Here is a 72089-nt window from a genome sequence, read left to right as displayed (position 1 = left end):
ACTTGCACAATATTACCGTGGGTCAGAAAGAAATCTCCCCATTCTTCACTGATATTCTTCACCCCTTAGTGTGAAGCTGATGACCTGGAGCCTCTAGGGTCACCTGGTCCTGGGATATTAGCATTGTAGGTTTTAGAAATTGGGTTACTGGTCGACTGGGTTGTGAACCCTTGACAAGCAGCAACCACAATCCTAGTCAGGGTAAGGTAGGGTAAGGCACATGCAAACCCCAAATTAACCTGTGCTCAACCCCCTGATAGCTTGGCAGAGAGTAGTCAGACTTAAATTAGAGACAATGTGTGAAGTATTTGAGCAACAATTTAAATTGTAAAATGATGACAACAGTGTCAACACCACACAAAAATATCCCACACTAAGTTGAAACAATAGAGCTTACTTTATTAAATAAAAGAGATCAAAATAACTGGAGCGATGAATTTGCAATGAATAGACGGTAATACAGCACCTAAAAGCATAAAGCGCCAACAGAGGTTATCTGGCCACGCTGGACTGGGTCAAAGTCAAAAGTTCATGCCGACTGCAATGGAGCGTGGGGCAAACACAGGTCCAGATTTGTCCAGCTGAAGATTTATCTTCTCAAGGTTTGTGCCAAGAGTCCCATTCAAGAAGATTGCGGGAAGCAAGGAGAGTGTCACTGACAAAGGTTGATGTGGTGTGAGGAGCAGGTCAAGCGGCTCACATGGAAGGCTGAAGCCTCATGGTGACGGTCCTCCATGGCAATCAAGGCTTGCTGTGAGAAGAGACAGCCTGGCTGCAGCTAGCACCTATGTTTGATGTGAGCGGAGTGGTTTTGGTGCAAAAAGGCCTGTTCAGTGTGACAAAGAGCCCAATGGCTTGAATTAAGTCCCCACTGAACCACACCAAGGGTCCAGGACCTAGGGAGCACCAATTGGAGGTCAGAAACTCACTGAAGTAGGAGCTGTTGAAGAGCATTTTATGTCCCTGAAGCTCAGATCAGGAGGTCAGCAGACCAGCCCTTGGAGTCACCCTGGGGTGCTGGGTTCAGGATGGATTGTAGTCTAGTTCTTCAAGAGGGTAGTAGATCATCACAACAGGGTAGTATCTCTTTGAGAGTGGGAGTCCAGTAGAGGGACAGTCCTTTTAGAAGCACAGCAGTCCTCCTTCCTGGCAGAGTATTCACAGGTGTACAGAAGAATTGGTATCTGAGGTCCTTCTTTTATACACCGGTGCTCTGGCCTGGAAGGCGGGGGAAGCTTCGAGGCAGTGTCTTTGAAGTGCATATAGTTCCCTACACCTCCTGCCCTGGCTCTAAGTTGGCTGAAGTCACAATGCAGATTCCTGAATAACTGCATGTAGGCCCTTTGTGTGGAGATGGGACACTACCTATTCGGGTGTAGCTGGGATGGGGCCAGCTCCTCCGCACCCTCCTACCAGTGATGGCCCATTCAGTCACACCTAAGCTCACAATTGTGTGGCTGTCTAGGAGTAATACACAAAGCCCAACTCCAACAACCTCAGTCATGTGATAAGAAATAGGCTGCACACACCAAATGGCTAAGGCAAGAAAATACTAACTCTGAAAAAGCGGCATTTCCAGTTTTGCAATTTGAAATCCAACTTCACCATAAGTTAGGATTTTAAATTGTGATTCCAGAGACTCCAAATTTGAAGTGGTCGTCTCCTCCCATTTGTAAATTGCATATAGAATATAAACAGTCAACTCCAATGCTAGCCTACCAGAGGGATAGGCCTTGCAGTAGAGAAAAACACATTCACTGATTTTTCACTACAAGGACATGTAAAACCTAAAAGTACATGTCCAAAGTTTTAAATACACTTTGCCCTTCACTAGGGGATGTCCAGGGCCTACATTAGGGATGTCTGATTTGTATTGAAAAGGAAGGCTTGGGCATGGCAAAGGTGTATTTTACCAAGTTAAAATGACAGTTTAAAGCTGCACACAAAGGCTATGAAATGGCAGGCCGGGGACATGTTTAAAGGGCTACTAAAGTGGGTGGCGTAATCAGTGCTGCAGGCCCACTGGTATCATTTAATTTACAGGCCCCGGGGACATGTAATGCACTTTACTAGGGATTTATGAGCAAATTCAATGTGGCAATTGGGTATAAGTCAATTCCACCATATTTTAAGGAGAGAGCACAAGCACTTTAGCAAAAGGTAGCAGTTGTAAAGTGCACAGAGTCTTAAACCCAACAAGAAGAAAGAGGAGGAGGAAAGGAAAAAGTTTGGGATGACCCTGCAGAAAGGGCCATTTCTAACAGTGTGGCATAAGCATTACCTCACGTTGAACTCAGAGATAGGGGTATATTGCCAACTACAGTAGTTGAAATCCCAGAATTCCAAGACTCTTCATATCGTTTGCAGGTTACTGATTCTCTGACTGTTTAATTTTCACTATGTTTTCCTTGTAACAATTTCCTATCTATTTCACAGTCATTTGGATTCCTAAATACAAATGTTGGTGAAGCTAATACAAAATAGCTCACTTTTGGTGGAAGGATTGTGATCCCTCATTTTATAGAGTTGTTATTGAGATTGGTCAGTGATTCAAAACATTACATGTTGCGAAAATTGGAAGTAATTTGTAAACTTACTCTTTGTGCAATTTTACGAATGTTTGCTATTTACAAAGGTATTTTACTAAGAGTATCTCCACACTGTGGAGTGTCTGTGCATATAAAGATAGACTCCTAATGACTTCGGAGTCTCCACACAAAAAAAGATAGGAGAGTTCTACTAGTAAAATACCTTTTCGTGAATAGCAAATAATCGTAAGCTTACACAAAAGTGTAATTTTCCCTTTGTGAATCAGGCCCACTGAGTACATTCAAATGTATACTTATTTAAAAAAATCAAATTTATTTAAAAAATGTTTACTTGAGTTTTATTTTATGTTGCTACCTCCATTATTTTCAAAGGGAGGGTGTTGCAATACCAGTGGTTGGCCATGTGTTGTTCTGGAATGAATACAAAAGGTTTAGCTTTACTAGAAAAGAATAAGCTATTGCATAAGTGCAGTTTGTGAGTTCCTAAAAGTGGTACACTTACTCAAAAGGGAAAACGTACCCAAAAGTGTAAGTTATCTTTGTGAATACGGCCCAATACATTTTTTTAATTGGTGCTTAGGTAAAACATAGATTTTCTTCTGTGAAACAATTATATCCAGTTGAGCTATATGTAAGAAATTGTGTTATTGGTTAACCAGATTGAAATGGCAGTTTGAAACTCAACTACAGGCTACAATGGCAGGCCTGAGACAAGTTTTAAAAGGCTACTTTAGTGCATGGTACAAAGAGTACTGCAGGCCCACTAATAACATTTAATTTACATGCCCTCGGTACGTGTGGTACCATATACTAGGAATTTATAAGTCAATTAAATGGGCCAACCAGGTGTAAATCAATATTACCATGTTGTTAGGGAGAGAGCACACACGTTTTACTACTGGCTAGCAGTGGTGAAATGCACAGAGTCCTAGTACCAACAAAAAATAAAGTCAGAACACAGGAGATATGAAGGCGAAACCTTTGGGGGTGACCCTGCAAAGAGGGCCAATTCTAACAAATCCCCTCTACTGCCAAAAGCCAGGGTAGAATAATAATTCCATTGATAGGCTTCCCTTTTTAGGAGACAGAACCTAGACAATAGGCCTCTTCTGCAATGGCACTTGCCAGTTCTATGGCCCTCCTAACCTAGTTGACTCTCTCCGTCACTATTTTCCAGAGCCACTGATCTCAACTATGAGGAACCCTTCCCCTCACCTGTGGACCTGATCTGTGAACCACCTAACCTAAATTTGATCACAGATGCTTGTAAGTAAGCAGATAGTAAAACCATGGCCAACAATGTGATGTGGCCTATTCCGCCTGTTGGATCAGACTTCTGTTCTGAAACCAAGATAAACTGTGCCAGTAAGAACAGCAACTTACCAAAACCATTGACAGCTGTACGTGTCAAAAGCCATGCACGGAACATCCACTGCCAGGTGGAGGCACCATGCGAGAGCGTTGAGTAGGCCTCGCTTCAAGCCCTAATCCAACTAAGGAAATTGTGGACATAAATCTTGCCCTTTCATTTGTAACTCAAGCATGATGAAAGAGGTACGACTGAAAAACACAAAGGGCATTTCAAATATTTATGGAGGAACTAGAATCTTCTGTAAAATCTATGTGCTGCAATGAATAATAGAATGAACCAAATGTCACCAGCATGACAAGAATAGTGAACAGTATAAATAATTAATTACTGTACAATTGTACTAGATTATATGGAGACATGCAATTGTACTCTTACCTAGCTCTGGTGTGATAATATGCCAGATCCCCTAGAGTGGTCTGCCTCACGATAGGGATGGGATCCAGCTGGGCCAGAATTCAGGCACAGAGTGACCAGGACAACCCTCTTCATATGCTCCTCTGCTTAAGCAAAGGCTCATGTGGTTTATATATAAAACTAAACCCATGCATTCAGTGCCTGGGCTCCAGAATGGGTGCATCTTGTTTATTCTACCCACCAAGGGCTGTCACCTAACACACAAAAATCCATAACATATTTTGCACAGAGTACCGGGGATGTTGTACAGAGTGTTCTACGAGACAATGATGTGCCTACAAAGAAATATACATGTAAGTGTAGGAAAGTGCTCCTTTTTGATGTGGCCATCCCCACTTTGTGCCTTGCATTTGATGCACTTTTGACGGTAGTGAACTGGGTTCCTTCTATCCAGGTTCCCAGTGCCAGATCTCTTTCCCTAAAATGGTTCATGTGTTCCCCCATTTGGTAATATCTTTAGCACCCCCGGTAAGACCCTAGTAAAGGATACCCCTGGTACCTAGGGCAGAGAGACTAAAGAGGGTCCCTAAGGGCTGCAGTATGTATTGGCCACCCTGAGGGATCCCTCAACATGCTCATGCACATTGTCATTGCAGGCTCTGTGACATAGTGTAGAGAAAAGTGAAGACGCAGCATGGCACACCTCCTGTGTGCCATGCCTGCAGACACTGCATTTAATATAGGTAAGTCACCCCTACAGCAGGCATTACAGCCCTAAGGCAGGATGCACTATACTACTTGTAAGTCCATATCTGCCTGAGCAAATATACTCCTGTTATGTCGATTCTTGTACATTTTAGAGCAGAGTGGTAACAGTGATTCCTTAGTTGTACATCCTTCTCAATCCGAGCTTAGTAATAAAAGTTTAACAGTGGTGCTCTAACACAATAACACACTTGATGTCACAAGGCCCGATTCACAGAATTAACTTAATACAAAATCCTAAACTTACTACTTTTGGTATTCACAGAATGCACTTACTACTTTTGGTATTCACAGAATGCACTCACTACTTTTGATATTCACAGAATGGAAATTCCGGCCCGGAGGCGGAGCTTCTGGACCGGGGGCGGAACTTCCAACCTGAAAGCGGAGCTTCCGGCCCGGAGGCGGAGCTTCCGGCCTGAAGGTGGGGATTCTGGCTGGTGGCAGAGATTTAGCCATGGCCGAATTCTCCAACTCTGGGCCGGTAGCTCCGCCTCTGGGTCGGAAGATCCACCCCGGGCTGGAAGCTCCGCCTCCGGGCCGGAATTTCCGGCCCGAGTGTGGACGTAAAGTTAGTAGTCGTAAATCCAGAAGTAGTAAGTTTAGGATTTTGTCTTAAGTTAATTCTGTGAATCGGGCCCCCAATTTGCAAATCTGAGCCCAGGGAACCCAAAGGCCAGTTAATCAATAAAGAAAATAGTAAATAGCGGAGTATTTGTCATGTAAAAATCTCTTCAACCATATCTGTTTAGGTCTATTTAGTATGCACATTAGTGGTCATGGATTATGCAGCACTCAGTTTGCTTATATGCTGTACATACAACGCCCTTGGAATCATTGACAACTTCAAAACTGAAATAGATGATATTTTCTTTCTAATTTAATTCCATATCACACGCAATAACACATCATATCCTCAATCTTAACATAGTTGTTTATCAGTCCCTCCATTAGAAGTGTAGTAGTTTAGTGAGAATTTGTAGAAATATTGCTGTTGTTTTTTGGTAGAGGATCTCAGACAACATATGGTTCATCACATTCTCAAGGCTGATTGAAGTGATACCTAAAAAAGCAATAAAGTATAAATCTTTATTATGAATACAGAATGGTAAAAAGTAATCTTCAAGTAGGGCTCGATTTAAAAAAGTCCATGTGTCACACATTTAGAATTTGTGCTCATGAGATCCATGCATCATTAAGAAAAGGTGATATACCCCTAATGATTGACACATATAATGATGTAAAATTCCTCCACTAATAACAGCAATCAATTGAAAATTGAAGTAAGAAGACAGAGATAGGATACCCAGTGTTAAAGATACCGGGTGTATGAAAAAATAACATATGCTATTTAAAAAACATTCATGGTCAAGAAAAAAATATTAAAGAAAAGTGGATCCATGAGTACACCACAAATAGAAAAGCATAAGAAACATAAGGTGCTAGTGTTGTTTAATTTACCTATGTTCAGGTCTAATTTTTCCAGCCAATCATAAATGATAATTACATGTAGGTAAAGAGAACAATGAAAATCAGAAAATAGGCTCAAAATGGTCTCACTCAAACACAATAAGATTTCATGATGCTAAAGTGAAATCGCTTTACACTCAACCCGGAGAAATAAGAAATCCACGCTCAATGAAGCTTGTCTCCAATATTAATTAACGCAGAATGAGGTAACTGTAATGTAATGTTCATGGCTGTGTGATCCAAAAGCATGTGAATAGCTAATTAGTATCAGCAGCAACTCTGAAAACCAAATTAAATTTCTAGATCAAAATTAATGCAGCAACACATTGAAAGAAACCACAATATCTGAGACATGCTCAGAAAAAGAAAATTAATTCGGAAAGAACCACTGAATCTAACCGTAGGAGAATTAGTGAGGGTGTGGCTGAATGATTCCTGCTCTCTAATAGGAAACTATGATAAGTCCTTGGTGCATCCTGGAAGAATATAATATATAACAAAAAGCTCTTGAAGTTTAGTTTCTAAGTTGATTAAATAAATATTCATCTGCGCTTAAGCTTAAGAAAAATTACCACTAAAGTATCAATTGCATATGACAATCTAAAAAATAACGTTCACAAGCTAAAATGTCTGTGGTCCAATAAAACTAAAGTCCCAGCCCATTGTCCTTATCCATATATCCACAAGGACAAACCGCAATATAAGGCCATTGAGGGACATCAGCTCTGTAGAGACCCACTTCCTGAGTGGTCGAGCTGTCCTGATTTTGCACCCTCAAACTGGTGAGACCGACAACTTTGAGGACCTTTGACATACTGAGTCGAGTTGAACTATCTACTCTGCACCCGAGCACCCCAGCCCGGGAACCGATGAACTGACTCCTTTCTCCCAGGACCCTTGTGACCCGAGCACCCCATTAGGAGCTCACGGACTTGTCGCCAAGTCCCCCTCTGCAGCTTGTTGTTAGATGCCCCCTTCTCTCCACCTGCGTAGCACACAAAGCTACCAACCGGACCAGCACCTCTGCGCCGGGTCACCCCAGGGTCGGTAACAAGTAACTGCTGGAGGTACTTTGGACCTTAGCCCCCTATGACTTAAGTCTAGAAGGAATCCTTCTGAAACTGACCTCAATTACCTGTATGCAACATATGTCTTTTTTCCCATCGGAAAGGATTGCAGCATAAAAACGCATTGAAGTGAACATTTTACTTACCTGTACTTACTTGATAACAAAGTACTTATTATCAAAATTTATATAAAATTACTACTTATGTTTCTTAATTGGTCTCAGAATTATTCTTGAGAGTGAGTCTCATTTATTGCCTCTGTGAGTACAAAAAATGCTTAGTACTACCCTCTGATAAGCCGAAACTGCTCACTCACACTATCTCATAAGAGAGTATTTAGTATTTTAAATTTGGCCTCTGTAAACCAATAATGGTTGCCTGGACTCTCTACACAGTGTACCTCGTTTTTGTCCACAATATAGAGAAGCAACTTCCTACGGTAAGCAATTATTTTCTGAGTATGCTGATGTGAGAGCTAAATGTGTTAAAAAAGGTTAATGTAAAAGGGATGTCAACTTTAAACGTGAATATGTAAAATAGAAGCGTTTGCGCCCAGGGCCTATGCAACTACACAACACCCACTCCTTGTCTGCAAGGTGACTAAGAGCTATATTATGAACCTGTCAGTTCCACTGTTAGTCCGCCTTGGCCGACAGAAGGACCCTCACTCCTGTTGTGTGCCTGACAGATTACGACTTTAATCCAGGGTGTGCGGTCAGTGCTGCAGTGGTCTCATGGCGACGGCTGTTTAAGGCTCATAGGAGAGCCTTAACCGCAGACTGCCGCCATGACAGCTCCTGAAGCACATTCCTGCATGGTGCGGCATGCACAAGAAAGATTAGGAATCTGATGCATTGCCAGGTTTACAAATCCTACTAATTGTGGTACTCTGTCAGGTTCCATAGATGTTGCGTGGAAACACCGACAGCAACATGCATGGAAAGCCCCTTCCACGCAGGGTAATGCATGAAAGGGGGCCATATTTGCAAGGCCGTGAAAAGCCATGCAGGTCGGCCTTATAAATAAGGCCATGAAAAGCCATGCAGGTTGGCCTTGTAAATATGGGCAGGCACACTGGGCCAACTGTGCATCAAAAAAAGTGATGCACCTGTGGCACATTGGGCTTGTAAATAAGCCCCATAATATTTAAATGTTTATAGTCATTGCATTTTTAATTAGCACTAATACTTACAGATTTAATCTACTTTGAAACAATGTTTGTTGAGGTCTTCATTTATTTTTGGAAGTTATGGGACTTTATTTTTACTTGTTTGAGAATGAATGTTTGTTAAAGTTGTTCATTTTCAAAATAGATGTGATTATTTCTACGGTGTAATTAATTCTGTTATAGACAGTAGAGGAGTGTGGGTTTTTTATCTCAAAGTTATGTTTATTAGCTTGTGAAAGCGTGTTTCTGGAGCTTGCAGTTTAAAAATGTGATTACTTTATTTTCCTCTCTGGATTCTGGATTAGCTCCACTGCAGAACTGTCATTTGAAAGCATTATAACAATTTTTGTTTCTACATTTTAAGCTTGGCTTTGGTTGTTATTTAGTTACAATTAATTTAGGTTATGGTACATACTTTTTAGGGTTGACTTTCTTTTTGGTAGTTGGATTGTTCTTTTTCGGTGTTACATAATTTAACTTTCATTTCATTGGCTTTTTGTTCTATGTTTGAATTGTTTGTCAGTTTATTTATTCATTAATGCTTATTAGTGTTTATAAGTTAATCATATGTATATTTATATTTAAGATTCTATGTATTTAAGTTCATTTAATTTAATGCTATATTTTAGTGTATAATTATGTGTTATTGCTCTTGCATTGCTTGTTATTTTTGGTTAAATATTCTATTATTTTTATATTTAATGTTCGTTTGATATATATTTTAAAACTTTTATAAAAATATCATTATGTGTAAGTATTACAATAATTAATGTTAATATTGATTGTGTTATTTAGTATTTTTATCCTTTTTAGTATAATGATATTTAAATAGTGGTATAACTTTTCATATATAATTAATATTATTTTAGTGTTACCTTCCATATTTTTTAGTGATTTATATGTTCAAGGTGATTGTGGTATTTTGTATTTCTTTTACCTTTTTATCAATAGTAGAGCATTTTAGATAATAAAAATAATTTATTATATTTTTGTGATTGATATTTTTTGTAGATGTTTTGGTAAATCAATATTGTTGGTGACATTATATCATACATCACTCTAGCTCTATATCTATAAATCTCAATATTCCTACTGCCTCGCTCTCTATCTCAACCCTCTACCTACTGCTCTACTCTCTACCTCTCATATACTCACCTTTATCTCTGTCATGCTCTGGGCCTCGTTCTGTAATCTCTATCTCATCTCTCTTTTATTATCTCACCCCTCTCTCTATACCTCACTGCTCTGTTTCTCTCTCACCTTTATGCATCTCTCTTCCATCTACTTCATCTCATTCTCGGCCTAATTTCATTTTACCTTAATTCTCTCTCAGGCTCTTTCTTTCTCATCCCTCTCCCTTCTTGCTCAACTGCATCTCTCTTTCACTGCCTACCATCTTTTTAATTAACTATTCTCTTGATACTGTACCTTTCTACTACTATCCTGTTTCTTTCTTTCTCTGTTCCCCATCCCTCACCACTCTTTCCCTATTTTTCTTCTTTCTCTCTAAGGGGCATATTATCAAGTACGGCGTTAAAAGTATCACCGCTTTAGCGGCAGAAAACTGCTGCTAAAGCGGCGATAATGGGCTTAATAATATGCCGCAGAGAATTCCAATAGAAGCCCATATTGACACCAGAACATGGGCTTCTATTGGAATCCCCAAGGGCATATTATCAAGCCCATTATCGCCGCTTTAGCGGCAGTTTTCTGCCGCTAAAGCGGCGATACTTTTAACGCCGTTTCCTGATAATATGCCCCCAAATTCTTTCAACTGTTTCTTCTCTATTTCAGTCCACCTTCACTAGCTCACATCTCTCTTTACACATTTTGTAACTTAACTTTATTTTTCTACTTGCTCCACCTCACAACTCTTCCCACAACATTTTTCTCTACACCTACCTCTTCTTCTTCTGCCTTTTATCCCTCTCCCTTTCTCTCTACCGCTCTACTTTCTTTAATTGCCAAGCCTTTCTCTATCTCCTCTTTTTTGTCCCCTCTATCTAACTTGCTGTTCTCTCTCCATATCTTTCATCTCTGTAGTTCTCTCACTACTTCATCTGTTTACCAGTCCATACCAATCTCCATCTGCTTCTACCTCTCTAACTCAAATCTCTCTACATCACTGATTGGTCTGCCCTACTTTCTTAAAATGTCATGATTCTCTACCTCTCTTTCTTTATGCATCCACTTTTTCCTTCTTAGTATACTTTTTCTTGCACCCTTTCCTTTACCTCTTTAGTTTATGGATCTTTCTACCTCATCTGTATTCCTACCTCTCTTCACCCTGTCTTTGACCCCTCTCACTATACCGTATTCTTTACCTCTCTATATATCTTCATTATCCAGCCCGCCACCATTTCTTTTACTCCGCAAAATCAGAAGTCATTGTCTGACCAAAGAGTTGTACACTTATAAAAGAAAAAGAGGAGCCAGGCTTTAATGTCCATTTTTGAAATAATAATGTAAGTAGTAAAGAGAACTATTGTAAAGGGAACCATATTTGTGATTAAGTATATAAGCAATTAACATTGCAACTTCTGTGTCCCATGTTATTGGTATGTTCGAGACCACTTAACGCCAGCCCAGTCACCCTAGCTTTGTCTTTCATATAATGCAACAGACTGACTGGTTTGACTTTGAATTCCACTTAAACAATCTTTGTTGCAAGGCAACTGTTGGGATCCAAGCACAAAAACAAATGTTTTAATGAATGCTTTTTCAAGCTTACTCTTGGGACTATTAGCTTGCATACCTTGAACTTCCTGTTGCTTTTGAGTGCCCTGTTTCTGCAAGGTTATCATATAATTTCATTTTTGTGGCATCAGGAGAGCTTGAAGTAGAAGAAAATAGATAATAAATTGAAAGCTGCTTAGAACTGGAGGCTCAAAATATATCTTGAACGTGGTCCTTAAAGATCCTTAAAGTGGAATCTGCATGAGGTATATGGAGAGCAACATTACCACACAGTAGTGACATTTGATGTAAACCACTACAAGCAACTAAATGGGCTGCTTCCATTTGCCAGCAGTAGAACACAGAAGGCAGCCTTGTGGTAGGAGGTGATGGACAATGTAAGTGCATTGGGAGATGTTTGAAAGAAATGACAAAATGAGAGGAGCTGGTGTTAGACAAGTTCTCCCGGATTTAGCTGGCATATAGATCCTCCTCCATCTCAACATGCTCAAGGAGTTTGTCATTTCTGCAATGCACCCTCAAATGTGTATTGTGCATATATGGGCTTCCAGGAGCAAGCAACTGCCCTGAGGAGGAGTTCGATTTTGCTGCTAATTCCTGTCTACAAATGTTTGTAGGTAGGACTTTGCATCAAAACCTGTGGGAAGTCATATGGATACTCCCTTGTTGCACTCATTGACCCTCCTCCTGACCCAAACTAATGCAAAGCAGTGCATCACATAACATTGCAATACTTTGGGAAACTATCCATAGCAAATCCTAACTTGTCTTAAATAGTAAATCGCAGCATATCGCTTTGCACATGATTTGCATTTCAAAAGTAAGGCAAACCTTGTTCAAAGTGTTAGAAAGCATGGGCAAGAGCAATTATCTCAATTCAACCCAACTATGCACACAGGTGTCTCCTTATGCTAATAGTCTCACTAACACACTCCAGTGGATTTCTATAGCTCTGTTTCGTATTGACTAATACCAGTAATCAAATATGACATTTGAAGAAAATATTCTGAACCAAAATATACTCACTTTCAAGGCTCTGTGTTGTTACACCATGTACCACCTCCCAAAAAACATCTAAATCTCTTAGCATTGCACTAAAACCTAGGATTGTACCACTGAGAAAACTGATGGTAGAGAATTGACAGGCTGGTGTGCGCATGGTGTCACAAATTCCTGCATCCACCCTGTTCAACATTTAATTCAAATAGCGATTAAGCTATACATTGTCATTGCAAATGATCCTTCCTTTCACTCATTAGCTCATGCATCTCTCTATTTGACCTCTTTCTCTCTACCACCTACTCTCTACCACCTACTCCCTTTATTTGACTTCTCTCTCTATACTATTCTCTTCACTTCTTTGTACTTTGCCACCGCCCTTCCATTTTTCCTACTCTGCAAAAGTAGAGGTCATTGTTATAGAGTGTTTCATTTGTAAAAGATAGGTACTGGGGCTCTCGTCATGAGGCTGCTTTGACCAGTACGTTTCTCCTGCTAGCATTTCCCGACACAGAACCAACAAACCCTACAAGTAAGGAGAGGATGTGGCATAATTGCCTGAGCTGTTGACTTCAGAGCTGGGGAAGCAGGTTCGAGTCTCGGCTCAACATACTGTAATTCTGGGAAATCACTTAATTTCCCTCTGCCGACCATCAATGAATGTGTCCTTAACTAGTGCTCAAGCACCGGTGTTGATGATCAAGTGCCGGTGCTGAGCACTGGAAACCACCAGCTCCAATTAAGCACTGCTGGTATACCAGCTGATATCAAAAGAGTCATCCAGAAAGCAAAAAGAAACAGTGGCTGGAGCTGGTGAGTTAATATTTTAGAGAAGTATTAATGACATGCATGAAGCAACCCAACATTCTCATGGTAACAGCTGTATTTGATTTTTTTGTCACTACAATTTTCTATTAAACTAGTATGTAGAAGTAATGTCAATAAAACAATTATTTGATGTATTCTAAATATTTTCATCTTCTTCTTCTCCTATTTGCTGGGGATATTGTGGCAGATAATGATGCTGAACCCTCAAGTGGAGGAAGGTGGGCATTCTGAGGACAAAATATAATCTTAGTACAACCAAATATGTCAGTGGCCAACACTGCTCAAGAGTAAGTGAAGGAGGAGTAGTATCTGGTTGAGGAGGAAGGGGAAGAGGTGTAGGATACTGTTGCCTCTCACACAGAAAAGAACAGCTTCCACTTCCTCATAGCCCAGGAAGAGTCATCCTCCAACATCAGTTCTGAAAATTGCCAGTCCATACCCTTTACATATGCATTCATTGATGTTTGTTCTGCCTATGCAAGCCTTACTTCAGGCTCCCAACCAACAGGCACCACTGTAGAATCACCTACACACTCCTCCCACGATGCACAGCTCTGGTTTTCTCTCATTTATCTGAACCCCTTTTATCAATCCCTCTAACTCCTGCCCAAATGGTAGTGCTCTTCATGATGGACAAACTGCAGGCCACGTCATATGGCCACACATGAGAGGTAGAGAGGGATTGGCATGGTCTTATCCTGCCCTATGGTAGGAACATTATTTCCACAGAAGATCACTGCTTAAATAATTTGCTCAGATGATTGACAAGCAGAAATGGCAAGAATACACCAAGAACATCTTCGTACTTTGAGGAAAGAGAGTGAAAAGCAACGTACCTTAACTATGAAGATGACTGAGGCAACAACCAAAAAAAATACAAATGTCAATCTTCAGTACCAATGCATGCACAACTACATAAGCACCTCAACCTATGAGGGACACACACCCCAACCACCTGCACTACAAGGGACACACTGCCCACAAGCCTGCCAGTTCCACCCCAACCACCTGCACTACAGTTGCCTCCAGCACACCAAACAACAACAAATCAATCACCTGCAACACAATCATACTCACAACCAAACTCACCACCAGTATTGCGTAAGAGGCGCTGTAGGATAAAAGCCCAAAATAGATTTTTATTTTTAAAGATTCACTGCTCTCTACATATCTCACCCACTAAAAATTACTTTTAATATTAAATAGTATGTAGCTTTTTAAATAAAACCTGTATTACTCATCTATGACCAATGTATTAGTTTGAACATTGCTACCTACACAAATTTAAAAAATGTTGATTATCTCAAAACATCATCTATGTAACTCAACATTCAATTTTCAATAAATAAAATTCATTTATATAAAGTTGGTTCAAAGAAATACCACAAAAATCCTCGTTAAAATCTGTATCATCATTTTATCTAAAATAAAAGAGAATAGATCTATTTCACAAATATCTTTAACAGGGATGTAATTGGTCCTTGAAATAATCAAAGGGAAAAAGAAGAAGAGAGTAAATCCAAACCTGGAGTTGAGTGGGTATATAATAAGATATGAATGTTCCCAATGCAGTCCATAAATAAATGTCTATGGTCAAACAAATATTCAAAATCAACAAATCAAGTTCAATGTCATAACAATAATACAGTCTATAATAAAATGGGATATTAGCTGGATGTATGTAAATCCTTCCCAACCAATTAGTGAAAAATAATTTTCGGAGGCTCAACACCCAAATTAAATAAGTTAACCTGGACATAGGCCATAGAAGAATTGAGTAGATAGGCTTAACTTAAAGAAAAGTATGTAAAGTATTTAGGAGTGCCAAAATAATTATAAAGACAAACGCTATAAATAAATAAAACAATACCCCAATCATTATTTAAAAAAAAGAGAAAATGTTAATTAGAAAAATGTTAAAAAATGATCAAATCTAATAAGTAGAACAGAAGATAAGAATTTTTTTAATCATAGCACAAAAGCACCAAGAAAAATTATAGCACCATTCAGAAGTCAGTGTTGACGGTTGACCAAGACCTAGACCACCCATTATGGAGCAGAGGCCATATACACCAAGCGCAACAACCCTGTCTAAGAGTTTACCTTTTGACTTAGTTTCTGAAATGCATGTTGTGGGCAGTATCTGATGAAGTTCATTTGAAGTTTGATACCCTTTGGCAGAAGTCCAGCTGAAGCTGTTGGTTTCAGTGGAAAAAGGTCAGAGAAGGAAAATTCACATTTTTCACAAACCAATGACCTCTCATAGTTCGGATTCTTGTGGCGCCTTTACCTGGTCAATATTGTTACCTTTAGAATTAGGCCAAGATTTACTCAGATTTTGTGTTGGGACTTTTTTGGTGCCGCTGTAATGCAAAATATGCTTTGGTATTTACAAAGCCACGCAAAGCCTCATTTGCACAGCTATGCGTGACTTTGTAAAAAGAAATTAGCGCAACGCAGTGCGTATTGCTGCCTTGTGTTACCTTGTGTCGGGGAGGCTTACAGGAGGCTTACATGAGTGAATCATGGGTTTTTCTGTGCATCCATTATTGTGAGGTATACCCATATTTGCTGAAGTCAATAAATCTGGGCTTGCACCAAAATGATGCAGCTACCTGAGGCTGGTATGACCTTTGTATGTGTGCTATATTTTACAGCACACATACAAATAGGAATATACTTCGGAGAATAGTTTTTGGGGAGTAAGGGATTGCTTTCTGCACAGAAACTATTCTGACCACAGTGTAGGCACCCTTGCATCCTGGTGCAAGGGTGTCCGCAAGGCTGCCAGGCAGTCAGAACTGAGCGAGTGATATGAGAGAGCAGAATTGCACCATATCTTACGATATCAAGCACCTTTATGCTTTCTCGCTTTGACGCAACATAACAGAGCAACTTCCTTTGCTGAATTGTATCAAAGTTTAGTAAACCTGATCCTTAGTCTTTTTTTTGTAGCTCAATGTCTTCCATTGAGGCAAGTCTGGATTTTTGACAACATCCTTTCAAAATAGGAAACCTTTATGGCAATGTTATAGTGAATCTCTGGAGGTCTTAGAAATCCAAAGTCACAACTGCTCAGACTTTCTGAAGCTGTTTCTCTTGGTCGATTCTAAAGCTTTCAGGACCTAAGAGACAACAATTAGGGGCTAAGACGTAATCCAGCAGGGGATATTGACAGAGTCTCCATCAGGTTCAGTTGCCACTGGTCAGCTGGACAGTCCAGAAGAAAGGCTTCTTGCAGCTTGTGGTGCTCCTGAGTACATGTGAGAGCAAGTCCAGGCCTCTAGGCCTCCACGCCTCCACACAATTTGCAATGCAATAGGTCTCGCATTTACGCGAGTTTAAGCTATTGGCATTGTAACTGGCAATGCCTTTGTTTTATGTTTTAAAAACCAAATCATAAAAAAAGGCATTGTCATTTACAATGCCAATAGCTCAAACATGCGTAAATGCGAGACCTATTGCATTGCAAATGCTTGTTTATTTCAAAGATGCAGCCAGTGTCTCCCGATCCTGAACAGTCCAGCAGAATGAACTGCCAAAGCTAATAGGCCCCAATGGCGAGACCCATTGGGATTGCCAATGCTTGTTTATGAGGAAGCAAACTCAGACCTTATCTGCCAACTCAAACCCTGAACTCCAGTCAGGTGGGCCTGTTGCTGTTGCCTAAAGTGAACAAGCATTGACAAAGCCAATAAGTGAAAGCTTTGTGGCTGTCGTTTAGTGCCTTTGATAATGCCAGATGCTTTTATAATGTTCTGTCATTGGCAAATTCAACAAAGGAGACCAGCTGTGCTAAAAGTATAAAACGCATTGTTTTCTAGTCTTACAAGTTGTCCACCAGATCTCCTGTTGCAAAGCGACAACACACCATGGCGGCTGTCTAGAACGTATCAAAAACATTGTTTTCTGGACTTTCTTCTGTATTCTCAAGAAGGGAGATACATTGGGTGATGCAATGTGATGACGCTTGTTATGATGTTGCATGATGCAACATGGCAGACATATTTGGAGCATAGAAATGATAGAAAACAGCATTTCTAACACTTTTCTGATGGTCACTGTGTTACTTTATAACGATGCATCAAGGAACGTGGTGGAGGTCTTAAAAGAATACTTTTAGCTTGGCCGGTCGCCACTATAGACCAGGGCATTGTAAAAGCATCCAGCATTGTAATGCAGCAGAGGAAGGAGTGACGGTGAAAACTGGATGCCACTTGGGGAGGGGTTTGAGGCAACAGAGGAACAGGGGAGTAGATATGAAATAGATAAAAAAGCGGAGTAGGATGTAAACGGGTGGGAAAACAACAGATGATCTGGGGGGTTGGAGACCAACAAGGAGAGCACAGAGTGGGGGAGGTGTGAAAGGGGAAGCAGCACACAAAGGAGAATGGAGAGAAGAAATAAAACATGCGCTGTCGTGGAGTGCTAAAAGCAAAGTGCCTTGCGCTGAAAGCAAAAAAAACAAGCCCGCGCCTCATGCTGAAAGTAAACTGCAATCGTGCTTGTGGCGCGCTGCTGCCAACTACCGCAAGCTGGATGCCACCACAAGCACGAGTGCTTGAAAAAGTGAAGAGCGACGGCTGAAGGCCCTCCTAACAACACATGCGCGCTGCGTAGGTGAGACCTAAAAACCAGTCTTCTTCTGTTCATCCACAGATCAAGAAACTGCTTTGATGACCTGGGTATGGTGGGCCTATTTTATAGAAAGCATTAGTCAGTGGTTGAATGTGAGTCTTTGACACTCTTTAACTAATGGACAAAAGGTTATCTGAGACAAACCTTCCCACATTTGCACCACATCATGTTTGTCTTGCTGCAAAATATTCCAACGTGTCCAATCCTTAGGGAAATCCAAGATGTCAGAGCCCTTCTGCTCTTGGAGGAGACTGTGGCCCAGCCAAAGGTGGGTCTAGGGAAATGAGAAGCTATACTATTCTGGTTCTGGGGCTAGCTCCCCTTCTCACTGGGATGATGCTAGGCTGGCCACAGTGCACTCTAGGAGAAATGGGCTTATCTTCCCCAGGTTTGACTTAAGTTTAACTATGAAAAGGCAGTATTCACCCTGGTCCCTTTACAGTTAATACATTTTCTGAAGCCTCCCCAAATGGCTTTACTGTGCTTAGATGAATTACATATGTAACACTAATATCTTCCAGCCAAAAGGCCCAAGCCATTGTCTATGTTTTGGGAGAAGTTTTCTCACCTCACTAAGAAGGTAGCACTTCCGTGGGCAGTTGCTGGCAGGCTACTGTTACTTAGCTTACTGAAGCTTGAGGCAGGTAAATTCTAGCTTTCTAAAAATTACTTTTCATATATAATAGCAAAAATAAACCTTAACTGATGAATTGAGGGCCAAATGTATCAAAAGTTTTGCATTGCCCTTGCACCACGCAAGGGGATGCAGGGTGACTCAAAACTTAGTGTGGCCTGATGAATCTGGCGCTGCCTTGCATTATTCTGCCCCGGTGAGCATTTGATTTGTACAGAGTGGATATTCACATATATTCACCATGGATTCCCAGATTTACCATTAGAGGCATAATGAGGAGAAATATGTTTATTTTTCTTGTTTTGTTGTTTCCTCTTTCTACATGTGCCACATTCTGCATCACATGTAGAAAGAGTAAAATGCATTATAGGATTGTTTTTGTGCAGGAAGGTGTCCCTTCCGGCACAAAAACAATCCTGCCTGCAAGGCAGGCAACCTTGCACTATGGGATGTGCGGAATTGTGCTTTTTGTGGTTTGGTGTGTCGTTTAGTTCCTGCAAATCTATGTAGGATCTGCATGTTTACACAACATAAACTAAGGGTATGGTATCCTGACTGATTCCAGACACCCCCAAAGTATATGTTAGTCTGTAGACCAGCTAGCTCACAGTGCCACTATGAGCCCTGCTTACCAAGGAGTGAATCGTTTCTGGCAACTATTGAACATGACAACCCTGACCCGTCAGAGACCGTAGAAACAGTACTGTACTTTTTGCTCAGTCACTGGTGCTCCCTTCCTCTCAGAGAGATAGACAGAATAAATTGTGGGGATGTTTTCAATAGGTATTTATTGAACCAGCGTCATTCTAGTGTAAAATACATGTGCTGCAGCAACCATTAGTCAGAAACAGATATAAACGATTATGAGCACCAGCGGAGTAAAGACAAGGTAGAATTCTACCATAGTGCTAAAACAATGGAAATATGCAGGCATGTGGAAACATGACAGTGATAATGCATACTCCTATGATGCAAACCCTAACTAGATGTACCTTAGTGTACCTAGCATGTATGTAGGTGTATAGCCAAGAATCCCCTTAGGATAGAGCCAACCCCATCACCTGATGTGGGAGAGCAAAGGACCCCATCTTGGTCTCAAGAAGGACACCCCCGAGGGATGTCAGATCACTGCGTGCTGGAGGGTCTGCATGCAGGAACCTCAGCGTCTTGCCTCAGTGTGTCAGCATGGAAGTATTTTTCTCCTCTGGTTTGCCCAGCGAAGATTTAGTGCTTATATACCCAATACAATACATGTGGCTATTTTTCTCCTCTAGTTTGCCCAGCGAAGATTTAGTGCTTATATACCCAATACAATACATGAGGCTATTTTTTGAGAAAACTACAACACAGTCATGTGGCACCTAACTAGGTAAAAGGTCAGTGCTAAACCTGGTATGTAGAACAATGGTAGGACAGATGTAGGTAAAAGGTCATGTAACTACCTAGGCCTATATTGGAGTACATTGGGGTGCATAACATCCACTCCTTATCCGACTGGATGACATAATAATAAATGCTAAAATATGCCTGTTAAAAAAAGCATAAAAACATTGCCAAAATATGAGTATAAAAAATCTAAAAACAAGGTATATGTTTAAAAGTAAATTATGTTGTTGTAATAAAGCCCCATGAGTCCTCTAGAAAGTCAATATACTGTAAGACCAACTGCCCATGCCGAAAGCCATAGTGCTCAGTGAGTGCAGAAGAGGAAAAATAAAACAAAAATGAAGTTTTCGAATTCCAGTTTTAGTTGTTTTTGAAAAAAGGGCCAAATTGTTCCCAGCACACAGAGAGCCAAATGTTTATGTGTCCTGTGCAAGATATGTAACGTCACTGTTGCCTGCTTTTGAAGACAACGGTCCCTATAAAACCTCTTGGATCAGGTCAATGGAGCAAAGGTGATCTTCTACGTTTCCAACAGCCTTTGCTGAGGAAGCACTTGATGCCTGTAAGCCTTGTACAGAGCCGGTCTCCATTCCAACAGGAGCTGCAGCATCCTGTGATAGCTTTAAGAATGCCGTCATCAGGATTGGAATATGCTGAAGACACAGCACTGTGTTGTAATTTCTCCTTTAACTGATGATGCACGTAAAGAATGTAAGTGCATCATCAGAACTCTCTGGTTAGATGTACCAAGAAGTTCCTGTTGAGAGGTCACAGTTGTTGTTACCTCCACTGGTGGGTGCTAATAAACTGATGTAAAAGCTTACCTCTGGATCCCTCTTTACTTACAATACACTGCATTGGCTTTTAGCGGGTCAAACAGTACATCCACCTCCGGAGGCGCAACCAAAGGAAGTGTTAGACAGATGCCCAACAGGCATTAAGTCCGTAGAATAAGCAGTGGAGAACTGGTAAGAAACAGTCTACCCAGACTGATCTGAAATATAGAAACCAATGTTTGCTTAGCTCCTGAAGCCAAGTTGTGCCCAGATGGAGTACCATGCATTCACGGCAATGTTGCTCAAAGCGCACTATTTCTAACTCCTTGGAACTGGAGATGTCCATTGCATAACAGAAAAATTAAAATTAGGATACCCGCTACCAGTAGCAGGATCAGCAGAAGCCCTGCAAAAATGCTTCCAAATACGGAGTGTATTAAAGATGGAATAACTCCGAAAAACATCAGAAAGATTCTTAATAGACCTGAACCTATGGTCAGTCAGTCAGTCATCTTTATTCGATGAATAAAACATCATAAAAGCACATAAATACACGGTTAAAATACAATTAAATCATGTCGAGATCCTGACTGTTACAACACATTTAAAAGAGTAAAGCAACTCGTCAATATATTTCATTAACAATAATAAAATCGAATATATAATATCATAATACAAAACTTATAATAAAAGGCAAATATGTTTGATAAGTGGTAAGATCATACTACCCACTTTCCAATTTGTCTAATGCCAATAGTGTCAAATCTAGCCCGAAGGGCTATATTGTTAAAAGCCCTCTATCCTGTTGGGTAAGTTGGGACTTAAGTCTCCTTATTCGTATCAACCAGGCTCTTCCAATGAATTTGGCTACGCCACATACCATCAAGGTGGAAGACGTATCAGTACAAAGGACCCTCAGCGCCATTACATGGCACCTGAGGCCCAATTGTTTACACAAAGGTTTTAACCAAATCCTCCTCGGCACCCTATATGCTGGACAAGCAAACATAAGGTGTGCTACAGATTCTAAAGGTGCTGCACAGCACGGACAAGCCTTAGAAGAGCCACATAGGTTGTTCCACCCAGAGGTAAATGCATTTACTGGGAGGATCCCAAACCTAACTTTTAAATACAGTGATCTATCCAAGGGCTTCTCAATAAAATCAAGAAGTGGTTCAAATATCCTAGACCATTTGAACTCTAGGAATCGCTCAGTGAGAGCACCCCCTGTGCCTCTTCTAGAAGTCTCCCGCTGCACCCAATCCCAATACAGCTTCTTAATAACTAGCTTGGGTGGAGGGGATTGACTCCTCCATAGATCACTCAGACCCAAAAAGCCAACCATCTGTCTCAGGTTACACAGCCACTTAATCCTATTACCTCTATCGAGTAGGATAAGATCATCTAGAGCGGCTGCATAGTTTTGGAGCTCTTCAGTTCTTCTCAGACGCACCCAAAAAAGTAAAGGGCGAAGGCGCACTAATTCTTTAAGGGGGCGCCTGCTCATATCTAGACGTAAAGGGATTAATGGAGTGGAGACTGGTAATGCTACAAGATCCCTCAGGAACTTGTTTTCTGAAGTGGTTATCTCCGGGATGTTCTCAAACCCCCATAATTCAGAGCCATAGAGTGCAGATGGCAAAACCTGTTCTTCATAAATTGCGAGGATAGGTGCCACTGGTTTGCTCATAGACGCCCTATGTTCTTGCAAAACCGCCCCAGCTACTCTTTTAAAGTTTAATAGCATTTTAGCCAGATGGTCTTTCCAGGTCATCCGGCTATTCACCCTAACCCCCAAATAATCAAAACTATCCACCATCTCCAGGAGTTCACCATTTAACATGAGGGAGTTCTTAAATCTTTTGGGTGGTGCGAGGGCCATTAGCTTCGTTTTGGAGGTGTTGATTGTGAGACCCCTATCCTTACAGAACTCACTAAAGCGGTTCAAAAGCTTTTGGAGCTGTGGAAATATGGATTTTTCTGGTCAGTTATGCCCCCTATCTTGGACCCCAACGGTTCTATGTGCATGTTACAAGTACATGTATGTTCCCTCCAGTTCCAGTTATGAAGACGCAAACACATGTGCGTCCACCGTCAACATGTCCTCTGTCAGATCCGCCATGAATAGGCCGGATATTCCATTCCTAAGTACGAAAGGCCACCGCCTTTATATGGTTCACTTATGCCATTTTACAGTCCAGGCAAGTAGGCCCTGATTCTGTCATCAAGCTTTTCTTGCTTTCTGTCTCTGAAGCTCCAGTCCGAGCCTGCATCAGTGACCATGAACTTTGTCTCATCCTCTGCGCGGCTCACGATGCCCGACATCAGCTTGCTGCCTGCCAAGAACTGTATTTCACCTTCGGAAATTATCTGCTCCGCTCCCTGCCCAATGCATTCCTGTCTAGTAGTTTAAGTAAACATTCTTCCAGCTACCGAGCAAAAGGCCCGGCTTCTCTGTCTTTATGCAAGTAATTCATAGCCCTGTTACCATGGAAGGTTTCTGCCCCTTGCATCTCATATAGACACTTAGACGCTTGTACACGCACGCACAGGCAGTATAGAATAGATTCTGTCCGAGAGTCCTTCTTTTGTGGATAACATAGTTCTTTAAACATAGGATGTTAGATATGATTTGGGATTAGGTTGACTTGACCCCCCAGACTTTTTGTCTCCACATGTAGAGCTAAATGTCAAGTCCCCTTCACCCCCTAGTTGCACGTCAATCACACGTCATGCTGCTGCGCGCGCATCTATGCCAAGTATAATCTTATAGATCCACCTATATATGACATCATAACCAATTATGTTCCTTTTTCGTCCTTATTACGCCCATTTTCGGTTACGCATGTGAATCGTCATTTTCCTTATCAATTGTTACGCCTACCGTATTCGCTTCATTGTAATGTATGTTCTATAAAAGTCATTTCTTGTCAATAATGTATTTACTTCACTTCCTGAACCTCCGTGGTGATGGAACTTGGAGCAACCGATTATAATCGACCATTGGAATAAAGCCCATTCCGAACCTCTAATACCACGGATTCTGCCTCTTATTTACTGAGCTATTTTATTATGTTTCTGTATCAAATTAAGTCCCGGTAATTAAATTATTTACCACATGAATGGCGCCCGAATAGGGACACTTTCTCATCTCACGCGCCGGCGGTGAGTTGCAGGCCCGGTCTCCTGCCACAGCTGGACGGACAATAACGCGTACCAGCAGGATTTCCTGTATCTCCCTCCGGTCAAGCGGGGGCGACTGAGGCTGCGATCAACACCCAGACGAGGCGGTGAGAAGTGCGAAGTATCCCGACCAGAGCCTAGCTGAGAGAGCAAGATCCGAGGTATACAGAGGCCCACCAGTTCCCGAAGTCCGAAGTCGAGTCCAGTCTCCGACGAGTCAAGTCGAGTCCAGTCCGGTTCAAGTTCAGTTCAGTTTCCGAGGCCTTCCGTTTCCGAAGCTACCCGGTGAGTACCATTACTGGGGAGGCATTCTGACGTGCACATAGGTTGTGCCGGTCAAGACGGGTTTGGGTACACAAATCCGGTCTGCACTGTTTCAGCAGTGTATCTGTACTGTTTAGCAGTATATCTAGTATATCAAGTATATAAACTCAGAATAAAATCAGTTAAAGTCGAGTATTATGTTTTAGTGTTTAAGTTTTCCTACGAGCATCATCATTATTGATTGTTCAGGTAAATGTTAAATGTTAAATGTTTTAAGTACGTTCTGCATATTGTGGTGTGAATGACTGTTCATTATCGTGTTTACTGTATTAAGTTTGTTCAAAATCAAGTATCAGATCAGTTCTCAATATGCCGCTCTTTTCGAAACTAAGACAGATCACTACAAGAAAAGGGGTACTCGAAGAAGCCGTTCCTATTCCTCCTAGGGACACTCCAGGGTACTTCATGTATCATAAACATGGCTTAGACGCTATATTATTTCTTGATTTATGGGTAGACTACACCAAGGAATTACCAGAAAGTCAGAGGTGGCCCACAGCGGGAACCTGGGATGCAGAGTGCATCATGAAAGTAGAGGAAGAGTTATGGAAAAGGAAAGTCAGACAGTCGCAGAAAGACGCCGTTGAGTTATGGCGTAAAGAATCTCATAGACGCACAGAAAAAGCACTCCGACAGGAAGAAAAGAATAAAGAGAGTTCAAATAAAGTTCGAGAAAATCTATTAATTGAAGAAGGTATCCGAGTAAAATCAGAACAAGTAGACAGACAAAGAAATGCCCTTATGAATGGTATGTATCCCCTTCTGGCCGAAGGATTACCTAAGGCTACTCCAGAAATACCGAAAGACCTGCCACCCCCATTATTCCCAATAAAGGTACATCCTAAGGGGCATCCTAGAACCGCAGAAGATGTTTTTCTTTCCTCATATTTAGATGACGCAGCTCCCGAGTATGCTAACTCCGCCCCACATAGACCGCCTACCAGGGAGGTTCAACGCCAAGATCCAGTACCCGTATCCCTACAGCAACAGATCGTGTCACAAGTTCCGGCAAGCACATCTGTTTCTGCATCTGTTCCTACAGCTACTTCTATAGCTGTGTCCACACCTATAGTTGCTGTGTCGCGTTCAACGAATCCTTTCACACCCGACACCCCAGATGGGGCTACGGGAGGTGCTACCAATATTTTTTCTACGCCACCCAGAATAAATAAACTTACCTTTCAAGAGTCAGCACATTCACGTACCCCCAAACTCATAAATGCCCGTACGCTTAAGGAACTTCTTGTAGATTGTAGATATGACCCTGTGCCCGGCAAAGAGGACGAAATGACCCTGGCATCATTGCGTATCAGGCGAGCCGCAGTGTATTTAGGGAAGTTACCAGGAATGACTGCGCATCTAGATAATATATATCATTTTGTCCAAACAGGGCGAGATTCAGAATGTATTAACAGAGCTATGGAATACCAGAAAGTGGAGATACAGGGGGAACTGTTACGTTTCCTCATAAATTGTGTGATCAGAAATCAAGACCGACCGGGGGTAGACCCGGAAGCAATGCAAATTCTTACCAGATGGAGCCAGAATATATCAGAAGGTAGACATGATAAGCAAAATTGTATAATAGCCATGTGCCGAAAGATCCGTAAAGAAATAGAACGCCTACACGAAGAAAGATTATCGGTAGACCAGTTCGAACAAAGCGAGGAGGAAGGATCAGGACTGCCCGCAGGACAGTCGGACACCATAGCCTATGTAGGTAGAGGAAGATCTTGTAATAGTAATAGATGTCTTATTGACCCGATACGTCCGATATGTCCAGATAATAACAGGAATTTCCAAATACCTATAATTAATATAAGGTCTAACGAGCATTCGTTCCAAGCCGCCGACAAATTACTCCGAGAACGAAGGGGTTATCATTTTCTCGATTCTATGGATGAACAAGATTTAGCTAGGTCAGCTGTCCATTGGGTGGACAGTCCCGGAAAATATAGTGATGATACAGTAGCACGCATATTTTTGAATCTCACCCCAGATGAACAGCGTTTAGCTGGGATTTATATGATTCAACAACTCCTTATACTATATCAGAGTCAGCATTCGGACCCTGGTCCCTTACCTGACATATTGACTGAATTGCTCATGAATAGATGGAGAGGTTCAGGTACTAAATTAATTAAAGAAATTCTAGAATCAAGAAAGCAGTATATTCTTTTTGTATGTTCAGAACGCGTCTCATTGCCCATCAAGGAAAGAACCACGTATTACATGGATAGACAGAATCCCTTACGAGAAGTGCACCCAATAAAAGGCGAGGACAATGAGTTTAAACGTGTATTTGTATATACGCCCATATCGAAAATAGAATTGTTAGAAATGAAGAAAGTGGTACCCAGTCATGACAAAGATCCAGCGGGCTTTCACCGAGAAATTAAAGACATGTTACTCATGGGAGAGTATACCTATCCCGACATTATGACAATATTAAAGGTATTGATGCCTGCTGGCATTTATGAGAAACTCAGGGAAAAAGAGTGGGAGGTAGGAGACCAAAAGATCGAATGGTCAGTATTAGAAGCGGAAGAAAAGGCCCGAACTGCAGGAGCAGGACTTGGGGATAAAACTAAAGCGCTACCAGGTTTATTAGTACAGGTACTGCCACGTTTATTAACTACGAAAAAAGAAGATTGGGGTACAATTTCAGCCTGTAAGCAGAAGCAAGATGAAGACACTAGTGATTACTATGCCCGATTTGAAAAATGTTTTGGTATAAATAGTGGCATAAAAGCAAGTAGCGAATCATACCCGCATCTGTTTGTAACAAAATTAGTAGAAAATGCCCTGCCCCAAGTAAAGAATAGAGTATTAAAATTCGAGAGTACCTGGCAAGGTAACACTCCATCACAAATGTTACACATGTTACAGTACCATCACAATAGAATTAGAGAGGAACAAGAACATGAACACAGACGCATGAAAGACACGAAAATGAAAATGCTAGTTTCCCAGACAGTTCCAGCTGAAGGACATAAAAAGGGTACGACACATTCCAGTGATTCAACAGGACCTGTAAAAGGGACATGCAACTATTGTAAAAAGCCAGGTCATTACGTACACGATTGTTCAGTTTTGAAACATAATATCGCCATAGGTAATACAAAAGAAAGACCACGGCCACCTAGACAGGATCAGAATGAACAAGGAGCTCCGCAGCATGCACAGTCCATGCCAGCTCCACCACAGTCTATACAGTTTGTGCCAGCTGCACCAGCGCTGCCCGTTGCTGCCACACAAACCACGACACGACAACTGTACCAGACCGCACAGTACGACTATCCTGATTACCAACGATACGCATGAACCAGCCTAGAGAGGGAAGTTGACTTACCCCTTATCGAGATCCCTGTAGATCAAGAAGGACCTTATGTACATAGTGAATTATTAGGCCAAGACAGAAAATTTTTACTCGATACAGGGGCAAGTCGAACAACCATAAAACGTAGTGAAGTTCCAGGGGCACCCCTCTCAGGCTCACAGAATATTTCCCTTGGTTTTTCAGGAAAACCTATTGTTAATGAAGTGTCACAGCCTCTTCCACTTACGATAGGACCTTTGACCCGAACTACAGATTTATTGCTTACTAAATCATGTCCAGAAAACTTGTTAGGAATAAAAACACTGAAAGCTCTAGGAGCTATAATATGTTGTTCTCCGGAAGGAGTAAGATTGTTTTTACGTGATTTTAAAGGTCACTATGTGTCTAGAGACATGGATCCTCGACTGCAGACTTTACCTGTACATCTATGGGCACAAGGCCCTACTGATGTTGGTTGCATGAATATTACACCATATCGAGTCACACTGAAAGCAGGAGTGGTACTACCACGAATGCGACAATACAAGTTACCACCAGATGCTGTAGTGGCTTTACTACAAATCATTGACGAGCTCATTGCCCAAGGAGTGGTTGTGGAAACAGACTCCAATGTATGTAATTCACCGATAATTCCGATTCTTAAACGAACAGATCCAAAGGCCCCGCCAGTATATCGATTGGTTATTGATCTGCGCGAATTAAACAAATGCATTGTGCCACAATTTCCTGTGGTCCCAGATATCTCGTCATTACTGACAGCTATTGATTCCGAAGCAACATTCTTTACTGTAATTGATCTCAAAAATGCCTTTTTCAGCGTCCCAATAGATCCGGAAAGCCAATATTTGTTCGGATTTAGTTTAAATGGGCGTAGCTTTAAATTCTCACGCGCACCTCAAGGATTTACAGAAAGCCCCAGCATCTATAGCCAAGCACTGAAACGAGAACTCGACAGTATCCACATGCCAGTTAACACTGCTCTGCTTCAATATGTCGATGATCTGCTGATCACCGCGAGAAGCGAACCCGAATGTGAGAAAGCATCACTGACAGTTTTACAATTTCTAGCCGAAAAGGGGCACAAGGTGTCCCCTTCTAAGCTGCAATTCTGTGTCCAGCGAGTTGTTTATCTTGGACACTCGCTGTCCAAGGAGGGAAGGCAGCTTACACCCGACCGCATTCAGTTAATAGATAACATGCCAATACCCAAGACACAAAAGGAGGTACGGGCTTTCATAGGCCTCACTTCATATTGTAGGCAGTGGATCCCTCAGTATGCATTTCTAGCAAAACCACTCATTCAGTTGACAACACAGGAGGCAGCCACATCGACTGTTCTCCCTTGGACTCAGGAACATACACAAGCTTTTGAAAGCCTAAAGAAAGCTTTATGTCAAGCACCTGTTTTAGCAACGCCATGTTACAGAAAACAGTTTACACTCTTTGTTACAGAGCGCGAAGGTACTGCCTTGTCAGTACTCACACAGGAACAAGCAGGAGCACACAAACCATGTGCTTATTTTTCTAGTACATTAGATCCCGTAGCTCAGGCTTTGCCTGCATGCCTAAAATCAGTAGCAGCGACAGCTTTAGCAATAAGACAGAGCGATGCCATAGTGTTAGGACATCCGTTGACAGTACAAGTACCACACGCAGTAGAGGTTCTTGTGAACCGAACGCAAACACAACACTTGACTATTGCGCGACTCACTGGGTACGAACTAACATTGTTTCAGCCACATATAGAAATCAGACGTTGTAACACATTGAATCCTGCCACACTTTTACCTGTAATCGGAACAGACCCACTAGCCCATGACTGTATTGAAGTTATTACAATAACGACGAAACCTAGACAAGACTTAACCGATGTTCCATTGTCAGACCCAGACCTGACATTGTATGTAGATGGTTCATGTATGAGAACAAGTACAGGAGAGTTAGTGGCTGCTTACGCAGTCACAACAGACACTGAAATAATTGAAACTGATCGCATAAATACCTTGTCAGCTCAAGCCGCAGAGCTTATCGCTCTGACACAAGCCTGTATTCAAGCCACAAATAAAAAAGTCAACATATACACTGATTCACGTTATGCATTCGGAGTTGTACATGACTTCGGCGTGCTGTGGCGAGAGAGAGGTTATTTAACTTCCCACGGTGCCCACATTCAGCACGGACCCCTCATTCATGCCTTATTAGATGCAATACATCTACCCACTGCAATATCAATTATGAAATATAAGGCTCATACGAAAGTTACTGATATCATTTCTCAAGGCAATGATCTAGCCGACAGAACAGCTAAACAGACTGCTCAGACTCGGACCTCCGACATGACAAAGACAATAGTCCCGATGCCGACACATTGTATGACAGTTAAAGATCCTACTCTTGACGTAATTGACATACAGACACATGCTACACCAGACGAAATAAAGAAATGGACTGAATTAGGAGGGATCCAAACGGACCAAGGATGGATGATGAAGGAAAAGTCTGTGTGGTTCCTTCCTGATTTAATGGTCCAAGTTATAATTAACACTATACATAGTCGGAAGGAGGAGCCTAGCGCGCAACCAAGATGGCCGCGTAGGTGCGAGGCTCCCGAGGACCTCCGCGACCTCCTGAATTAATCCTGGCGATATCCTGTCCTTGTTGAGGGGACTGTGTCGGGGAACCCGAGCTGAGGCGCCACCCGTTTTTCGGGCTCGAATCGGACCCCGGACACCGGTGGGAGCACCGATCGAAGGTTGCGGCCTTCTCCTCGCCGGCCCCCCGGATTGGAGTAGTGGGGCGATCCGGGGACACAGTGAACAACAGCGGCGGGCAGGGCTAGGCGACTCGCGTACCCCGCACTTTCACTTTCGCTTTTGCGCCCTCCTTGCACTCAAGCGAGGTTGGGTTGCGGAGCCGGGTGCGGTGGTGTGGTCTTGTCCAGGAGCCCGGCTGACCCGCCGGCGGTGGGTTGACCTGCGGTTCGGTGGTCGCCCCCGCCCCCCCCCGGAGCCCGTGAATTGGTATAGCGGCCCGTTCGAGGAGATTGGCACGACGGTGGGAGAGCAAGCATGTCCACCAAACAAGATGGCGACCGGGCGAAGGTGAAGACAACCCGCCGTGGCACGGCGCACCAAGCTAACAGTATGGACCGCTACACGCTCCAGAAGGGTTCTCCGGAGACATCGCGCGCATCCCCGGTGGGCCCGACGGAGGCATCTGCTCATCCGGTGGATCTGACCCTCCGGGACGTCATGGGCGCCATTGCAGAGATGAAGGCCTCGGTGGACCAGCGTTTCGACACCCTAGCGCAAAAAATAGACTCGGTCCTGGTGGATGTGAGCCTTGTGAGGGCAGACTTGTCCAAAACGAACGACCGGGTCGATTCCCTGGCCCACACCACAACGAGCCTCACGACGGACGTGGTGGCCCTCCAGAAGGAGGTGCGCCGGCTTGGCCAGGCGAGCGCCCTGATGGACCGGCGACTGGAGGATTCCGAGGGTCGGGCCCGGAGGAATAATGTCCGTATTGTGGGGGTGCCGGAGGGACGAGAGGCGGAGGCGGCGGATCTTTTTGTGGAAGAATTGATCCTGACCCATCTCCAGCCCCGGGGGCTGAGTAAGCTTTTTGCGGTGGAGCGTGCTCACCGGGTCCCTGGGGGCAGACCTAAGACCGGTGCCCCGCCGCGGCCTCTCATTGCCCGGATTTTTAATTTTCGGGACAGAGATGCTATCCTCCAGACCTCCAGGCAACAGGGACCGGTCAAGCTTGACAACATGGATGTGCATTTTTACCCGGACTTTACTCCGGCGGTTCAGAAGCAGAGACAGAGTTTTCTTGGTGTTAAACGTCGCCTACGGGACCTGAACCTCAAGTACTCAATGCTTTTTCCAGCTAAGCTGAGGGTGGAGGTGGATGGTCGCACGCACTTCTTCGACCGGCCCGAGGCGGCTGGGGACTGGTTGGACACTCTGCCTGGAGATCGGGGCCGGGGGGGCGGGGGGGGCGCGGCTGGCGAGGAGGGCCCGCCGGATCAGAATTGAGGGGTGACTGAATAGGCCTTGCTCTGGACGATGTTCCTTCACCATTTATTGATTGCATATGTTCCCCTCCTATGGAGGTCGTGCGGGGTCTGTTGGGGGCTTCCCTCCTCCTCTGGGGGACTAGTTAGTTTTAGCTATGGGGCGACAGGCACACTGCACTTTGGGGGGGCTGTCTGGGCTCATGCAGGGGTGCAGGGAGGGGGGAGTTCTGTTGGGATGGGGGGGTGGGGGGGGTGTGTTGTTTGTTTGCACCGCAAGGCAAACCCGCTACTGTGTTGTTGTTCTTAAGATGCTCGGTGGGGGACGACCGATTGTTTCGACGTATGATGGGGGGTAGGGATTTGACTGTGTTGTCATGGAATGTTAACGGCCTGGGGGATAGGATTAAGCGTGGTGTGGTCCTGCAGTACTTAAAACGTATTTCACCAGATGTTGTCTTCCTGCAGGAGACGCACCTTATAGGTAACTCCTTTCATGCAATGAATCGGCGGGGATATCGTTTGGCGGCCCATTCTGGCTTCACTTCGGGCTCGCGGGGGGTGGGCATTATGATCAAGCACTCGCTCCCGTTGGAGATTGATGAGGTGCGCCATGATGAGAGGGGACGCTACACTGTTCTGGTGGGAAGAATGGAGGGTAGAGTGTTTATTTTTATATCAGTGTACGTCCCGCCTGGGTTACAAGCCACCACATTTGCGGATCTGGGGCACCTCCTTCTGGACCTTCCGAGTGGCCTGCTGGTGGTTGGAGGGGACTTTAATGCGGTAGCTTCTGGGTCTATGGATCGCCATCCCCCTAGGGACCTCCCCCGGGCACAGGCGTGGCTGCCCGGCCTTTTAGACACGCTGGGCCTGGTGGATTGCTGGCGATTAAAGCATCCCGCACAGCGGCAGTACACCTTCCACTCGGGTGCCCATGGTAGCCTCTCGCGGCTTGATTACATCCTTGTCCCGGCGGCCCATGCAGGGAGGGTGGGGGAGGTGCGCCATCTGGCGCGGGGTATCTCAGACCACTCCCCATTGCTGTTACATTTCGATGTCTTCCCGAGGGGGGATGGCAGGGTGGCTCCAATCAATGCATGGTATTTGCGCGACCCCACCATTCGTGCCGATTTGATCAAATCCTTACAGCGATATTTCGACGAGAATGTGGGGTCGGTCCCTTCGGCCATCTCCCTGTGGGAGGCTTTCAAGGTAGTTCTTAGAGGGGAGGCCCTCTCCTTTATCTCCCATGCCCGGCGGCGCGAGCGGGAGGAGGTGACCCGGGTAGAGGCCGAGATTGCAGAACTGGAGGGTGACCTGGGGAGCGGGGTAACAGACGCCAAGCTGCATGTTCTACACCTAAAGCAGGCGGCCTATCGGGCCCTCGTCACGGAGGCGGCCAGGGGCCTCAGTAGAGAGCAGCAGGGGCGATTGTATGATGTGGGTGATAAGGCTGGCAAATTGATTGCGTGGTTGGATAAGAGGGAGAGAGCGAGCCGCGTGGTTCCTTTGATTGAGGGTGTGGATGGTGCGTGTGTCACCGAGCCGGAAGCCATTGTCTCCTGCTTTGCGGATTATTTCCGCGAAGTCTACTCCCCGGTTTCCCCCTGCTCGGAGGAAGATTCCCATGCCCTGCTTCGGGACATCGCACTGCCCTCCCTTACGGTGGAGGACAGGGATTTGCTGGACGCTCCTCCCACCTCGGACGAAATTGCCTTGGCTATTCGCTCGGTTGCATCCGGCAAGGCCATGGGCCCCAATGGTATTCCCATTGAGCTATACAAGCTACGCCCGGATGTGTTGGCGCCCCACCTGCGCGCGATGTTCCTGGCGGCCCACTCGCAGGGTTCCCTCCCGCCGGACCAGCGTCTGGCCACAATTGTGGTGATCCACAAGGAGGGGAAGCCCCGTGAACGGGTCACATCCTATAGGCCGATCTCGCTCTTGAACGCGGAGCCCAAAATCCTCGCCAAGGTGTTGGCCAACCGGTTGGTTGGCGTGGTGGGCGATTTGGTCCACCAAGACCAATCTGGCTTTATACCACACCGCAACATGGCGCTCAATCTGCGGCGCTTGCACGGGGTGCTCGCGCGTGTCCCATTTGTGCGGGAGCCGGCCATCTTGGCGTCCTTGGACGCCACCATGGCGTTTGACACGCTGGAGTGGCCTTACATCTGGGCGATGCTGGCGAAATTTGGATTTGGACCGGGCTTTATCAGCTGGGTCAAATTGTTGTACTCGGGCCCATTGGCGCAGGTGGTGGTGAATGGGCGAGTCTCGGTCCCATTCGCGCTGGGGCGGGGCACGCGACAGGGTTGCCCCTTGTCACCTCTCCTGTTTGCACTGTCCCTGGAGCCCCTGGCGGAGTGGCTGCGGTGGCACCCTTCCATCCGTGGTCTCCGCTGGACCCCCGAGCATGAGGACCGTGTGTCCCTCTATGCTGATGATATCCTCCTGTATCTCGCCTCCCCGCGTAAATCACTGATCGTCCTGGTTGATGTTTTGCGCTCATTTGGTCGCAACTCAGGACTTGTCATCAACTGGGCGAAATCCTGTGTATACGTGCTTTCCGGGGAGGCTCCGGTCCTGCCACGGGACTGTCCGATCCAGATTGCCTCCCAGGGGTTTCGGTACCTGGGTATATATATCACTCTTGACCCGGAGGCCCGCTATGAGCGGAATTTGCTGCCCCCCCTCCAGCGCTTGAAGGAGGACGTGGTGCGCTGGCGGCGTCTGCCGCTTTCGCCGCTCGGCCGAGCGGCCTTGTTTAAAATGATGTCCTTGCCGCGCTTCCTCTACGCCCTCCAGAATACTATGGACTTGGTTCCGGCACGCTATTTCCGTGAGGTGGAGGGCCTCCAGCGGCGCCTGTTCTGGGACGGGAGGCCGCGCATTGCTCTAGCTAAACTGACGCTCCCGTGGTACGATGGGGGGGTCGCCCTCCCGGACATTAAACGGTATTACTGGGCCTCCCAACTGGCTGCAATTAATCATGGCCTTTACGGGCCCGCCTTGAACCCGGCGTTTGAGATGGACAAGATGCTCCTGCCCGGTGGCGACTACAATCGAGCGCTCTACTCTGCCGCGCCCGACTCCCGTCTGACGGGACCGACGCGTGTCATGGTGCGTGTCTGGCACGCGGCTAATGCAGCCATGGGGTGGAAGGACCGTTTGACCCGAGCGTCACCGCTGTACGCGTCTGAGAGGTTGGGCTCCCTGTGGACGTCGAAGGGCTTCGAGAAGTGGGACACGATCGGAATCAGCACGGTGGGAGATCTCTGGACGAGGGGGGGATTCAAGACTTTTGCGGCGCTGCAGACGGAGTTTCATCTGCAGGGCAGTGAGTACTTTCGGTACCTACAAGTCCGCCATGCGCTGGGCTCCGTCTTCCCGGATGTCGCGTCCATTCCGGAGTCTTCCCCCCTTGAGGACAGAGTGCTGGATGGCCATGTCCCAGACAGCACGATCTCCCTCATATATAAAAAACTGATCAACGACAGATCGTGCCTGCTGACTAGTCTCCGCGAGGCCTGGGTCGCCGACGGGCTAGAGCTGGACGACGAGGATTGGATTTCCGCGGTGGCCTCTCCAAAAGAGGTGGCCATCCCGGCTCGCCTTCGTTTCGTCCAGCTTAAGATCCTTCACCGGGTTTACGTGACGGGGCCAAGGCTTCTACGTATGGGCTTTGCTGGTGACGGAATGTGTAAGCGTGGCTGTGGTGCGTTGGCAACTTTCATGCATATACTGTGGGAGTGCCCAAAGGTGGAGCGATTCTGGCGTGGTGTGCATGAGGTCCTGCGTGTGGTTACGCGTGTCGCGCTGTTGCCTGAAGCGAGGAGATGCCTGCTGAATGTGTGGGAACCAAATGACTATTCGGTCCCGCAGACGCGGTGGGTGACTCTGGGATACATGATAGCTAAGCGTGATATTGCTCAATTGTGGGGATCCCAGAGGCCCCCTGCGGTGTTGGCCTGGAAAGAACATATGGATTGGTGTATGTTTCGTGAAAAGGTGGTGTATGTGGCGAGGGGTAAGCCTGGGGCGTGGGTGAAAATCTGGGGCCCCTGGAACGCTTACCGCGGGGGTATTTGTGAGCCGCCACTGCTACCGGCTGACTCGCCTGCTCCGTCTCCCTAGATGGCCCCCCTCCCTCGGCCGTGGGCACGCGGTCCCCCAGTCCCTGATCTACTCCCATTCCCCTCTTCAGAGTTCTGCTGCTGGTTTGGATCCCCCACTTATGGAGCACGTGCTGTCACTTTGGATCGCGGGTTGCCTTGCGGGTGTGGTTTTTCGTGTTGTTTTGTTTTGAGAAAAGGGAACCGTACTGTGGGCATGGAGCTATGCGGCCTGCAACATTGATTTCTCCTGTTTCGCTACTCTGCACTGCCAAGAGACTCTTACTGTATGTATGCAATATGCTTTTGTCACTCTAGCGGCCGGCCGGGTGGTTGTAGGCCCATACCTGTACCTTTTACAAACTGCAATAAACGGTTTAAAAAAAAAAAAAAAAAAAAAAAAAACACTATACATAGTCCAGCACATCTAGGAGAAAAAGCTATGCTAGACAGCATTTAACACATTTGGTTCAATAAACATTTGCGAGCAGCAGCCAAACAAAAAGTTCGTACCTGTATGATCTGTTGCCAGTTCAACCCAGGAAAAAGCGTTCCCGTAGAACAAGGTGGATTTCATCCTCCTGATCACCCTTTTGAAGTACTCCAGATGGATTATATCCAGATGGAACGATGTCGAGGATTCAAATATGTTCTCGTAGTTGTCTGCGCTCTTTCCCGTTGGACGGAGGCATACCCGGTTTCAGATTACACTGCCCCGACTACTGCCAAACAGTTGGTTCGAGAATTCTTCCCACGATACGGTTTACCACGTGTTGTTCACTCAGATAACGGCCAGCCGTTCTCATCCGAATTAATGAAACATGTTTCACTTCTGTTAGGATATCAGTGGAAATTCCACTGTGTCCGACACCCCGAGGCAGCAGGTCTCGTAGAAAGACATAATCAGATACTGAAAATCAGATTGTCCAAAATATGCAGAGAGAAAGGTGTCGACTGGGTAGTAGCGTTACCAGTTGCACTCTTTTACATGAGAATGGTAGCACACTCTCGAACAGGGCTATCCCCGTATGAGGTGATCTTCGGCAGACCACCAAATATGTGGGGGACGCCTATACCACGCAAAATAACTGATATTGACTGTAATATGCTGACAGATTACTTGGCTTCCTTGATGTCTGCACTACAATCTTGTCGTTCACAGGTAGCTGCAGCCTTTCCCGATAACACTGAGGTGAAACCCCATGACGTAGTTCCGGGAGACCTCGTTCTTGTGAGGAATTTTGACCGAAAGACTCAGCTGGAGCCCAGGTGGAAGTCACCCAAGTTGGTCCTGCTGACCACAAGGACAGCCGTGAAGATTGAAGGCAGAAAAGGATGGGTACATTCAAGTCATATCAAGAAATTTCATGGACTTCCTTCGGATGTGAATAGCCCACCTCGTGTGTCTTCACCCATTGACTCAAAACTACCTTTGGCTGAGGCCAACAGTCAGGAACTTTATAAACTGAAACTCAGGCCTAAACCGTCGGACGATTTGATTGTTTAAGTCCTCTCCAAGGTGAAGCGGTTGAATCTGTCTCCGACATGTATCCCTTAGACCTGAATCATGGAAAATCGCGAAAAATGTTGAAACGACAGGCGTATTGTAAATCACTGCGTAGTCATTGCATAGTGACATTATTAATCTTGTTTTTCTTAAGTCTTTTAATAATTACTGCAAGTATACTGTTGCACATATATTACCCTATTGCCAGAAATGTTTACAATGTTACTGCTGAACATTCTTTTAGTGACCTACCCCCGCATGAATTGTCCTATAGACTTGCGCTGCGCAATAACACTTTCATTAGTATGTTACACCATTCCCATCAGACTAGTAATGCTACTAATTGTTGGGTGTGTGGCCGACTCCCTCCCTATCAGAATTATAAAGGAGTCCTGCCTTTCTTTCGACATCCGTTTACACATAATGGCTCCTGTGGAGCATGGTTTAGTTTAATCAATTCCATAGACTCAGACACAGCAGTTTATCAAGACCATTGGGTATGGGGAAATCTGAACCTAGTTTTACTCAAAGTCTGTTACCCTGACAAGGAGGGTCGCCCCAAAGGAACAGGAACTGATCTAGAAAATGAAGTATATGGATTAGGTAATTTTACACCTAATCTCATGATTCTAAATGTCGAATCCGAAGTTGAACTAGTTTTACCCACCATGTCAGTATTCCCAGCGAAGGGTGAATTGTGTGTAAGAAAAGTTGGTTCCATACATATGGGCCATAGTAAATGCACTACTATAGTAGAATTCAGTGATCAAGGAAAATCTTCATTTAGAGCTTCTCGCCACTCCTACTTTATATGTGGTCAGACTGCATATATGCGTCTACCTCTAGATTGGGATGGTACCTGCTACATTGCATTCCTTTTGCCGCCTGTTTTCCTAGCTCCTCCTGATTATTATAGAAATATTCATTTAGTACACAACAGAGAGCGGAGAGATCTCCCAATTGTCGATTATACTGAGACGGCATGGGACAAGTATGTAGATTTTAATAAAGGCATCTTTCCCTATATAGGTACTGTTACTAATAGTAAGCTGATACGTAGATTAACTAGAACCCTTGAAGTAGTAGTGAATGAAACTATTTCCGCTTTAGGCAATTTAACAGAAGAGCAGTCTGCTATGCGGATTGTTGTGCTTCAAAATCGTCTTGTCCTTGACGTCATCCTGGCTGATAGGGGCGGAGCTTGTAGGGTCATCGGATCAAGCTGCTGCATATTCATACCAGAAAATTCGCCATCTGTATATAAAGCTATAACTCGCCTTCATAAGATTGTGAGCCAGATACACCAGAATCCAGGCACTTGGACTTGGTCCGGGTGGTTTTGGAGTGTGATATCAGCCTGGGGATGGAGAGTTCTATCCTTCCTAGGTATTGGCCTTCTCATACTATTCAGTTGCTGTCTATGTCTACAATGTGGACCAGCGATCTGTGGTCTGTGTGCCACATCGTGTATTCCACCACCAAGATTTCATTCGTCACGGAAGAAGAAAGAAGAACAAATGATGTTATATGAACAGATCAATGGATTGATGAAGATTGATATCTCTTAACGGGCAAGTAGGGGACAAGGAGGGAATGTGGAAATATGGATTTTTCTGGTCAGTTATGCCCCCTATCTTGGACCCCAACGGTTCTATGTGCATGTTACAAGTACATGTATGTTCCCTCCAGTTCCAGTTATGAAGACGCAAACACATGTGCGTCCACCGTCAACATGTCCTCTGTCAGATCCGCCATGAATAGGCCGGATATTCCATTCCTAAGTACGAAAGGACACCGCCTTTATATGGTTCACTTATGCCATTTTACAGTCCAGGCAAGTAGGCCCTGATTCTGTCATCAAGCTTTTCTTGCTTTCTGTCTCTGAAGCTCCAGTCCGAGCCTGCATCTGTGACCATGAACTTTGTCTCATCCTCTGCGCGGCTCACGATGCCCGACATCAGCTTGCTGCCTGCCAAGAACTGTATTTCACCTTCGGAAATTATCTGCTCCGCTCCCTGCCCAATGCATTCCTGTCTAGTAGTTTAAGTAAACATTCTTCCAGCTACCGAGCAAAAGGCCCGGCTTCTCTGTCTTTATGCAAGTAATTCATAGCCCTGTTACCATGGAAGGTTTCTGCCCCTTGCATCTCATATAGACACTTAGACGCTTGTACACGCACGCACAGGCAGTATAGAATAGATTCTGTCCGAGAGTCCTTCTTTTGTGGATAACATAGTTCTTTAAACATAGGATGTTAGATATGATTTGGGATTAGGTTGACTTGACCCCCCAGACTTTTTGTCTCCACATGTAGAGCTAAATGTCAAGTCCCCTTCACCCCCTAGTTGCACGTCAATCACATGTCATGCTGCTGCGCGCGCATCTATGCCAAGTATAATCTTATAGATCCACCTATATATGACATCATAACCAATTATGTTCCTTTTTCGTCCTTATTACGCCCATTTTCGGTTACGCATGTGAATCGTCATTTTCCTTATCAATTGTTACGCCTACCGTATTCGCTTCATTGTAATGTATGTTCTATAAAAGTCATTTCTTGTCAATAATGTATGTACTTCACTTCCTGAACCTCCGTGGTGATGGAACTTGGAGCAACCGATTATAATCGACCATTGGAATAAAGCCCATTCCGAACCTCTAATACCACGGATTCTGCCTCTTATTTACTGAGCTATTTTATTATGTTTCTGTATCAAATTAAGTCCCGGTAATTAAATTATTTACCACAGAGCCCTGCTGGGGTTTTCGAGATCAGGATGGTGTCATCCGCAAAGAGAAGAGTAGGGTTTTTTCCCCGGCCAGGGATGGTGCATCCGCCGGCTCTTCCCTCAGATAATCCACCACACCATTCACGAAAAGGGAAAATAAAGTCGGCGCCATGACACATCCCTGGCGAACTCCTCTCCTCACGGGCACCCTCTCCGTCAGTTGTCCCTGAGAGCCCCATCTGATCCTTGCATAATTATCCTCGTGGAGTCTCACAATGAAATCCAACAATGGAGCTGGGAAGCCCATCTTCTCCAGGATTTCCCACAACCTTGCTCGAGGGACCAGGTCGAACGCCATCCTGAGGTCAATGAAAGCCAGATAAAGGCTACCACGATTAATTGTCACCGACTTCCAATAGATCGCAAGGAGGCGGAAGACCTGGTCCATCGTGCCCACTTTTTCCGGAACCCGGCCTGGAAATGGGAGAGCACCTGTTCCTCCTCCATCCATGCACCTACCCTCAAGATGATGACCCTGCCAACCACTTTCTGGATCACGTCAATCAGACTGATCGGTCTGTAGTTAGCAGGGTCATCCCTATCACCTTTTTTATATACTGTGATCACCTCAGCACCCCTCCACGAATCTGGGATGGGGTGCCCCCTGGAAATTAAATTCATTATCAATGCAATAACTGAAGCCCAGGTTGTGGGATCTTCCAAAAGGAGATCCCCAGGTATACCATCTTGACCGGCGGCCTTCCTCGGGGTCAGGTGTTTTATAGCCAATACTACTTCCGAAGTCAAGAAAGGTTCCGCGGGCGCAATGGTGGAGGAAGCCCGTCTGGCTGGGTCAAAAGGGGAAGATCTGGTTGCCTCCAGTCCGCCATATATATTTGAAAAATGGGAATACCATTGTTGGCTGGTGATATGATTCACAAGTACAGGTTGGTTACCCTGTCTAGCCTTGTTGATCAGATCCCAAAACAATGAGGCATTTTTCCTTTCGGAGGCACTTTTGAGATCCTGCCAATACTGTTCTTCCCAGTCTTTTTTTGCTCGTATTTGTTCTTTTGCATATTCCTTCCTTGCAACTCTGATTAGGGGTTGATTCTTTTTGCGCAGGGCTACAGTTAACTCGCGTCTTTTAGCCCGGCACTTTGCAGAGTACCAGGGGTTACTAGGTTTGGGGGTTATTTTTTTCGAGCTCGAGATTAAAAAATAGTTGCCCACTTTCTCGATAGCCTTTTTATAAATCTGAGGAAGAAGCAACTCGTGAGCATCCCCTGTTTCTGGGTCTAATCCCATCAGTTCACAAGTCAGGTCTTCAATATGAGCCCTGATATTAACCAGTTTCTCAGGGTCGGAGCTAATCTTCTCCCATTTCAGCCTCCGATTTCCATTATATGGGACCACCTCGTTTGTTCGCCTCAGTGGGGGTTGCTCAATACTACTTTTTAATTTGCTCCACCCTAACTTCAAACTCAGTGGGTTATGATCACTGTCCTGCGAGGGAACTACCTCCATATCCACTAAGTCACACCACATGGTGATGTCCAGTAAAATGTAATCAATTCGGGACGGGCCATTAAGTCTGTTAAACGTCATGGCCCCTTCCCGATCAGAGGATGATCTACCATTCAATGCTCTTAATTTGAAATCAACAGTAAGAGCGTTAATCTGCAGTGCCTTAGTTGTCCATTTCCTAATTAGAGGAAGTGACAAGGTAGGGATAGACCAGTTTGCATCCTCCTCCGTTATGCCCAGAAGGTCATCCATGCTTAGCGGTTCAAAAGTACAATTGAAATCCCCACCCACAAGGAATTTAGATGATGGGGAGCAGTTACCTAAGGCCTGCTCTAAAAGCGTAAAGGTTTTTGACGTTTTATCTCCCTGGATCCCTCTATCATAAATATTAAATAATTCCACTCGGCTATCTTTTGCCTGGCCTACGATTGTTAGATGTTGGATGTCCTCACTTTCCAGATCATGAGCAGTAACCTTCCAATTTAATTCTACTTTTATCCATATATGTAATCCCCCGGCTGGTCTGCCCTTACCACCGCTGTGAGCGGGTTGCCAAAAGGTTACATACCCCGATTTAAAAACGGGGGTTAAACTCCATGTTTCCTGGAACATGCATACGTCATATTTTTCGATAAAGTTGTGCCATTCTGGGAGGGCCAACTTTTTCCTCAGGCCTGCTATGTTCCAAGAAACTAAATGTATGATCTTTTTATTATTGGAGGGCAGGGTATTGGGGACTTCTTTGCTACCACCCGCTTCTCGTGGTTCCAGGGCATTGGGATTTTGGGAGTACACTGTAGGGATTAGGGGATAACTCCCTCCGTCCATGTGGACCGAAGATGAACAATCCAGACCTGAAGGATCCATAGGGGCCGTAATCCCATTAGGCAATTCTATAGCCTTACCGTGGGTCACCAGCCCTTTTTCCATTGGCCTGGATGCACTAGTGCTAACCCCCCATTCCTTCCCAATCCTTAAACATCAATCACAATCATCCATATCCGAGAATTCATCGAAACTATTCATTGTCTCCAGGGGTGTAAAAGGCCTCATGTACTGCTTTCGCTGATTATTATGCCTAGTAAATCTCGGAGGGATCACATTCCAACCCTGGGGGTCCGGTAACATATTTCTGCCATAGGGTATTGTCGGAATACTTAATTTTGCTTTATCCTTATTCGTGTGATGGGATGGAGGGAAAACCAGGGATCTCGGATAAAAATAGGTTAAAGCTCGAGGGCTGATACAACTATCACTTACTCCCGGGGGCCAATTTATTATGTAGTCAACCACACCCGGGTCTCTAAAATTGATCAGGACGATATCTCCCTCAACATCTTTACATCTGCCACCTATCCAGGGAAGGCGCCTAACGTGTAATATCTCCCCATTAAGATTATTGTTTACTGGTCTATGTATACTTAGCCAATGGACAATTTTATTTTTCAGCTGGTAAAAACCCTCTCTCTTATTGTCCGCTAGCACGGGAACCCCCGTTAAGACCACCACCAGAGGCACCACCTCAGGGGGTAAGTCTACTTGTGGCCCGTGATTCCTCATATTACCATAATGGCTAGAACTTCCCTGTTCCTGCCTCATAGACTCCTTAGTAGCCATAGCGTTCCCTTCCACTGGCTCAGTAATAGACTTACTGATTGGGTGTTTCCCTATCATAGGGGGCCCCTGTCTATGTAAATCAGGCAACGGCTGGATTAGATTCTGTAAGGGATTCATACCAGGTTGGGGGGGTTCCTTGGAAGCATGGGTGGGGGGGGTCCTAGCATGAGTAATGTTCCTATGTGCTTGGACCATTCCCGGACTGGTCATTTTACTCAGGATAGACTCTATACCCTCCAACCTCTGCTCCAATTTCTTCAAACTATTGGTAATAGGTACAATAAGGGTGCTAAACCGCTCTCCCAATTTGGTACACAGTGATGTAGATGAAGCGTCCGGCTCTGCTAGAACCTCGGAGGTCAGGTGGATTTCAGAGTTGGTCACGGCCAAATCAAAGTCCGTAAAGGGGTGGAGTGGACTCAGATTTGGTCTATTAACTGGTCCGACCGCCAGCTTTGTACCGGCACTATGTGTAGCTGTGGTATGGCACCCAAAATCATAATGGTTGGGAGCCGTTGGTGATGGCCGCTGATTTCGGGAGCTCCGCGGCGACGTAGACAGTGGAGGGCTTCCAGGCTTCTTTTCTTCTGTTCTGGGTCGCAGAAATCGACATGTCCTTCGTCGGAATACCTCAGCTATCGGTGTGAGGAATAGCGGAGAGTTTCCATGCCGTTAAGGTGATTTTATTTCGGGAAATGCAGTCAGTCAGAACAACGGCCGCCATTTTGTTTTTTCTGACGATAGTTTCCTGATACGTTCGTCACCCTTTTTATCAATACCATTCACTACGAGACTGATATTATATCATATGCACAAAGGTTTTTTCTTCATGTATGGTGTAATTTCCGGGTCTTCTTTGTGGCGATTATTGGAGTACCTCCTGCAGACTCTTTTTTCTTCAGTTTTTCGTTCTCCTCTCATCAACGCTCTGTGGCGGACTTCTTCCAACTTTGACAGATATTGTTGTCTGAATCATCTCTCCTTGTGACCGTCTCTTTCGTCACCAAAAGAGACTTTGTCTTCATGGCAATGCCGCGCGGTGCTCGCAGTGGCGCTCGCGCTGGGGCTCACCAAGTTATCTCCTCGCCACTGGCTGATAACAACCCTTTTAATGTCCTACGAGGCGCTATGGATGAAGCTTCTCTGGAGTCTTCTGATCATTAAACCTCCTCTTCGGCGGATACTCGCCCCAAACAACTCTCCAAATTACCTGCAGCTTCGCCCTCTGGCAAACGGGCAAAAATTAACCCCCCTTCTCCTACTAATCCATCCTCTTCAGTCTCTATGGAGCTTCTCCTTGAGGAAATCCGTGCTCTGAAGCCGTATATGGAAGAAACTAATTCGCGCCTACAAAGCCTTGAAGACAACTGGTCTCACACCGTCCAGAGAGTTGGGGTCCTCGAACAAAGAGTTGACGTGTCCGAAGATACCTTACAGCAAGTACCCCTCTTACATACAGAAGTTGATCGGCTCAAACAACAAGTCGAACAATTGGAAAACCGCAACAGGCGCAACAACCTGCGTATTTATGGTCTAGCTGAAGGCCTTGAAGGTTCCAATCCAATTTCATTTTTTCAGTCATTCTTACCGTCTCTTCTTGGTCTTCCTGAATCTCCTCCTTTGAACATTCAACGCGCTCATCGTTTGGGCCGGTTGTCTGCTTCTTCCTCCTCCTCAGCGAGACCTCGAGGTACTATTTTATATTTTTTGGAATACACGGACCTCCTCAAAGTACTCCAAGCTGCCAAACAAAAAGGAAAGATCTCTTGGCATGGCCCCAATCTATTTTTTACTCAAGACTATGCCAAAGTGACTGCAGACCGTCGGAAAAAGTTCCTGGAAATGAGACCTGCTCTTCGGAGTCTTAATGCGAGATATGGCCTTTTTCATCCATGCCTTTTTAAAGTGACATATAATAACAAGACTGTTTCTTATGAGGATCCGGCTGTTCTCCAACAATTTTTGAATAACTGTCGTCATGAGTCTATGGATGTCTCCAGATTATAATTATTTTCTCTCCCTCATGTAGAATGTTTGCTGTTTTACTGTATATGGTTTTATTGTTCCACATCGTTAACATTTGTATTTGGTCTTTTTTCCCCTTAGTTTTGGATACTTGGGCCCCTGTTTGTTACCCTCTTCTATTTTCCTGGATGCCGCCCTCCCTGCCGTCGTTGCCCTGTGGTTTCCCGTTCGGCGTTTCATTTCCCTGATGTGGTTCCAACACCCTCATCCTTTCTTGTTCTCCTGTGGTATGTCTTTTGCCATTGTGTTTTTATGTTTATGGAATTGGTTGTTTTTGCTCTCTCGCTTTCTTCTCCTTATTCTACTCTCTTCTCTTACTCCTTCTTTCTTTTCTCAGTATCATTGTCTCATTCTTTCTTCTTTTGCTCTTACCTATTGCTCTTTTCTTTCTTTTTCCCTCTTTCTCGGGATTCAGTTCCTTCAATCTATTTTTTATCTTTTTTCCTTATTTGTTTATGCCTATTTCATTCTCATTTTATCTCTGTATTCTTTGATTTTCTTCCCTTTTCAATATAATGTGTTTTATGGTGGTTCCTTGGTCGTATTTATTAAATTATGTATCTGCTTTTCTTTCTTGTATTTGATACTATCTCTTCTCCCTGCAATGCTTTGTCTTTCCTTCCTTTAATAATGTAAGGATTACTATCCAATTTTTCCCTATTTATGCTTTTCTGTTTTCCTTTTATTTACATTTTTCTCCTTCTATATGAATGACTTTGAATATTTTATCCTGGAATGTTAAAGGTCTTGGGTCACCTATTAAACTCCAAAGAGTTTTATCTCATGTAGCAAATTTAAAAGGGGATATTGTTTTACTACAAGAAATTCATGTTAAAGATACTGAAATTCCTAAATTGCGTCGCAATTGGGTTGGTCATGTGTTTGCCTCTCCTGGTTCTGGGAAGCGCAATGGTGTTGCCATTCTATGCCATAAGAAGTTAGATGTTCAGCTTGTCAATCAAGATAATGATACAGATGGTAGGTGGGTAGCAGTTTCTTTGTTGATTAATAAAGTTCCTTTGACTATTATTAATATTTATGCTCCCACTGTTCCAGATAAAATCTTTTGGCCCCATATTCTCTCCTTACTTATGCAAGTCACCGATGATTATCTAATTTTGGGTGGAGACTGTAATATGGTTGTGGACCCCTTTTTGGATAGAAGATCTGATTCTAGATTCTCCCCTTCCCACATGCATTCTTTGTTTACTTCCACTATTTCTCAAAGAGCCCTTGTTGATTCGTGGAGGCTCTGCCACCCTACTCTTAGAGAGTATACCTTTTATTCACCTCCTCACTCTTCCCAGTCCCGGTTAGATTATATTTTCATTTCCAAAGCCCTCACTCAGCTTATTACTCACTCAGACATAGGTTCTATCTTAATTTCTGATCATGCTCCAGTCTCCTTAAGCCTGGAATTACTCCCCCCCGTGAAAGGCACTAGGAGATGGAGGTTTAATAACTCTCTTTTACTGGACCCACAATTTACACCAGCTTTTATGGATTTTGCCTCCTCATTTTTTGTAGAAAATGACTCACCTCAATTAACTCCTTCCCTTATTTGGGACACATTTAAAGCCGCCTCTAGAGACTTCATTATTACATTTGTTGCCCGTAAACGTCGTAAAGCCTCTCAATCGGCCCAGGTACTTAATACACAAATTAAACAATTAGAACACTCCTTTTACCTTTCTAAGAAGCAATCTGACTTAGATAATCTTATTAAGGCTAAGATCTCCTTTAATAAAATTTCCACTGATTCTGCCAATCTATTTTTACTTAAGTCTAGTGCTAAGTATTATACCGCCCAAAATAAAGCCGGTAATCTTTTAGCTAGATACCTCAAGGTCAGGAAGGAAAGTACTAAAATTGAATCCATTGTTACCTCCTCTAATGTTGTGGTCCATAAAGATGAAGATATTTTGGCCGAATTTACGGATTTTTATCAGCGTTTATATACTCCGGAATCCCTCCCAGCCGTATCCGAAATTACTCGTTATTTATCATCCATTACCCCACCTTCCTCCTCAGAAGTTGATTTTTCCCCTTTAGAGGCTGACATTACTCGCAATGACATTCTGGAAGCTATCCAAACTCTGAAGAGGGGTAAAGCCCCTGGCCCTGATGGGTTTACTATAGAATTTTATTCCCATTTCTCCTCCTTACTTCTTCCTAGGATTCACCAACTATTCTCATTCTTTATAACTTCCCAAAGATCAGAAGGTACCTTTCAGGAGGCCCTTATTTGTCTTCTCCCCAAGGATGGTAAAGATCACACCTTTTGTAAGAATTATAGGCCCATTTCCCTAATTAATTTAGACTACAAAATTTTTGCCAAGATCCTTGCACTTTGTTTAGAAAAAATTCTCCCAAAATTAATTGCCAAAGAACAATGTGGGTTTATCAAAGGACGTCACTTATCTGATAATACCCGTCTCTTCTTTAATGTTTTAAGTAAATCGCACTCTCATAAGTCGTCATTGGCAGCTATTGCATTGGACGCTGAGAAAGCTTTTGATAGAGTCAACTGGCAATTTATTTTTTCCTCCCTTTCTTGGTTTGGTTTCGGCCCTAAATTTCTTTCTTATGTCTCAATGCTTTATTCCTCTCCTAGATCTTTTATTCTAGCTAATGGCCTTGTTTCCTCTTCCTTTCCGCTTCTCCGTGGGGTTCGACAGGGTTGTCCGTTGTCCCCGCTCCTATTTATATTAGCATTAGAACCCTTTTTAACTAAAATTCGTATGAACGCTGATATTTCTGGTTTCCCTTATGGTTCTACACAGTTAAAGATCTCTGCATACGCAGATGATATTCTATTATTTCTCTCGAATCCCCATACATCTCTTCCGGCATTTTTATCAGAAGTCTCGAACTATGCATCAGTGTCTGGTTATAAGCTTAATGTAGACAAATGCGAAATCCTTCCTCTTAATAAATTCTGTTTTCATGCTGATTTCTTAACTTCTTCCTTCAACTGGAGCCCAAACAAAATCAAATATCTTGGTCTTTGGTTTACTCCTTCTATTAAGGACACAGTGGCTTTGAACTTTAAAAATTTACTTACAGCTCTCACTACCTCTACGAATCAATGGCATCCTTTATTCTTATCTTGGTGGGGTAGACTAGACTCTATCAAGATGATGTTGGTTCCTTTAATCTTATTCCTTTTGTCGAATCTTCCGGTTCACATTCCTAAGTTCTACTACAAGAATATCTACTCCATTTTATCTAAATTTTTATGGCAAAACAAAACGGCCAGAATGTCTTTCTCTAGACTTAAATCTCCCAAACACTTAGGTGGTGTTAATTTTCCTGATTTTTCGTCGTATCATACTTCCTTTTTTCTTGCTCATTCTGCTTTTTTCATTTCTGATCATACTCCTGACCCCTCTTCTTGTCCTCTATGGGTAGAGGTTGAGACTTCCTTTTTTCAGCCTTTTACGTTTGAAGAATTTGTTTCATTGTCACAACCTCCAAAGAAATTTTCTCTTCCTATTCTCCAACATGTTTGCAAGACCTTTCAACCTATTATTTTCCATAACCTGGATGACCGTGCTCGTTTTTTACAATCCCCTATTTGGTATAACTCTCTTATCAAGATTAAAAATAGATCTATCTTTTGGAATGATTGGCTTTCCCTAGGTCTTAAATGGACTCATCAACTCTTTCATGATGGTTCTTTTATTCCCTTTTCTATTCTTCAAGATCGTTTCTCTCTCCCTCTTTCTTCTCACCCTAAATATACTCTATTAAAATCGGCGGCTCAAGCTACTTTTGATGCCCTTACGGATACTTCCATTCAACACAGTTCTTCTCTCATTTCCTTACCATCTTTGCATTCCTCTCCATCTGCTTCTCAAATTTATAAAAAATTGAGAGATACGTCTGCTAATCGACTGAAATCTCCTGTGGAGTGTGCCTGGGAATCAGATTTAGAGGATTGTTTTCCTCTTACTACTTGGGATAACATTTGGAACAAAATAAGGAAGTCATCTAGAGCGGCAAATACAACCCAAACCCTATTTTTTATATACAATCGACTTTTAATTACCCCATCCAAACTACACCACATTGACCCCTCTATCCCGTCCAGCTGTTGGTCTTGTTCGGCTTTAGTGGCTGATCTTAAACACATGTTGTTTATTTGCCCTGCTGTTCATCTTTTTTGGGGCAAAGTTTGGCAACAAATTAACTCCATTTTTTCTACCAATTTCCCCTTCTCTTTTTCCCATATTTTTCTTGGGAGTCTCTCACAATTGTGGTCCTCCTCCAACACTGATACTTCCATAGTTGACCTCCTTCTTGCTGTGGCATTTCAACAAATCACGAAAGCTTGGAAAGATACTTCCCTTATTTCCTATCAAGCATGGTGGTATGGGGTTTGTTATAACCATAGGCTAGATAGAGCATATGTCCATCCTATCTCCCTTGCGATTAAAAGAGACTTATTATGGCTACCCATTACCTCTTTTCTAAATGTGTCTGCCCAATCCATCCCCTTACACAACCCTTGCAGGGAGGAAGTATCTAAACCTCCTTAATGTTTTTGTTCTTATTAATAATTCTGATAGTATTAATATAGGTAATTTTGCCAATTCGCTCTATCTCTTGTTACAGACTAATTCCTGTATTATGAAATCATATTTGTTCCTTATACTGCCACTTATTTAATATATTGTTGTAATATGTTTTTGATGATATCCCTTTTTCTTTCCCTCTTTTCTTCTTTCTCTTTCTCTCTCTACTTCTTTCATTGATCTGAACTGATTTATAATGTATTTTTTATCATAAATGTATATTATTATTGTATTGCAACTTTTTTCATTCTTCAATAAAATCCTCTTTAAACTGAAAAAAAAAATCATAATGGTTGTGTTTTGTTAATTTAGCCTGGCCCAGCCGCTCCTTACGTCTTATTTTCCTCGGGGGCGGGATATAGAATTTACCCTTATCCAATTTCTTATGCTTTTTCACTATTAATTTACCACGAGCAGGCAACAGCTTCCTAGGCACCATAGGGCTAATTATAGCATTAGAGAGGGCAGTATCACTAATATCACATACTTCGGGGGAACAACCCACAGGTGAACAATCACGTAATAGCAAGGGCACACCGTCCTGAGAAAAAGTAGCATCACTGACCCCGCCATTACCAACAGCGCCCAAGGGTTCCTCAATAATACTGACTTCTACAGCCCTACGCTTCATATTTTCAACGGAGCGACGGCGCTCAGTCCTACGCTCGTCCAAAGAAAGGTCCCTCTTTTCCTCCCTGGCGACCTTCCTGAAGTACATATCCAAAGGGCCATAAGACGAACTTCCCAGCTTTTCCCCACTCACTTTGTCAGGGCTCTGGGCCATAGGTACGGTAAAATCCCTCAATATGGTAGGCAGCGTATCGCTTACAGGGCGTACATAACCAAGCCCTGCCCGGCCTCGATCGGTCTCAGAGGGCCTTAGAGGGCCCGCCCTTTGCCCGGGCTTAGCCCGGCGTCGCCCGCGCGCGTCCCGCGACGCGGAGGGAGCAAGGATCTTTTATGCGCCTCCGGGCGCGTAGGTCTCGTCGTGGGGCGCCGGGGCACTTGGGGGATGTAGTTTTCACCGCCTCCGGGCCGCAGGGTGTGATGGCGGCAGCGGGGAGTCAGAGCCCAGCGAGGGAGCACCAGCAAAACCTCCAGTAAGAGCGGAGGGCAATAGCAACAGCCCCAATCACCCAGCAGGTCACAATGGCAGGTAAACACTTCCCGCTCCACCGAGGGAGCAAGGATCTTTTATGCGCCTCCGGGCGCGTAGGTCTCGTCGTGGGGCGCCGGGGCACTTGGGGGATGTAGTTTTCACCGCCTCCGGGCCGCAGGGTGTGATGGCGGCAGCGGGGAGTCAGAGCCCAGCGAGGGAGCACCAGCAAAACCTCCGGTAAGAGCGGAGGGCAATAGCAACAGCCCCAATCACCCAGCAGGTCACAATGGCAGGTAAACACTTCCCCTATGGCCTTAAATAGGTGTACTATTCCACTCATATCAGACATGTTAAAGATACAATGTATCATTTTCCAAAATGGAGCAGGAAGTTAGTTCGGACTAGATCTTGTATTTAAGTTGAAGACCATGCAACCTAGAGATCAAAAGTCTCTCATGCTGAGGATAAGGTCACTTTGTTCTGTCAAAGTATGTCTTTCAGTCTGCTCAGAGAATCAAACTGTACAAGGAAAACACTCAATGAATGCCAGATCGGAGTTTCCCTCACTCTCTGGGTCGGTAGAAACAATACTTGCGTACTATAAGTGAGCCTGGAACTTACTGTGACCAGATATGTGATGCCCGGCAGCATCCCACAACAACCTTGACCATTCAGCATTAACCCCCTCTATGCGTCGGACGCGCAGGAGCTGTCCGATGCATAAGTGCTCATGTGCATTGGACGGCTCCCGTGCATCCGACGCCATGGCACAAGGAATCCCTCTGGTGCAGGCACCAGAGAGATTTCTTTTTCTCCCCCAGAGCCTCGGGAGCTGGAAAAGAGCTTCCCCAGCTCCCGAGGACACCCATGGTTTCTATGAAATGACGATCAGCGCGCACGTCGCGCTGACGTCATTTCATAGACCCAAAACTAAAATGAGCCTTTAGGCTCATTTCAGTTTCACTTTCTACGTGCTCAGGGGGCAATCTCAGGCCCCTGAGCACGTAGAAAGATCGGAGATGTGTCATTGGAAAGGGGAGAATCTCACCTTTCCAATGGTACCCCTCCCCAGAGGATCCCTGCTTGGGGATCGCCCCAGGAGGGCGATCCCGAAGCAGGGATCCAACCACTAGACACCAGGGAGGGGGGAGAGGCCCCTTGGGCAAGGGCCTTTGCTTCTCCTAAACAATTTGGGTAAATTATGTCTTTCTGCCCCCCGGCAGGGGGCAGAAACCTCATTAGACGCTAGCGATTTTTTTGTTGGTCATTTTAATTAGGGTGAGGGCTGTGTAAAATGGGCATTCCAATGCTCCCATCCCTACTGCAACAATTATAGTCTTTCTGCCCCCCCTGGAGGGCAGACGGGGCAGTAGCCCCCTATATGCCCCCCGGGGTGCGGAAAGCCCACTAGACGCCAGGTTGCTTTCTTTTGGCAATTATAATTAGGATGGAGGCTGCCCAAAACAGGCATGCCAATTCCACCAACCCTGCCAAAATTACATCCTTTCTGCCCCCCGGGGGGGCAAAAAGCCCACTAGACATCAGGGATTTTTTGGGGCAATTTGAATTAGGGTGGGGGCTGCGTAAAACTGGCATGCCAATGCACCACCCCCTGCAACAATTACAGTCTTTGTGCCACCCCCTTGGAGGGCAGAGGGGGCAGTAGCCCCCAATCTACCTCCCGGGGCGGCAAAAAGCCCTCTAGACGCCAGGGTTTTATTTCGGTCAATTTGAATTAGGGGTTGGAGATGCCCAAAACGAGCATGCCCATGCTCCCACCCCCCTGCCAAAATTACAGTCTTTCTGATGGGGGCAGTAGCCCCCAGTCTGCCCCCTTGGGGGGCAGAAAGCCCACTAGACGTCAGGGATTTTTTGGTTGCCATTTCAATTAGGGTGGGGACTGCCTAAAAGGGAATGGCAATGCCAACACCCTCACCAAAATGTCAGCCTTTCTGTCCCTCCCGGGGGGCAGATGGGGCAAAAGCCCTCAATCTGCCCCCCAGTGGGGCAAAAAGCCCACTAGATGCCAAGGATTTTTTGGTGACAATTTGAATTAGGGGTTGGGGCTGCCCAAAATGGGCATGCCAATCCCCCCACCCCCTGCAAAAATGACAGCCTTTCTGCCCCCCAGTGGGCAAATGGGGGCAATAGCCCCCAATCTGCCCCCGGGGGGTACAAAGCCCACAAGGAACCAGGGATTTCTTTTCTGTATTCATGTAGGGGTGGGAGTTACCCAAAATGGGCATGCCAATGTGCCCCCCAGAGAAATTCCAGTCTTTCTGACCCCCCTTGCAAAACCAGGTTGTTTTGTGATAGCTACTTTTGATGTCGCCTCACTAGGTTTTGGCCCCCACGCAAGTGAGGTACCATTTTTATCGGGAGACCTGAGGGAACTCTGGGTGGTAGGTAATTTGTGGATCTACACAGATTTCAGAGTTTTCCCACACAGAAATGTGAGAAAAAAAGTGTTTTTTCAGCTAATTTTGAGGTTTGTAGGGGATTCTGGGTTGTGGGACCCACACAAGCCATACCTTGCTGGACTCCACTGGGTGACTAGTTTTCAGAAATGTGTGGGTTTGGTAGATTTCCCAAGATGTCCGCCGAGCCTGTGACCAAAAACACGTAACTCCCATTGCAAAACTAGGTTATTTTGTGCACCATTTTTTGGGGAGACCTGGGGGAATGCTGGGTGGTAGGAGATCTTTGGATGTATGTAGATTCCAGAACATCCCACCACAAAAATGTGAGACAAATTCTTTATTTTTTTACAAAGTTTGAGGTTTGCAAGGGATTCTGGGTAACAAAACCTGGTGGGAGCCAGACCATCCTGGATTTCCCTGGGTGTCTACTTTTCAGAAATGTATAGGTTTGCTAGGTTTCCCTAGGTGCTGGCAGAGCTAGGGTTCAAAATCTACACGTAGGCACTTTGCAAAAAAAGGGTCAGTTTTCACTGTGAAAATATGGTGTGTCCATGTTGTGTTTTGGGCCGTTTCCTGTCGCAGACACTAGGCCTACCCACACAAGTGAGGTACCATTTTTCTTGTAAGCCTTTGTAGAATGTGGGATGGTGGAATTTTGTGGATCCACGCAGATTCCAGAACTTTCCACCACAGAAATGTGTAGAAAATGTTTTTTTGACACATTTTGAGGTTTGCAAGGGATTTTGGGTAACAGAACCTGGTGAGAGCTGGCTCTCACTTGTATGGACAAGTCACCCCATCCTGGATTCCTCTAAGTATCTAGTTTTCAAAAATGTATAGGTTTGCTAGGTTACCCTAGGTGCCAGTAGAGCTAGAGTTCAAAATCTACAGCTAGGCGCTTTGCAAAAAAAGGGTCCGTTTTAACTGTCAAAATAAAGTGTGTCCACATTGCATTTTTAGCCATTTCCTGTCGCGGGCACTAGGCCTACCCACATAAGTGAAGTACCATTTTTATCGGGATACTTAGGGTAACACAGAATTGTAGAGCAACTGTTATTACCTATTGACTTTTGATACACTTCTGCCTTCCAAATGAAAGACAATGTATAAAAATAAGTAACTTTGAAAAATGTCCTATAATTCTCATGCTAATATGAGTGCTCACAATTTTGGAAATGTGCAAATAGCTACTGTTTCTAAACTCTATATTTTGTTCCAATTTCAGAAATACATAGGTGTCATAGGTGTCTTTCATACCGATTTTTCCATGTATATATTTGCCCAAATTTATTGCTATATATCCGTCACATAATAAAAAACCATTGCAAGACGCTGCTCAGTTATTGACTCTGGGTTCGTCGGGTTCCTGGTGAACCTACAAGTCCTATATATCCCCACAACCAGAAAGGTCCAGAGGATGGAAAGGTATATATTGCTTTCAAACAGCTGTCATAGTTAAAAGTTTTCCAATATTCTACTGTTAGTTTCTATAAAGAAACCTTAAAGGACCTACACAAATGACCCCTTGCTGATTTTTGTCTACTTTTCTGAAATGTATAGCTTCCCAGGATCCATTATTGCTTTCATACCCATTTCTACCATTAACTGGAAGAAGGTTAAAAGCACAAAAAATTGCAAAAATAGGCTATGTCCCAGTAAAATGACAACAATGTGTAAAAATGTTTGGTTTTCTGAAAAAAGTCTGCTTGTCCCTAAAATCTGGGAAAATTTCAGCCCCACAAACCCTTTGTTGATACCATTTGCAGGAAAAAACAGATGCTTTCATTTGCAGCACTTTTTGTCCCATAAAAAAAAAACATTCGCTGTATTTTGGCTAATTTCTGGGTCCCCTCCAGGGGAATCCACAAACCCTGTGTACCTTCAGAATCCCCATGATGTTGGAAGAAAAAGACACAATTTTGGCGTGGAAACCTTATGTTGTCAAGAAGTTACAGGGGCCTAAGAGTGAACTACCCCAAATAGCCAAAAAAAGGCATAGCACAGCGGGGGGAAAGGCCGAGCAGCGAAGGGGTTAAGTAACTCCCATTCTAGAGCAGTTTGAACACTGGATGAACAACAGCAGCCGTGGATCCTTTCAAGAGGCAAAATAGGTTTGCAGCTGAAGCATTGCAAGCTCCATGAAGCATATTATTCTGACAAATTAGAGACCCACTTAACGAATTCTTGCATTCTGAACGGCTGAGAAAACTTTCTAAATCTGTAAGATTCATGGATGTATTCTTTCTTTAACACTTCATACCTGCCTACTTGATGGTACTCCAGGCAGAATTGAAATTGGAAAGTTGTTACTAGCAATGTTATATGGACATGGATTAACCATTCTGTGGATGGTGAAAGGTAATTTGTCCACTTTTTAAATGTGCAGAATGTATATTTTGCATCTCTCTGTGCCATTGTTGTCTGCCTGGTTGTTAAATTATAGGCCGAAAACAGAGACGTACTGTTAATATATTGGCAGGGTACGTGACCAGAGTGCAATGATTGTATCGTCCAGCTTAATAATAGAATGGAACGCAACTGTGATTGCCCATGTTGTAGGATGGGCAGATCCTGTTTCGTTATATCTATAGCAGAAGACTCAATGTTGCCCAGTGAATACATCCTGGATGTTAGTGTCGACCACTGCCAAAGCCTTTTCTAGATTAACCCTATCAATTTGACGGAACTTCCCCACAGCTTCCTTTTGAGAGATTTTCAAACTTCATTGTAAATGGCGTATAAGAAGCGTTTATGATGTGGTGTCTGAGGACCTAGCAAAAAAATCCCTATCATCTGAAAGTAAGGACAAGTGTTGTTTCACCTGGGACTGTGTTGAGGTTTTCAGCCGATCTAGGCATAATTTCACAACACTGTAGGATGTCACCACCCCCGGATGTTGTTGTTGTACACAGCATTGGTCAGGTCTTCGGTGGTACCCTTGAACCTTGAAACTAATCATTCATTATAATTGAGGTCTGAAGAATGGTATGATCCCCCATGTATAAAATCATCAAGTGTATTCTCACTACATGATGTATAATTTTGCCGTCCCTAAAACTGTGAAAGCAAGGGAATCCGAGGTGTGTTCAAGTCCTTAATCTTGGGCTAGTCCTACACTGTATCGTTCAGGAAGATAATTTGCTTTGGTATAAGGCATGCTCTAAATAACGCCTCAGTTCCATGAACTTGTTAATGTTTCGTCCCCCATATAGATAAAGTAAGCAAAGTAAATCTGTTTTGTGTTGCTGAGCATATTTTTCTTTGCAGGTGTGGGTGCAACCTTATAATAATATGAAGTCGGGTCTGCAGTGTTAAACCCAGAAAAATGAGCAAACGTTTGTGCAAAAGTTTGTGAACTACCTTTCGGTGGTGTTGAGCAATGTTCCTATTGATGGTAAGTAAAACATTATGTGGAATGCTTGTCTTGTGCAGAGTGTTGATAACAATACATAGCGTCAAAATCTGATGTTTCATTATACAATTCATTTTTGGAAAAAAGCAGCACATTGTTCTAAATAAGACAGCATGCTATTCACAGTTTCAAAGTCCCCAATATCAGAGAATGTACTGGAGGTGATGATATCTTTCAAAGACATTTTAAATACATCTAATATTTTCAAAAGTTCAGTGGGACCAAATACATCATAGGGAATCCTGTCCCAAACTATTACTTCAGGAATTATAACTGCTGTAATGTTCACAAAGGACAGGTCCATTTTTCACGATAAGATGATATATGAGGTTTCAGGATCAAGTTCACATGTTGTACTGCTGAGCGTTCTGGAGATAATGTCCATCCAGAAGTGGGAAAAGGACAGTCACTACCCCTATCCAGAGGACTAGGAAAAGTAGACCAATTGCAACCAGAGTGGTATCGAGGGAAAACAAAGCAAGTCATTTTCAGCCAAAGGTAGATGTTGGATACTTTTTCTGCGTGGGAAACAGAAGCTGGTGGTGGGTCAAGTTCACTCAGATCCAGAGAGAAGGTATCAAAAATGATGAAGTAGCCAGATACTGCTTGGTCTATCTTTGGGAGCTCAGCAGGTTTTGTTGAACTGGAATATGACTCATTGTGAGGCATACTCACTTAGATGTCAGTATTAGGCCTAATTGAAATGATTGTTTCATTTGTGCTTTGTTGTTGCTCATTTTCAATATACACAAGTTCCATTCCATTATTGGCAACTTCTTTACTTTGTAGATTAGAATCTTCAAACTTTATTAGTCTTTCTGTCTGACATTCCTGTATGGTAGCCAGAGGAGATGGCTGGCTACCCAGGAGGCCACACGGCCTGCTATTCAGTACCAGCTACATAGTGCGGTTTGATTAGGTCAATGGAGACAAATATAAGAGACGGAAGAAGTACTGTTCTTGTTCCTTCGATAGCCAGGACAGGTTCCAGTGTTCTGTATGAGGGCCCACATTTCTTTTTCTCCACAATTTTTAATCTGACCAGGTCCCCGATCTTTAGGACCCAGGCAGGTCTTGCCGAAACTGTTTTCAATTACCCAGTGGCGGTGTGTTTTAATTCATTGATTTCCTCTGAAACAGTCAAATGATCATTGATGTCAAATACCTTTTCATTTGCCACTGTGCTGCCACCATCGAGGTTGGGTACCAACATTGGCATCCCAAACAGGACCTCATATGAAGTAGAGCCTCCCAGGGAGCTTCTTGGCTTAATACCCTTGCTGTTAAAGATTGCTTTAAGTCCTGGTTTTTCCTTTTCACAATTGAATTTCCCACTGGATGATATGGAGGGAGTACTGCAATGCCACACCCAAACTTCCCATGGCTTCCTTGTAAGCCCGAGAGCTGAATTTGGGACCACAGTCAGAATGGAATGTGCAAACTGTGTATGCCACTATGAAGACTCACAAATCCTTTATAACAGTTCGGGCGTCAGCCATGCACTGAGGCCAAATGCACAGGAATCTAGAGCATGAACCACTGCCACCAAGATGTACTTGTAAACCATATCAAATTGTAAGGGGCCGTAGTGGTCCAAATAGATGCATGCGAGAGGTCTGTCTGAAATTAGTAATGCAGTTTGTGGTGGATGCCCTACAGTGGAATCCTTCATCTGCTGACAGATGTCGCATTTAAGGACAAAGCCCATAGTCTGCATGGTAAGACCAGGCCACCAATAGTGTTGTTTCAACAATGAAACTATTACAGTGATACCGGCGTGTGCTGAGCCCAGACCCTCGTGTGCAGCTAGTATTAAATTTAATCTGCGATTCATGTGTGGTATTACTCTATCTCTCACTCCTGGGATTTGAGCATATGATATATTTTGTGCATCTAACTTGTAGGAGCACTTAAATGGAAATCCTTTTGCTAAGCTGTACCATTTTTTCGTGAAGCAATGACAGCTAATATTATTTGACCGTACTCTTGTGTGAACAGAAGCGATTGCAGGTATGGCAACAGTTCTCTTCAACGTGTATGCCAACATTTTGACGACTCAGCATATGAATCATGTGAGCCTGTGGAAAGCCCTTTTCAGCTCTGCCACTTGTTCCCATAGCTGTTTATGTTTATTGTGCAAAGTTTTGAATCTTTAAATCCATTGTGACCCCAGTAGTAAAGATATTGATTGTATGGCTGGACAGAATAAAATGATTTGCACACAATAAGTGTGGAGAATTCTCGATCCGTATTTTTTAGTGCCCGTATCAGGGCTGTTAGTTATGCCAGTAGTGCCATGCAATCTCCTAGAGCTTGCATTTGTAGCATTGCTAGGATGGAGCTTACCATCCCGCGTACGTTGTTTTACAATTGAACAAGCTGTGCTGTGTTACTGTTTACTTCCTATCAGTGTAAATAATCTATTCATACTGATCTAGAGACATTATTTCATTCGGCAGAGGATGTTCTTGTTCGAATTGCAAAAATGCTTGAATTTAGAATAAAATGTAAAGTCTAAGGGGCAGATTTACGTTTCCTGGCTCATCCCTGCAAATCAGCAGGGATGCACCAGGAAAGATGTGTGCGACGCAAGTTTACGCTTGTGCCACCATGCGGCACATCATGGTGCAAGGATAAACAGATGTGTGTCGCATCTGCCGGCGTAAGGTTGGTGCAGTGCTGGAGTTGTGTCGCAATTGCTATGCAACTCCAGCACTGTTCCAACCTGGCCTATCCTCAACATGGTGCATCACGCCTCACACCTGCTTCAAGCAGGTGCAAGGTTTTGACGCAGCGGCGTCGGAAAAGTGACTGAGTGAAATCTTGTAGATTTCCCTCAGGCACTTTTCTGAGGCGTTCCTGACGGTCGCCCCCCTGCGCCAGTTCGCCTGCATGAAACCTGAAGCAGATTTCATGTGGCGCAGGGCTTTACAACGTGACGCATCTCCCTAGATGTGTCACGTTGTAAATAGGGTGCAACATGGCGCATGGTTTACGCTGCCGCTGTGTCACAGTAGTGACGCAACGGCAGCACAAACGTGGCGCACGGGGCTCATAAATCTGCCCCTACATCTGTTGCAGTGAGGGCATTAGCCCTTTATATCCATCATGAATGTAGTGCTTTAGCATTTGGAACACTTGCTTTAGTAACAGCCTCTAAGGTTGGTACCAGACTTATGACAACTATTCATTTCCCTTGAGCCAGTGCTCTTTCTCTCACTACAGCAGTCTGTACTGCTGTCAGTATTTTTTCAGTTGATGCAAATCTCATTTCAGCGTTTGTGTACAAATGTGATTTGTATGCAATGGTACAGTTTCGTCATCATTGAAGGTGCGGTAAGTGTACCCGAATTGACCCTCGATTCCACAGATTACCAAATTCATGGTGTTTACACATGCCTGTAAGTACTTGGAAGCAATCATATCAGCTTGTAGGGAACTAAGTATCTCTGTGTGTTTCTGTGTCCAATGTTGAACTCAGAAATCAGGTCTAATTAATTCGCAGAAAGGCTTCACTATTTCTGCATAATCCAAAATATATGTTCTGCCAAAATGTAGGCATCCTAAAATGGATTGTAAGTTTTTCTGAGCCTTTGGAGAAAGGAGCAGTGCACAATTTTCTACTAACTTTGCTTCAAGGCTTTTCTCTTCACCTGAAAGCTCATATCCCAAAAATAGGACATTGAGATGAGCAATTTTTGGTTTTTTTAAAGTTCAATTTGTAGCCCTCAGTGGCAAACCCCAAAATGATGTTGTTCTCCCTGACCAAATGATCCAATAGTTTATCGACCATCTGATAAATATCATCTACATAGCACAATGCCTCCTCATCACAATTTTGAAGTAATTCTGGTACTCTTGCTGAGAACAACCCCAGGCTATTCTCATAGCGTTGGGGCAGTCTACTGAATTGATGCAGAGAACCTAGGGCAGATAATTCTGTCAAATATCTGCTCTCCGTTGCTATATTTTGTCAAAAGAATCCATTTGTGATATCTAGTGTTGTTCTGTATTTTTTCCGCACAATATTGCACATTAATGCAGCACTGTGTGGATTTTGTACTGCAGATGTTTTTGTGAATGTGTTCAATTGTCTGTAATCTAAAATGAAATGGTGTGAATTGCCTGGTTTCTCTACAGAAAACAAAGGATTATTCATGGAAGAGGTGCAGTTCTCTATTACATCTTGGTGTTCAAGTGGATCTAAGATCTCCCTGACTTGTTTTTTTGCATCATGTTTTATTGGGTACTGTCTCTGTGGTGTAGGCGTAGTTTTTATTGAGATTTCATGGTGAGGTGACTCAGCATCCCACCCTGCATGATTACGGTATAACGCAGGAGCTAATGCTACCGCTCACTTATGTGCATATGAATGCTTTAGTTATTCTTGAATGAGGTTGGAGAAGGCTGGTAAAATTACTGTTTCTCCCTTTGGTCAGTCCATAACAAACTCAGGCGGTAAATCTTTTTCTGCTAAAAGAATGTTGTGTCCAAAGGACAGGTTCTCCCAAAAGAGACCTTTAACTTTTCTGGGCATATCCCCCTCCAAATGGAATGTCATTTCATATAACAGATGTGGAACACTTACCCTAGTATCAGGTGTCTCCAACGTGATGTATTCATTCAATACCGCTGTCACCAGAAATTCCAACAGGTTCTGGCGAGCTATTGTTACTTCTGTTGTGCTGTCTAGCATGGTCAGAGCCCATTTCCCGTTCAGACGTTGTGTCCTCAGCAGCCTGGGCATTTATTATTCTAAAGCCTGCTACTTACTTCTTTTTAAATTGAAGTACTGATTTAGGTTTATCTTCTTTTTTGATATTATAATCTGAAGAGCGATGTGTGTCTCTTTGCTTGGCTTGCCCTTCTAAACTTTGTTCTGACTGTACTTCCCTCTCGGAATTTCTTGGTGAAACCTGAAAGGAACAAGAGGAATGTGTATCAGTATCCTGATACGTGTGAGGTTTTTTAATGTTATCACGGTTTCTAAGGTTATACCTCCTTTTGGAGGGCTCCTGTTGAAGAGATCCACCCCGTGATTGTGATGTATCTGGCTTATCTTTCTACTGTTTATTATCCCAATTCTTTATAGAAGGATATGGGGTTTCCTTTTCAGGATTTCCCATTACTTGTGGTTTCAAAGGCCTAGCTCCCAAATTATCTCTACCTAATTCCGCGTATTTATCTTTGATAATTTTAGGCAAATCCCGCTCCTGTTTTGCAGGAGTTCATTCCCACAGGCATTGGCGTATAGCCACCGCTGCTACCTCCATTTATGTTAGATAACATAATGGTAGATAACTGGGAAAAATTGCCTGTTAAGCAGGTTCTGCCCCATGCTCATTCTGTATTTGCCTTAATACTTCTGGTATCACTGCTATTGAAGGGGTGCCATGAGTCCTGGCATAGATTGCAAAGAAGGCTGTACCCCGAGTGGTACAATCCTCTATCGGGGGAGCTATCCCCACTGGCAAGCAGTTTGTCAATATCTGTGTTTTTCTTGTGGGCCTGTGTGTGTAACACTGCCTCTAACTGAGCTATTTTCTGTGCTAACCAGAATGGCATTTGCTCACGTTTAGTGGGCTTTCTTCCCATAACTGTGTTCTGTGTTTGTGGGGGAATTTTCGTTGCTGTCCCTTGTAGTTGACTTGCTGCATTCAGCCTTGTGGGCTGAAGATTGTCAGCTTTCTGTAAAGTTTTATTATTTTTTTGTGTAGTGGATGTAAGTCTGCCGTTGGCAATATGGGAACTCCTGGATGCAGTGTGTAAGCAGCCAGAACCAGCCAAGTTGCTTAGTCTCTGCTGAGCGGACCGAGTATCACTTTTTCTGTGGTGAGTGGGAGGGTGCCTTAAAACCAATTTATATGCTCTTAGTACGTGAGCGGAACTTCTATGTCCTCTCATGGCCAGTATGCTTCTGGTATTTCATCCACAGTAAAATAATGAAATGTATTTGTGTGTGCATCTGCAGGTGGCAATTTAACCCACTGAATAGAATACCTCTGTCCTGAATGGCTCTTGTGTTTCAGTCACAAATGTTATGGTCCCTCCTAGTGCTGAGAGACCAATATTGTTTATTTTTGTGGCAAGGGCATTTCAGACATTTTCTGGAATGTTTGTTGCACAATCCAGATCTGCCACTGCATTTGCATGTAATGTTGCTGACACATTATCTTCGAGAGACATTGTTAGATTTAGTTTCAAGGACAATAAGATAAGGTTTTATGCATGATGTAGGGAACTATAATCCTTCAAGCTTGAACAAACCTAGAGCCAATACATACAATATACCTACTCAGCTTAGGTGGATTTTTCCTTCCCACTCCAGATGTCTCTAGGAAAATGTGACTAGAGGTCTCTGAGAAAGCACAACTGAATTACTCAGATTTGACCGTTAAATTAAAACCAAACCAATGTTGGCGGCACCATGTCATGTAGTTCCTACAAATCTTTATAGGATCTGCATGTTTAGACAACATAAACTAAGGTTTGGTGTCAAGACTGATTCCAGATATCCCCAAAGGATATGTTAGTCTGTAGACCAGCTAGCTCACAGTGCCACTATGAGCCCCTCTTTCCAAGGAGCGAGTAGTTTCTGGCAAGTATCGAACATGACATATCTGACCCCTCAGGGATCGTTGAAACAGTACTGTGCTTTTCGCCTAGTCACTCGTGCTCATGTCGTCTCGGAGAGATACACAGAATAAACGGTGGGGACGTTTTCAATAAGTATTTATTGAAACAGCGTCATTCTAGTGTAAAGTAATTGTGTTGCAACAGTCATTAGTGAGAAACAGATATACACGATTATGAGCACCAGCAGAGTAAAGAAAATGTAGAATCCTACCTTAGTGCTAAAACAATGGATATATGCAGGCAAATCGATAAATGACTGTAATAATACGTACTCCTATGATGCAAACCCTAACTAGATGTACCTAAGTGTATCTAGCATACATGTAGATGTATAGTGAAGAATCCTCTTAGGAGAGAGCCAACCCCATTACCTGATGTGGGAGAGCGAAGGACCCCATCTTGGTCTCAAGACAGATGCCATGTGAGAGATGTCAGACCACTGCGTGCTGGAGTGTCTGCATGCAGGAACCAAAGTGTCTTGCCTCAGTGTGTCAGTATGGAAGTCTATATGGTATTAGTTCACCTAATATAAACAAAGGTCAATAAGTACCTTACAGTCCTTAACCATGGACATCCTCGGGGTGCCGGCGGGCTTTAGAGGCTTGCTTGATTGCACGCACTGCATGACTTGTGCTCGCTCTTCCTTCGGTGCCCTGAAAATGAACTCACCTAGACTGCTACAATTTGCATCATTCACTCGACATGGTCCTGAAGAAGGCCCCCCAACCCGTCAGGGCAACGATATGGGGCTGAAACATGTCATGCCACGTTTTTAGGGGCAAGAACATATGAACTTTAGCACTGATTAGCCGTGGTAAAGTGCCCCAAATCCTAAAGCCAACAAAAGAGGATCAGAAAAATAGGCGGTGGAAGGCAAAAGGTTTGGGGATCACCTTGCAAAAAGAGCCAGGTACAGAATTTGTGAATACTGAAAAGTAGTAAACTTACACAAAAGTATAAGTTTAACTTTGCGAATCTGGCCCTCTTTGTTTGCTCACGTTTGATGGGAGCTTTGAAAAGGCTCCTGCCAGGCTGGAGCAAGCACACGTTCTTGTTAAAACTTATGCTGGTGCAGGCAGGGAAACCGCTGAATTTTGGGGGTGGACTTCCTGGGTCATAGCATGTTAGCTGGTCCCTTTCCTTTTTCTAAAGTTAGCGGCCTCGGTAATGGGGTCCCCAGTGCCTTTTCAATGCTTGCAGAGATGGATGTGGGACCCCCTGACCCCATTTTGGTAAATTTTAGTCCCTGGGTGTGGGATCCCTGGAATCTATAAAGGGTTAGGGAGGGGGGACAGTGCAATTCCCTCTCCACTTTTATTGTGAATGCCAGCCCCAGGGTGGGCTTCCTGGAACTATAATGGCTAGGGAAGAGGGTCCGCATGGCCCCTCTTCTTGAGCCATTATAGGTATTTGATAAGCTCCTATCCTCTGGAAGCAGACTCAGGGGCATATTCTCAAGGACTCATCGCTGATCTAGCGGCACTTTTCCGCCACGAAAGTGGCAATAGATTTATCACCCTATTCACAAGCCTGTGCTAACAGCCGACATCGTCAGTTTACCTGCGATAGCTGCCACCAAAAACATCGCCAATGCTGACAGCGACAACTAACGCTAATCATATGCAGATTAGGCGTTACCATCCAAAAACTCACTACAACACCACTTCACAATATTTTCAACGACCAGCCAGATTGGTGATGCAGGCCAAAAATAGGCGATAAGGCACGTTAGCAGCAGGGACTTAAGACCTGCTTTTTTCTGGTCTTAAGTAGGAGGAAAACCTGCAGTATAAAGGGAGCCCAACCCAGAGCCACATTTGAAGACCAACAGATACCATGGAGCTACTAATCATGCAGCTTGGAGACCCAAGAGGGCCACAACACCCACTGCCACCACTCCCAGGACCACCCCCACCCTCAGCACCACCCCCCCATGGACTACCACCGAGGTAGCACAGAACAAGACAGCAGACTTTCCGAAAACACACCAGCCTCAGAGACTTAATGCCAGAGGATGTTATTGCCCACTACAGGCTCAAAAGAACAACCATCCTCCACATCCTGATGCACATTGCCCACAGGCTGACGGTACCAACACAGCGGAGAACCAACATCCCTCCGCTGACGAAGCTGCTGGCTGTGCTGCACTTGTTGGCCTCTGGTACCTTCCAACCAACAAGTGTCAGAGGATTCTCACACCCAGCTCTATCGAAGTTCCTCACACCTGTCTTGGATGCCATCATCAGCTTGATACCCCAGTACCTTCACTTCCTCCACACTGCGCAGGAACAGCTGGAGACCAAGCAAGGCTTCTACGCTATAGCTGGCTTCCCGCACGTGTTGGGGCAATTGACTACACACATGTCCTACTTGTTCCCCCTGCCGACACTGAACACAATTACCGCAACAGAAAGCACACGCATTCCATCAATGTAATAGTGGACCACTGGGGACTGTTCACCAATGTTGCCGCCATCTTCCCAGACAGTGTGCATGATTCCTACATCTTTCGACAGTCCATCATCAACCAGCGCTTTCAGGATGGCACCCATGGAAATGGACTGCTCATTGGTAAGTACCAATGGAACACACCACACACATCAACTCCACAATCAGACAACTCACAACTGTGGGAATGCACAAGTAACAGATTCACATACAACATACCAAACAACATGCCCACCTACCAGACACGACAACACAAGTAACTGTGGTAACAGGGGCCAGACATGTACACAAACCAGCCACAAAGGCATAGACCCTCTGCCACACAATTGCAGAATGTGGGGAGAAGTGGGAACCAAGACTGTGCAAAGGAGGCAAGTGACCCAAGAATAAGAATGTACACAATGCCAAGTGTTGTGGTGATGTGCTGGACAGTCTTGAGTATGCAGAGCACAGACATGTCAATGTGGACATATACTGCTGGTGTTTGTAGTGTTGTGGATATTTATTTATTTATTTATTTATTTAAGCTTGTACCGCGCACAGCTACCCACAATGGGTTTCCCGGCGCCAGGGATAGACTGTAGAAGAAAAGAGAATGTCACCTTGACTTAAGGCCTCTGCCGACTATTGGTCACGCTTAGTAAAGAGCAGGGTCTTCAAAGCCTTACGGAAGCGGAGTAAGTTGGTCTCAGATTTTAATGCCAATGGGAGGGAGTTCCAGTATTTAGGACCAAGAGTGGAAAAGGAGCGGCCTCCCATTTTTGCCAGCTTCCATCTTGGTACTGTGAAATTGCCAGTGTCCGAAGACCTTAATGAGCGCAGGGGTCTATAGGGTTTTACCAGCCCCTGAACATATACTGGGGCGCTACCCTGCTTAGCCTTGAACATATAGCAGAGTGCCTTGAATTTAACGCGTTCTGGGATGCTCAACCAATGGAGGTCACGCAAAGCGGCAGTGGCTGAGGTGCGTCTGGGGACATTCTTTAGCAGGCGCGCGGCCGCATTTTGCACCACCTGCAGCACATGTATAGTAGCTTTATCTGCGCCCAAATAGAGAATGTTGCCATAGTCCAGGCGTGATGTTACAAGTGCCTGGACTACAGTTCTGCGAGAGGAGAGGGGGAGCATCCACAAAATCTTGTGAAGCCATCGCAAGGTTGAAAAGCAGATGGCTGAGACCTTAGTAGCCTGTTGTCTCATAGTTAGCCTGTCGTCAATAATGACGCCCAGGTTGCGAACTGCAGTAGATGGTGTAGGCGCATTTCCCAGTTCGATGGGCCAATGGCGAGGACCCCAAAGATGTTTGTTTTGTCCCAGAATGACCACCTCGGTCTTCTCCCCATTCAGCTTGAGACAATTTCTCCGCATCCAGTCGGCCACAAGAGTGAGGCCCGACTTGAGTGCGGAGATGTTGTTTACGTCTCTCCCTGACAAGGAGAAGACAATCTGGGTGTCATCTGCGTAGGAAAACAGGGTTAGCCCAGCTTGTTCGACTATGGTTGCCAAGGGTTTAACATAAATATTAAATAATAAAGGGCTAAGAATTGAGCCCTGGGGGACGCCGCGGGTGGATGGACAAATGGCGGAGGCAGCTTTAGAAGAAAACACTTGGAAGCTTCGGTCACTAAGGAAAGACGCCAGCCAGGCCAAGGCCTGGCCTGCCACACCTAGAGATTTCAGAGAGTCAATGAGGATGGAATGTGACACGGTGTCGAAAGCTGCGCTCAAATCCAGCAGGATGAGCGCCATGGTGTTTCCCTGATCGACACCGTGCCTAAGACTCTCTGTCACCCCCAGGAGGGCTGTCTCGGTTGAGTGCCTAGGCCGAAAGCCCGACTGAGAAGGATGGAGAAATCCAGTGTTTTCAACCAGTTTGGAGAGCTGAGAATTTATATGTCTCTCCAATATCTTTGAGAAAATTGGCAACAAAGATATAGGGCGAAAGTTAGCAGGATTTGAAGGATCTGCACCCTGTTTTTTTAATAACGGTACAACCATGGCGTGTTTCCAAGGTTGTGGGACATGGGCCTCGCTCAAAGAAGCGTTGAGTAATTTAATGATGGGGGGATGAGTGAGGGGGTCTAATTGTTTTAATATTTTGGCCGGGAGAGCGTCCAGTGGGGAGCCCGATCTCACACTATTTAAACAGGAGAGGAAAGAAATGGCGTCTAAGGGCTGCCAAGTAGTGACTACTGCATCAGTGTCATTGTTTTCCAATTTTTGGACTATGTCAAGGGCAGTGTACATAGTACCTAGAGGTGTAGTGAAATTTTCATAGATAAGGTCAACTTTATCTATGAAGTAATCCGCTAAGGACTGACACTGAGTGCCATCAAGTGCCGGGGGAGGAGGGATCGAGTTAGCACCAGTCAATTTTTTGACAACAGAGAATAGCACCTTTGGGCAGTTTTGTGCATCAGTCACAGTTTTCCTTGTGTAGTCTGCTTTAGCAGTTTTACAACTGTAGTGGTATTTTTTTAAGGCTTCTTTATATGTGGCTTTACGTGAAGGAGAATAGCCTTGTCTCCATTTACGCTCCAAGGTCTTACAATGTGAGCAGAGGCTTTTAAGTTGTTCCGAATACCATGGAGCAGGAGGGTGGTGTGAAAATGCGGGCTTTGATGTCATTGGAAGCGCTGTATTGACTGCAGTGGTTAGCCAGAGTTCAGTGGCGCAATTGAGAGCGGCAGTTGGTAGTTCAACACATGGAAGTGTTTTGATCAGTAGTTTATTGAGTTCTGGCAAGTTAATCTTCCCCCAATTCTGAACTGGCCGCGTAGTTTCCACCTCAGGTCTTATTACTGTATCAGCCATGTCATAAGAGAAGGGGACAGCTAAGTGGTCGGACCAGGTGATTTGTAGGGCTTCACGAGAACAATCTAGGGACAGGTTAGATAGGATCGGGTCCAGTAAGTGACCGGCACAATGAGTGGGACCTGTGTTTAGAAGTTGAAGGTTAAAAGCTTCCAGAATAGGGAGAAGCTGATTCCTCTTAGGGCACTCATGGTCGTCTAAATGTATGTTTAGGTCCCCTAAGATTGTGAAATTAGGCGCTTTAAGCAGTACTGGGGCTAAGAAGTCCGGTAACGATGTTATCCAAGGGCTCGCTGTCCCAGGGGGACGGTATACCAGTAGCCCTGACAGCGTAAATTGGGGGGTAATGGATAATTTAAAAAGGGCTGATTCACAATCTTTTTGAGTGGTGTCTACCAATTTACAAGTGTATACATTTTTGTAAATAATTGCAATTCCTCCACCCCTACCGGAAACTCTATCCTGACGAAGAATGGCGTAGTTAGAGGGAATGGCGTCTGCCACATCCGGGCCCGAGCAGTCTCTGAGCCACGTCTCGGTCAGGAATATAGCATCAGGTTGATTTTGATCTAGAAAATCGTGGATATTGTATCTATGTTGTGGTAAGGATCGGCAATTTATGCTCCAAAAACTTAAGAGGGGGCGAGTGGAAGTTGTCCTAGAGCATACCTGTCTCTTTCGTCGATAGTGGACGAAACCATGTTACCTCAGGCAGTGGGGAAGACCTTGAACATGTAGCTATGTCGCCCTCCTGTCAGCGTAAGCGTAGTGGGCTGGGCTGGCGTACACCAGTCCAGCATAGGAGTGTTAATAAATAGCCCGGGATCTGGGTTTGGTTCACTTCCGGGATGGCCACCAAAGTAACTACTTCATGTGTCTCTGTGTCCGTCATATCCTGACCATAGTCCTACACACACATGGCCGACCACCTTCAAAGGACAAATCTACAACGGTGACGAGGTGGCTACGTCACACACCACCTGGCGCACATCTTGTCATCGCCTGCATGGGCGTGTCTGCCAGGGCTGCGCCCCTCACCCTGCCACAATGCCGCCGCCATGACCAGTGGTGCCTGCGCGATCCTGTGCACCTGCTGCACCCCAGTCCGCTGATCCCCAGCCCGCTGGTCCCCAGACCCATCTGTCGCCCAGCGGTGATTGCCCATCCTTGCGCACCCAGGCCTCACTGCTCACCTGCCGCCACCGGCGTGTCTCCGAGAGGTCCCAACATGTGCAGGTGCAATCTTCAAGCCCGAGGAGAGTGAGCTTGGAAGCCTCCTCAGCCGATTGCTGGCTTCCATGCACCAGGCCCCCAGTGCACCCAGCGGCACTGCACCTCAGAGTTCTGTGTGTGCTGACCTACACTGTGGTCCAGCAGGTCTCAATCAAATCCATTACAGTCTGGCCCAACAGGCCTACTGCATCATCGCAGGCTGCACACCCGCTCAGCTCTTCATTGCAACATGCCGGTAGGCCCGTGCCAGATGCAGTGCCTCAGGTGACACACACAAGTCACCGTCCAGCATCCAGGCCACGGCATCATCACAGGCTGCACACCCGCTCAGCTCTTCAGGTGGGCCTAGCTCAGTGCACCGCAGTTATTGTCCCGTGGGGCTACCCCATAAGTCCACCTCCAGCAGCCAACAGCATGTCCTCTGTAATGCCACTGGAGCTCTTCACCATCACGGCGCCACCCCATCCCAGGCAGTCCACTGGAAAGCCTGGGTGGAATGTCTGGAGATGTACTCCGAAATGCACCACATCCCAGCGCGGCGGTGGCAGCCCACGCGTAGGTGTATGAGGAGTGTGAAGAAATGGCCCAGGGCTCTGGGCGTGGTTCAGTTCTGGGCTCAGGGCATGGTTCATTTCCGGGCCCAGAGCCTGGTTCAGTTCCGGGCTGGCCACAAAAGTACCTATGGTGTGGGTCTCTGTTGTAGTGTCGGCACCACCCGGCCCTTAATCGACAATGTTGCAATGTAGCATGCACCCCGAGGGTGGGCTCGCCCGAATGGATAAATAAAAGAGCGTATTTTGGCTCATACATGCCAACAGTTGTGTGTGTATCGTCATTGCCGCAGCATAAGCCAAAAGCCTAGCCTCAATAGCAGCATGAGTTCAGCCAGGCCTGAACTCTACATCTGTGTCTGCCCTATCCATACCATAGACCTACACACACGTGGCCACCCACCTTCAGTGGCCCACATTACAGTGTTGTTGTCAGGCTTGCGGACATCCATGGACAGACAGGCATGACAATGGTGTGCAGTAGGAGTGCAAGTGATGCAACTGCGCAGCGCACACAAGTAAATAGGCTCGAGGGAGGGATGAGCAGCTGTGAGGCTAGGTAATACACATTGATCCCGCACATTTGCCAGAAGCAACACATGGCAAACATGAATACCAAAGTAGCACAAATCACACACCACAAAACCTGTCAGTCTGCCAATACAGCATACAGAACCACCAATTAACACTAATCTCACTTCCAGCTCACAGGTGATCAAGGATATGCACTCTGCCCATGGATGATGACACCCCTCTGAGCCTCAAACACCCCGGCCCAGAGGCTGTACAATGTGGCCCACAAATGCACCAGGGGCATCGTTGAGCACACATTTGGCATGTTAAAGTCACGTTTCAGGTGCCTGGACATCACAGGTGGACGACTCCTATACAGCCCAGAAATAGTGTGCAAGATGATCATTGCATGTTGTGTATTGCACAACATATGTGTACACACCAATGCCCCATGGATCCAGGTTCCAGATGCACCGGATGATGATGAGGAAGATGAGGCTTGTGGACCACACCCCACTGCAGCTGTAACAGGAATAACCTGAAGGAACACAATCATTGACAATTTCTCCGCATGAGCACGTCACATTGTGACTGTCCTTAGCAATCATGGAACAGTACAAAATTACCACATGAACAGCATGTGCAAATAAATTCATTGCAACACACATTCCCTGTGTGCATGTCAGTCCTCTGCATTAACATATCACTCTGACAAGTGTAAGTGCAACATGAAGTGCTAACAGGCTCACGACTTGCAAAAAGAGGGTGTGTATGTCACCTTTGTACAGAGAGGCTATTTAGGGTGTCACATATTCAAAATGTCATTTCAGGGTGTCAAATGTAGTACGTAATCCCACTCATCAGCGCATCACATGTGTACAAAAACATGACATGAAGGCTGTCATTGGTGTCCAAAAAAAGACAACAGGGTGTCATTTGGGGTCAAACATGACATTTTGGGTGTCATTTGGGGTCAAATATGAACAACCCTGATGTAGAGATGCACCCTGTGACTCAAGTCCCACAACATGAGCAACATGGACGTAAGGGGGATGACATCAGGGGTTGTTTGTGCACGTGGATGTGTCAGAGTGTGACCTGCTCCTTTACGGATATGGTCCACACTCAGTCACCTCAGTGTCGTGGTGTGCACCATGTCATGATAATTGGACTGCAGCCATGCTAATCATCATGCAGTGTCACTTGCATTGTCAGTGTGGCTCATGGACCCACAGCTTTGCTGGGTTCAGCACATGTGCATGGGTTTGTTGTGAGATTAGTGATGTGTGGGG

Source organism: Triturus cristatus, chromosome 2_1, assembly GCF_964204655.1.
Source record: "Triturus cristatus chromosome 2_1, aTriCri1.1, whole genome shotgun sequence".
In the NCBI taxonomy this organism is placed as follows: domain Eukaryota; kingdom Metazoa; phylum Chordata; class Amphibia; order Caudata; family Salamandridae; genus Triturus; species Triturus cristatus.
The sequence above is the reverse complement of the archived record's forward strand: the minus strand, read 5'-3'. Positions refer to the sequence as shown.